Below are 65010 nucleotides of genomic sequence, written 5' to 3'. Positions count from 1 at the left end.
ACAGCACTTGTGGGGCGAAGGACTGCCAGCCTTTGCCTGGCCTATGCTGTACCCTACTGTCACGGGCTTTTGTTTGCCAGGGAGAAGAGTGCTGAACAGCCGGCTTTGAGCCAGCGTGAACTTGGACACCAGCCCTCTCTGAGCACGCTGGGCTGTGCGTGTCAGCGTACCACGGCCGGGGCTGCTCATCCTGCCTGCACACCTCCGTCTCCTCCGTGGCCAGCTGAGCCCCGTGCCTGCTTCCAAGGAATGGCCCCCCAGCCAAGCCTGACTTGGGGAGCCAAATGACCAGGGATAAAGCTGTGTCTTGGCTCTCACAGCAACAGAGTGCTTGCTCAGGGTGGGGAGCTGGGGCTGGGGGCTGGCAGGGGTGGTCTGCAGGGTCTGGTGAGGGAGGAATCCCAGAGATTGTGTCTTCTAGCACAAGCCATGACAATGAATAACTCCATAACTGGCTAAGCCTGTGCAGGGATCTGCTTGCTCAGCCTCTTTGTCCATGATCTTTTGCATACTCCTTTTCCTCCTTGACTGGGAAGAGTCCACGGTTGGCGCATGACAGAAATCCTAATGAGAGTGGCTCCCCTTCCAGAGCCGCAGGGCTGGCAGAGCCCCATGCTCCAGCCACAGCCACCACCCTTTGTCTTTAACCCCAGCGCTGCCTGCAGCGGAGCCCTTGGGCTCCCCTCTCCTGCCCCACTGTTTAATTCTGGAGCTCTTGGCAAGGGGCAGGGATGTCCCTGGGGTGTCCACAGCCCAGGGTGCTGGTGGTGAATGAAGGGTGAGACCCCCAAACCATTCCCAGCAAGCCAGGAGCTCTGTGGGGGCTGCACACCTGGCCCAAAGCATGCAAGGAGCCCCAGCACCTCCAGCTTTTGATCCTCCCCCAAATTCTAGAGTGCTTAATTACAAGTAGCAGCGATTTGGAGAGGAAGCGGAGGGGGCGAGCATAGGAGAGATTGGAGGGAGATTGTGCTGGGGGTGGCAGGGCTGTTAAGCCAGAAACACAGGAGCTGATTAGCATTTCTAATTATAACCGCTGCGCTCAGCCCCATCAGGGCCCGTCAGGCAGAGGCAGCTGACAGCGTTGTGTGGAGCCAGCTGTGGATGCCACGCAGGAAGCGCGGGCGATCAGCCTCAGATCCTTAAAGGATGCACAGAAAAGAGCATTAGAGCCTGGATCCATCATCTCCTGAGCTGCGGCAGTGCCTGGGAACGCTGGGTGCCATCACAGCGCCTGGGGCAGAAATCTCTCTGGTTTGGCCACGGGCTGATCTGGATGGCACCACTTGGAGAGGGGAGAGCATGGGCAGGGGGTGAGCATGTGCCCCTTCTTTCAGTTCTGGGTGCTGCACCCCACTGCCAAGCAGCACCTCTGGGCACTGTGGGCAATGGTATTGGGCTGCACTGTCCCTTGCTGTCACCCACTGCTGACATCCCACCCCGAGGAAGGCGGGTGGCAGAGGGTGCTGTGGAGTGGAGGGGACGACTGGGTGGAGGTCCTTGGCTCACAAGCCAGGGCTGCTCTGTACCTTGCTGTTAGCACTAGCTGGCAAGGTAGTTTATTCAGTATAGTATAAAATTATCATGTAATAAGGTAAATAATATGGGCCAGCGAATGACCGTTCCAGGCTGCGGGTGCCCTGAGAGCTCCGGTGTCCCGAGGGCACAGTGCTCTTGGGGACGTGCCCACAGAGGCACTGCATGGCTGGGAAGCGATCAGAGGCAAGCGTGCCGCACGCTGCGGGTTTAGCGGGGATTAGCCGGGCTTTCGTGGGCTGAGCGACCTGGGAGAAACTGAAGCGACTTAATCAAGGGAGTGAGTGAGAGATGCCCAGGGAGGAGATCAGTATCGACGGCTTTCAGCGTTTTCTGGATGCTGACAGCTCCTGAGGGACCACTTTCTCCTCCTCCATGCCACATGGAGCAGCTCCAGATGCCTGCCTGCTGCCAGGAGCCTGGCCTGGCAGTGCCCGGGGGATTTTTGGGGAAGGGAGAGACCCCTTGCACAGGGGCAGCCCAGGCTGTGGGAGCGGGGTGGCAAAATGGGCATCTCTGGTGCCAGATCCTCCACGTGCCTGGGATATAAACGGGAGACAGGCACCACGGGGAGAGATCCCGCTGCCCTTGCGCATTGAATATAAGATATAATCACACCTGCAGAATTTTTATTACTCTTTTGATTGGATTAATTAATCATTCAGTGATAACTGCTCATTAGGCATTCCAACGATCAATACTAATCACTTAATTACTTGGCATATTACAGCTCGTGAAGGTCTGCTTATTCCTAATTAGATTCTCTGGACAATCCACCCCTGAACATTGCAGAGCCCCGCAGCAGAGATCCGTGGCTTTTCAAGCCCCTCTCAGCTTTGGTCCAGACGTGTCATTTCTCATCTCCGACGAGGGTTTCACTCTGCCTGCGCTCACCATGCTCGGCCCCCGAAACCAGGGCTCAAGGCACAGGGAGCTGTGGCAGGAGGGTGAGCCCACAGGTGCCACTGTGTGGGCAGTGTGGGATGCTGCTGAATGCAGGCAGTGGGAGCAACATCGTGCCACGGGCACAGAGGGGACCTCACTGCAGGCAGCTGCCCTGGCAGGACAAATACCAAAAGGCATCTGGAGCACGTCTGCTACGGAGACAGGCTGAGAGAATTGGGGATGTTCAGTCTGGAGAAGACAAGGCTCCAGAGAGACCTTCTAGCAGCCTTCCAGTACCTAGAGGGGCTAAAAGAAAGCTGGAGAGGGACTTCTGACAAAGGCGTGTAGTGATAGGACAAGGGGCAATGGCTTTAAACTGAAAGTGGGGAGCTTTAGGTTAGATCTAAGGAAGAAATTTTTTACAATGAGTGTGGTGAGGCACTGGAACAGGTTGCCCAGAGAAGTCGTGGCTGCTCCATCCCTGGAAGTGTTCAAGGCCAGGGTGGATGAGGCTTTGAGCAACCTGGTCTGGTGGAAGGTGTCCCTGCCCATGGCAGGGGGGTTGGAACTAGATGATCTTTAAGGTCCCTTCCAACCCAAACCATTCTATGATTCTGTGATTCTATGATCTCTATGCTTAAGCCTGTTGAGTGTCAGCAGGCAGGAGTCGGGGTGGAGGTGAGGGGCCCGGGGTGGGCAGGGCAGGAAAGCTGCCTGCTGCTGCTGTCTCCGGAGATGGCACCGAGGGTGGTGGGAGACAAATCCTGCTAAGCAAGGCTCAGGCAAGTGTGAAAATAACCATCTTCAGGCCGGGAGGGAAATAAGGATTTTATTGGTGCTTGAGTAGAAGAGCTATTTCCTTGTAGCTGAGAAGGAAAGGAGCATGTCACAGCACCCACACCTTCCTCATCCTCACAGCTGGCTCAGCTATCAGGCACCCAGCAATGCATCTTCCTGTACCCACTCTTTTCCAAATTACCAACCGTAAAAAAAAAAAAAAAAAAATCACAAAGGCTCTCTCTTTTATTGAGCTAATTAAAACTAAAAATAAGCTGTGCAAGCTCCAGAGAACCATTCCAGCTTCAGCAGGATGTGAAAACCTGCCCAAAGGAGAGCTGCAGGCGGACGGGGTGATGTGAACTCGGCTCAATTACCGAAGCAACGCCACGGGCAACGTCTGCTCGTCCGGAGGTCGCGGCACCGCGCTGGCTTTGCACGGCGCGACAGCAGTGGGGGGTCTCCATGCTGTTAAAAGAAGGCAGCAAATGAGCCACAGGATTTGGGGTGTTCTGGTTCCGTTTTGTTACAATGCTCATTATTTATCACTGCTGACCAGATTAGGCCAGCACAGGCTTTTGCTAGTTAATCCTGGGGCACATATACGTTTAATATATATGTACATACCTATATATAGGGCAGCCCCCCTGGATGAGGGGCTGGCCCTGGCCTGTCTGCCCAGTGCCTGGCACAAAGCAGCCCCTGTCTTGCTTTGAGCTTTCCCTGCTCAGTCGCAATGCCAACAGGGAGAGAACCGCCGCTGCTGCTGCTCGGCTTTAAGATGGAGAAGGGAGACAGCGAGGAGGCGAACGAGCAGGGGCGGCTCTCGGCCCTGGGGGGGGATGCTCGCAGGTTACCCGCGGCAGTCCGGGAGGGCTCTTCCAGGCTGCCACCCGAAATAGCTTGAAATAAAACCCGAGCTGCTGCGCGTGCTGAGGGCCAGCGGCATCAGCATCTCCATGGACCCCCCTCTGCCAGGGTCACCGACCGGCCCCGGGGCGTGGGGGACCCTGCGTGGGACCCCCGGGCGGTGGGATGACCCGGCGTGGGTGAGACCCCATTGGGACCCCGGGGCCGGTGGGCTCCCAGCCGATGGCTCGGGGCTGAGCCGTGCCGTGCCGTGCCGAGCCCAGCCGTGCCGTGCCGGGCGGCAGCCCCCCGCCTCCCCGAGCTGCGGCGGAGCTGCGTGCGCCGCCCCGCGCCGAGCCGGGCGGAGCCGCGCCGGGCCGGGCCGGGCCGGGCGTGCTGCGGCGGTGCGAGCGGGCGGCTCGGCTCGGCCCCCCGCCCCTGTCACCCTCCGGCCCCTCTCCGCGCCCCCCCCCCCACCCCCCGGCCGCCGGCGGCGAGGCGGGGGCCGCGGCCGCCCCGACCATGCCCCCCGGAGCCTGAGGCCCGCGGCCGCGGGGCGCCCGCAGCATGCGGAGGATCCGGCGGCTGGTGCATCTGGTGCTGTTCTGCCCCCTCTCCAAGGGCCTGCAGGTACCGGGGGGACGGGGAGATGCCCCGGGCCGGGGGGGGATGGTCTGGGTCGGCAGGGGCTCGGTGATGCCCGTCTCCGCATCCCGGCACCGGCCGTGCACAAAGGGACGCGATGCCGCGATTTCCTCGCCGGCCGGTGCAAGGGGCTGAGGGGCCGGGGACCGGCACCGGGGGGACTTGGACCGGCACCGGGGGGACCTGGACCGGCACCGGGAGCCGCAGGCGTTGCATAAGCCGCGCCGCGCTCCGCGGTGCGGTGCTGGGAGAGCCGCACCGGCCGTGAAGCACCGGGACAGCCCATCCGTCAGCCCGCCCCGGTGGATGAAGCAGCCGATGCAGCAGTGCAGAGCAGGGATGGCTCCTTCCTTCTCTTTCTTTCTTTTCTTTTTTTTTTTTTTTTTTTGTCCCATCTTCCCATCCCTGAGGCTGCCGCGGGGGCTGGGAACCCATCTCGGTGCTCCGGGGACCCGGCGGTGATGGGGCTGGGGTTGGTGGCCCGGGGTGTTTTCTCTGCAGCCATGGGGGTGAGAAACCCTGACTCTGGCAAAAGTCTTGGACCACGGCAGTTATCCCTGCTGGAGGGGAGAAGGGGGGACATGGGAGGGGGTGTCTGGTGGGTAGAGGATGCTGGCAGGAGGTGAGTGTGGAGCTGGGCCCACCTGGTGCGGGAAGGGCTGCACAGCCAAGGGGGGACGTTTAAAGGGGTGGCTCTGTGGGTCCCCAGGACAGCCGAGAGCCAAACGGGTACTGCGGCTCTGCTTACAAGGGAGATGGGCCTTTGGCTGCTGAGCCACCCTCACAGGCTGTCTTCCTCCAAGACAAAAGGCCTGAGGAGTGGTTGTGTGGGGCCAGGTCAGTGGGCAGGGGCTGGGGACTGGGTCTGGCAGGGAGGAAGAAGCTGGGTGCAGAGTGAGGGTGGGTGGGAGCTGGGGGTAGCCCTTGCACCAGGGTCACCTGTGCAGATACCCCATGGGAGGAGGGGGGGGATGGCCACACCAAGACACCCCTGGGAGCACACCAGCATGGTCCCACTGCCGGGGGGCTGTGAAACAACCCCCGTGTAACCAAGACACTGCAGGGGAACCACAGGGATGAAGCAGGATTTTGTGATGCTGCATCCATTTTGCCTTTGGAGTCAGCTCTGGCTCAAAGTCACTTCCAGATTTGCCCTAAAACTAAACACAGCAACTCACACAAGCAAAGGGTAACACCTTTTTGGTGCAGGCTGCCAGCCGAGGCGGTGGGCAGGGAAAGCAGCGGGCAGGGAAGCCCCCGCGCCGTGAGACTGAGTCCTGGAGGAAACCTCACCACCAGCTATGAATCCAAAATACTACCAAAGCCCAGTGGAACCTCTCGTTGCAATGCATCCCCCACCTCCACGTTTCTTCCAACATTTAGGGGATGATGAAGCCCGTGCGCTCTGTGCCATGCTCAGGTCGGAGTCCTGACCCCCTTCCGCCCTGGGAACAGGATGGATTCTAGGTCTGAATAAGCAGAAAGGGACGTTTTGGCCATTCCAGGGCTTTGTCGCCCCAAGACGTGTCTCTAGTGGGAAGCCCGTGGAAGGGGCTCCTTGGCCCAGGGCAGGGGGCCTGATGGGTCATGGACCCACCACTGGGCAGTTTTCGGGGGGCTGCTGTGCTGGGGAGGATCTCATGGGTCACAGTGGTGTGCGTCTGGCTGCAGGGCCTTGAGCTGGTTTTCAGCTCGCAGGAGCAGCCCCCCGTCCTCTGTCTTTGCCAAGTCCTCGCCATGGTCGGGTTCTCTTTCACAGGCGTTAATTAGCGGTGCCATTGCTCGACAGGCAAACTGGGCATCGTGGCCCGCTTCACACTTCGGCATTTCCAATTAATATGCAAGATGTCGCGATCTCGAGGCAGACCTGCCTGCTTTCACCCTCGCCTGCCGCTTCCTGTGAAGCCTCTTCATCGGGGCTGGGGTGAGCCGAGCCGCTGGCTGCAGCCGCTGTGGCAGGAGGTTCCACCACCTCCAGTTACTGCCCCGGGGCACAGGGCAGAACCCTTACAGCGATCCAGGGAGGAGACATTTTGGAGGTGGGAGCAGTTTTGGGCTACAAGACCTAAAGGAGGATCCCTGGCAGGTGGTAATGGTGCCACATCCGCTCAGATCCAGCCCTATCCCAGCAGCAGGTCGTGTCTCACCAGCAGTGCAAGGAGAGAGGAGGGTTTGGAGGTGGCTACTGGCCAAGGGCTCTCTTGGTCTGGCGTGAAGCAGGAATTATCTACAGAAACCGGAGGGAATGGGGTGTTTGACGCAAGGATTAATTCCCTGCCCTTAGGAATCGCTGGGGATCTGCACCATGTTATACAGGTCAGGTAAACAACCTATATTGTGGAGAGGCCAGATGGCAGCAGTGCTGCTGTACAGGGGCAGAGGGGAAGAAATGAAGCCAGGGAAAGAAAATCACGCTGTGAGCCTCCGAGACGCTTGCATGGAGTATTATCCTTGTGTTTCCAGGTTCGTTACTCGCCCGCTCCCACGCAGGAGCTGGCGGCAGCAGCCTCCTGTGCCCGTGGGCTTTGCAAGGGGGGAACTGCTGAGAAGGGTCTCCCCAGGCAGGAGCAGAGCCTCTCACAGCCCCAGTGGTGAACCTTGGGGTTTGGAGGGCAGCGGGCTCTGCCCTGGCACTGGCAGGAGAGCTGGCATACATGGCCGCAGCTCCTGGGCACGAGGATGCCTGGCAGCCAGCTCCTCACAGCCCAGCGCTGTAATCTCCCTGCTTTTAGGGAATTTTAAGTGACCTACTTGCAGCAGGAGTTGCATAATAGACTGGTGAATATATATAAAATAGGCTGAAGGTTTCACCAATGCTCAGGTCAGTTTGTGTAGAAGTCGTCCTTGTCCAGAACCCCGACCTTCACCAGCGTTTTCTTTTCCTTCCAGAATCGCCTCCCTGGCATCAAGGTGAAGTACCTGCTGGTGGTGTGGCTGGGCATCTTCGTGGGCAGCTGGGTGGCATACATGCATTACTCGTCCTACTCCGAGCTCTGCCGTGGCCACGTCTGCCGGATGATAATTGTGAGTGGCGGCCAGCAGCCCCCGTGGCTGTGCTGGTCCCAGTTCGGGGCGCCGGGGTGAACGAGGCTGTGGGACCCCCATTTCCAGCCCCCCCAGCCCTGTGCAGTGCTTTGCAGCCAGGCAGGCAGCGCTGGGGCAGCATCCTGCACAAGAGCTGGGCCGAGGAGCCCTCCTGGCAGCTGCTTCCCTGGCACCATCCCCAGCATCACACGGCGCTCGGAGCGGGAGAGGTGACCTTATCCTGCCAGGGCGACGGCGGAACAATTTAATGAGAAGTCGGAGGGAATCAGGCCAGGGCAGACGTGGACAGGTTAATGTCTGCGGAGATGAAGTTGCAACGTCAGGGCAGTGAGCAAGGTCTGCGGGCAGGGAGAGCATCACGCCAGCCCTGCAGAGCTCCACAGAGGCAGAGGAAAAAGGGGAACAGCCAGTCCGTGGGGAGCTCTCTGTAACTGCTGGCATGCCCTAAAGAAAGCACCAGCCTGCACGAAAAGCAGACCCCTCACAGGAGCTCGGCTCAGTGTGTTTTACCCCTGCCTGGGGTTTGCAGTGGGGCTCAGCCTGGTCCCCACAGCATCCCCGGCACCAGCGGCCAAGTGGGGCCCCCCCGGGATGCTGTGTGTGCCCCATGGCAGGAGAGCAGGTCGCCCACCCAGCCTGGGTGAGGAGTGGGACACCAGGCTCTGTCTGAGAACGCCTCGTTCATCAGTCCTTCAGCAGAGAAGGGAGGCAGGAATTGCCATAACAACAGCAACAATCGTTTAATTTGATTTTCTGCATGAGTCTGACCATGGGGTCTCGGGCACTAATTCCTGCTCTGAGCTCGGGGTTTAGGATGATGTGTCTGGCCGTGTCCCCTGTCAGCAGGTCCAAGGGTTAATTCCCATCCACATCAAGGAAAAAAAACGAGGGAAAAGATGCAGTGAATTTCTGCAGCTCTCTTTTCCAGCCCTGAGGCTGTTGTGTCCTCACTGTGAAGCTGCAGAGCTGCAGCCTCTCCTGCCCAGGAGATGCCTCCAGCTCCTGACCCAGCCGCCTTGCTTGCGGATCAGAGCCACCGTCTGTCCCTGTCCCTGCCACCACCTGGACTGTAGCCAGTCCATTTCACAGCAGGGGCTGCTGCTCTGTGGAGCAGCCTGAGCCCATGCAGCCTCATCCTCACCATCCCCACACGGCCTCCTCCTCCAGCCTTGGAAGCTCGCCTAACCCCCTGGGATTGCAGCAGGAGCACCCAGGAGCAAATCACCTGCAGTCCCTCCAGCGGCACGGGGGTCCCTCCAGCGGTACGGGGGTCCCTGCTAGCCCAGCCCCACCTTGCCCAAGGCACCGAGCCATCCAAAGGGCCCAGCCTGCAGCTGGGAGCTCTGCTCACAGCTGCTGCCTGTTCGGCCAGGGCTCAGCCCCAGCTGTGCCTACGCCCCCCTCTCCCCATGTCTGCCCTGTTAAAGTCCTTGCTGTGGGGCCAGTTGAAATCTTTGAGTCTTAGAGCAGGCAAGGTTTTGGGCTGAGATTTCTTTGGAAGGCAGAGAGGGGGGAGTTTTGGGGGTGCTGGAAGGGGCTAGGCTCTGAGCAACCAGCACAACATCTCCCTGACGAAAGTCTGAGCAGAAGGTGCTCCCCTCCCTCCCAGAAACCCTAAACTGGCTGAAATGGCTGCCAAGATGCAGACATTGCCCAAAGCCACTTGCACACTGTGCCAGCACAGCCAGGGTCCCCTGTGGCAGGTGGCACATCGTGGGCTGCCAAACCCAAGGCCATAGTGATATCGGGGTGGTGACCCCGCACAGCCCCTCTGTGCTCGAGAACCTCAGGGTCTCAGGAAGGAAAGAAATTGTCAGCAATTGGAGATGCTGGTCTTAGCTCTGAGCAGCTGCGTGGCTTTGCAATCAGATGTGCCTCTTCGAGGGGGGTTCTTCTCTTGCGTAAGAGACTCACGTGAGCTCAGAGGCGGCGGGCTCACAGGGGACACGATGACATTGATGACGCTGTCGGTTACATACAGTAAATTGAAAAAACCAAACAGTTGGCCCCAGTGCTGCTGCAGGAATGGGGGGTGAGGAATTTGGGTGCAGCAGGTGATGGGCACAGGGCTGGCGGCAGCACTGGAGGGCAGGGGGGCTCGCACACCCCCAGCCCATGTGCTTGGAGTGACCCAGATCACAAGCTCTGGAACCGAGCCCGGATCTGTCGGACTTCTTCGGGCAAATGGGGACATGCCCCCACTGAGCTGCTGTCTCTGCCTTCCCCTCCCCAGTGCGACCAGTACAAGAAAGGAATCATTTCTGGCTCCACGTGCAAAGACCTGTGTGAGGAGCGCAGCCTCCTCTTCCAGCACTGCCTCTCCTCCTCTCCCACCCAGCAGGTAGGTCTCTCCCTCCGGGGAAACTGCTGCACGGGAGGGGATGGGTGCCAGGCATCAAACCGGGGAAACGTCCTCCTCCACCCACCGCATGGCTGCTCCTCACCCCATCCCTGGTACCCCCAACAGAACCAGAAACCAGTTCTCTGCACTTGCTATTGTTTTCCTCCTGTCTCCGCCGTGTCCCCTTCTCCTTCGCTGTAGGTTTACAGCGGGCTCTGGAGGGATACAGAGGTGATCATCAAATGCGGCATCGAAGAAGCCTTGAAGGCAGACAGCCACCCAGACTCCGTGCCCAGGAGGGACGTGGTCCTCTTTGACAAACCGACACGAGGGACATCGATGGATGAGTTCAAAGAAATGCTTCTGAACTTCCTAAAGGTCAGTACAGAGATCCCACCCGCAAGTGGGATCTTGCAGGTCTGGAATGCTGCTTGTGATTCAGAAAGACTGAATGCATCTTTCCTTCCCCTTAAATGTGAGCTTCTTTGGCCCACGCTCCCCCGTCAGCTGCTGGCTCCTTACCCTACACTGCAGAGCAAGTACTGGATTAGCCAAGGAAAAACTCCATCCTCACACAGGAATTCTTATTTGCAAGATTTTAATAGCAGCAACCCTGGAGGCTGCTGTACCGCGGCTGCGGGTGGCATCTGTGCTGGGCAGAGCTTATTCACAGACCTACGGGCAGCCCTGGCACCGCTGCAGCAGTTACCCCTGCACTGGGCTCCTGCCGCAGCAGTGGGACAGCAGCGCTGCCCAGCCCTTGCTCCCAAAACCTTGCTCCCACATGGGTCTCGAGCAGCCCTGAGGCTGGTAACATTCTGCTGGAGCTGAATCCGTCCAAGCGTTCGCTACGGCACCGAATTTGCTGGAGCACGGTGGCTGTTCCCTCCTCTCCCAAGCTCGGTTCTTTGCTTCCCCAGTTCAGATTTGTGATGTTAAGCCCGAACGCCGAGAGCTGCGAGGGTCTGAAGCTGCTTCTTGTTCTGTTCACAGTCCAACCTGGGAGATCAGCCTTCTCTTGCAGCCTTGGTGAGCCGGATCATCGCCATGGCAGATGTGAACCGGGATGGGAAAGTGTCTTTAGCAGAGGCCAAATCCATCTGGGCACTACTTCAGCTCAATGAGTTTCTTCTCATGCTCTCCTTGCACGAGAAAGAGCACACGTCCAAGCTGCTGGGGCACTGCGGGGACCTCTACGTCACTGAGAAGATCCCCCACACCTCCCTCTACGGAGTGGACGTCCCCCCCTTCCTCCAGTCGCTGCTGCCTTCAGTCGTCCACCAGTTTGTCCACCAGTGGTTTGCACCAGCGTGGCCTCGGCGGGCGAAGATCGCCATCGGCCTTCTGGAGTTCGTGGAGGAGATATTCCATGGGACCTACGGGAACTTCTACATCTGCGAGACTGGCTTTAGGAACGTGGGCTACAATGACAAATACGACTTCAAAATGGTCAACCTGAGGAAGGTGGCAACGGAGATGACAATCCGAGGTTTCCTCAAGGGCCGTCACTGTGAGCAGAACGTGGACTGCACCTACGGGAAGGACTGTACGGCGACGTGCGACAAACTCATGAAGCAGTGCAAAAGCGACGTGGTGCAGCCCAACCTGGCGAAGGTCTGCGGGCTGCTGCAGGACTACCTGCTGTACGGAGCACCACCGGAGCTGAAAGAAGAGCTGCAGAAACAGCTCCGAACTTGCATGACCCTCAGTGGCCTGGCCAGCCAGATGGAAGTGCACCACTCCCTCGTGCTGAACAACCTCAAGACCTTGCTCTGGAAGAAGATTTCAAACACCAAATATTCCTAACGGGGGAAGCACGGCCCTGGAGTTTAGAATCTGCAATCTTGGAGTAAAGTCCAAGGGTTGAAAGCCTGTTTCTCCATTCCTCTCCCCCACAGGAAAAATACACCCTGCCCAGGGAGTTCAGCATAGCTGCAGCCCCTTCTCCCTCATGGAAAACCAAGCATCATGACTTCCACTGCCCAGCAGGATCATCGATACGGCCGGCAAGAGCGTGCTGCGGAGCTGGGGCACCGGGAGCCGGGATACCAGGAGCTGGGCTGAACAGGCTCGGGGGAAGACGATGCCATGGAGAGAGATAAGGAAGTGGAGCCCAGCTGGACGCATCTAACTGTTTCTTGATTAACAGGAAAGCAGTGGAGAGAGATGAGAATGAATCATTCATGCTGTACTTGTCACATCTTCTTTTGATGACCGTCTCTGATGTAAATAAATAGCTTTTACGTGAATCACACCGGTACATCAATGGTGAAACGGCAGCCTTTTAAGTACCTGCTTGCTTGTGATCTAAAAGAGGAGAAAAAGGTAGATTTCCCCCCTCAAAAGTCTCTCCTTAAGTGTCTGAGTCATCTGCCGTCAGGCCCAGCTGTAACTTAGGAAGCAGATAAGCTGTCTTTTCCACAGCAGAGAATCCTGGCAATTCTTTCATTCCTTTTTTAAGTGCCTGACCCCAGACAATGATGTGATGGTTGCGTGAGGCTCCCACCCGGCTGCTCCTGCCCACAGTCTGAAATTGGCAGCACAGGCCATTCCCTCTCCTGCCGGCTTTGGGAGCATCCGAGGCCAAGAACAGCTTAAAGGAAAAGGGCTACAACATGAACAACCCTGACCAGTTACCATACACGCTCTGAGTCTTACTTCCCACAGCACTTGGAGCAGGGATAAGCCAACCTCTCAGTTTAATTCTCCTAAAACTAAGCTGGGCTTGTACTGCAGAGGTTAAAGATTAATACCAGAATAATCCAGTGCTTCTTCCATTACTAAAATTAATTTCCAGGCAAGCTTTCAGCAGGTTTCAAGAAATTTGTTTGGCTGCACAAATACTACCAGGTCTCCAGCTACAGCCTGTTTCCTTTAAACGCTCAATTATAGCAATCTTTTAAAACTACCGGTAGAGAGGAAGAGTTTATGTAAACTACTCCGAGCTTGCTCTGTTCCCAGCACAATCGTATTCCTGCTGATGGACCGTATGCTCCTGCTCTTGCCAACAATTGCTTAGTGAAGTGGAGCGTGTAGCTGAAGTACAATCACAGAGAAAAAAATACATGACAGTGTATACAATCTGTGAAGGCAATCGGTGGTGCCATGGCTGCAAATTTATGAGCCCTTTGGAGGAAAGATGTCAGTGTTTCCTTCTATTAGTTCTATAGGATCATCATTACCTCTCACTATTATTTATGGAGGAAATGTTTCAGAGTCAGCAGTGCTCTAAATCTAGCACAGAGCCAGCACAGCTCACTCCCGCAGAGGAGCTGGCTTCACAACACAATTAATCTCTGGTAAGGTTGAGCATTTGTAAGGTTTCTGTGTTTGAAGTGTGACAAGTTCCTCAGCCCCTCCGAGTCACCCTTAATCCTGTACCAACACTGCAAAGATGGTGAAGGCCCCACCTCCCAGCCTGGCACTGGTGTGGGCAGGTTCGCCTGCACCAGAGCATCAGGTGGAGGGTGAAGGTGAGGACTGGAATTGGGTAATGAGGCTCCATGCAGCCACCCCAGCTCTTGTCCTGCATTCCCATGGCAACCAGCTCCACTGAGAAATTAATTTTCCTCTATTAGTAAAAGGAACTCGACAACCCTGCTGAATCCCCTCCTCAGATTTTCAGGAAAGTCATTTTTCACTCTCCCCTCTGTGTTTAACATCTACTAGTAAATTTTGTCCAGAAAGCTTCATTCCTGCTGCACTTTATTCCCGCTGCTCCCTTCCCCAGAAGCAGTATTAGATAAAGCAGCAGGTGATCATCCAGAAAAGCGGAGGAAAACCACCACACTCCTTCCTTATCCACATCATCTTAAAATATTCAGCATCTCTTTAAGCATTTATGATGAAAGATGAAGTTCAAGGAGAAAGACAGCCCCAGCACTTTAAAGAACTGGCCAAGACAGCTTTGTTCAAATAAAGACATTCTGACAAGAACTGTCACATTCCATGTTATTATCTGCACGCCCAGCTGCAGCAGTGGGCACTCCCAGGAATCACTTATGACTCACCCACCCCAAGAGCACCGAGTTTTGTTCTCCACTAATAAAAAGCAGAAGTGTTTTCAGACACGTGCTTACAGTTTATGAGCTACACTACAACATGGGAGAGAAATGACTAAAGGCAAAGCTATTTTATGTTTGTAATGCCTTCTCCAGGCTTCCCACATTAGCTAGAAAACGAGGAAGAGCCAGAACACTGAAAGACTGACAATCTGATCTCACCAGATGCTGCTGCTTCAGCATCATTAGTAGATTTGTGCTACAAGGGGATGCAGCAAGACTTCTGCCTTTCATTGTTTAAAGTAAAAAAGCTATCCCAGTTCTCATAGCCACAAATAAAAGTCTTAAATCCTGGAATGGTTAAAAAATAATAATATTTGGGGTGCTACGTGTACACAAACATAATAATTTCAGACTTAGTGTAGGTCACATCTTTATTTTTTTTGTTTAAGTCCTTCTTAACCATGTAGAGAAAACAGATTGAAACAGTGCTTTAGAACACGGCTGTGGAAACAGCGCGTAAGCCGAGATGACGGGGAGAAGGGCACGAGTACAACTCTTGTGGCTGTCCATCAGGAAGTACAGCAAAAGCAGAAAGGACACTTGGAGCAGAACAACTGCAATTGTTTTTAAACTGACATTCGGTGCACAGGTTGCAGCAAACATCCAGAACCACCAGCAGCATCGCGTGCACTTCCACTGGCTGTAGCCTGCTTGAACCCACGTCTGAGAAAAGATGAACCTTCAGGAGTCTTCAAACACAGACACTGCCAACCTTTTCTTTGGCTGTAGCCAGGTTTGCTAGAAATTCTAAAGCTCAAGGCATGACCTGCAAATACAAAAAGGCTTGGGATGTCAGACAACTTCAAATACAGTCAGCACAGGTTAGCAATGAATGTCAACACTAAGCAGCTAATTAAGCCGTACCGGCCCGACTCCTGCTCTTACTGTGCTGCAGTATCCGAGCTACGGCACTGCAGCTAGTCAGGACACAGAATTGCTTTTTCATTTCAGAGGCAACATTGTCAGCTAACTGATGAATCGCATCAGGTTTGTCTTGGGACTGTCCAAAGATTTCTCACATCCCAGAGGAAATAAAAAAGCTTCATAAAATTAAATCAAATTTTAGGGGAGTCATTAGCTGGGCTTGGTTATCATGACTCGCAGGGAAACTTCAGAAAACAATTTATTTCAGTCCAGAACCACAGGAACACCTGAACTCACACTGGCTGTACTCAGTGGAAGCTGAGTGCCTGCAAACTTGTGTGGATCAGGACCTAAAGCAGCAACAGAAGGCAGATGGCACTCATAAATTAGACCAATTTAGGAGAGGTTCTTTGCCACTACATCAGAAAGGTTCTGAAAAAAGAAAATACCTTCTGGCTAGGCACAGTGCGCTCTGGCAAGTCTGGGAAAGGGATAATTTAACAGCACGATAGCTGGAGCCTGCTCTTGGTTACTCTTTCACTCTTGGACTCCCTAAAAATCAAAGGTGAGTTTGCCAGCCTCAATGCAGAGGCAAGCTAGTCATGGTGCAAAGAAAAGCTGGGCCTGTTCCAGCATTCAAAGCCATGACACAAACCAGTTCTAAATGGTGCCAGGCTAAGTTAACGCGCAGGAAGATTTTTAATTTCTCTCAAAACCAGTTTAATACAAAATATTCATCTTTTCCACAGCTGAAAGCCAGGCACTTCTTTCAGTAAAGCAATATTCATAGCCTGGGATTGCTGCTCAGTCTTGGGAAGATGGTTAGCAGCAAATACCATCAGGAGAATTTTAATAGCTATCCTATGCCTCACACAGTAAAGTTCTAAAGAGGGACCCATTAGGCACTCACTACTCCTACGGGACCCTTGATGTGAGCAAAGTGTGATGAAAAAACTCAAATATGTATTTCAGGGTTCAAAAGTCAGGAAATTTAAATGGAAGAGTCACATCTTAAGGCATGCCTCTTTGCATAACCGTACCCCCAACAACCTTATTAGCATTCTTTTCCAAAGCCACTGCTGGTCGGCAGTGCCTTTTCCCACTTAAATGGCTCATTTTGCAGCCAGCAGCCACCCGCTTGGTTAACAGCACCTTTGGCCCTCGTAATGCCCATTTAATGAGGAAATTTTCCACCATGTAGCACTGCCAGATTTTGTCAAGCTATTAGTCACTGCAAAGCCTCTCAGTTTCACAATACCATCTACGTGTAGCCAGAGCTTCTCTGTAGCCACTTGTTTTAGCAGCACTGGCACAGCAGAGGCTCATGTGCACCCCATGACCCAAGAAAGGACAGTGACACCCCAGCTATTGTCACCTGTGCTCCCTGGCAGCTCGCTGCTGTGGGGGTCAGGTTCCTTTGCCACCACGCTAGCAGACAAAAACAGCAGAAACCAACTAAAAAGTGCTCAGTTACAGCTTTACTCTGTCTGCTGTGTTACCAGCTAGAACACGATGCACAGGGAAGCCAGAACTTGGCTTGAGAAACAGGGCAAAAGCATTCCACTGCTGCACTTACTGAAAGTTAGTTTAGAAGGACTTTAAAAAGACTTCAGGGTTTAGCTTGGTTAAATTTTTGCTTGGATTACTGAAATCAATCTTTTTATTTCTTTTTTTGTTATGCCTAAGACACAATTTCATTATCTCACAAACAGTTTTTCAGTAGCGTTTTGTGTCCGGCTGCAGTAGTACCAGAGCCTGTTTTGACAATCTCAGGCACTCTTAATGTGTGAGCTCTCAACAGAAGTGTCTTGTTCTGACTGACAGTTGCCATTAAAAGGATACACTCTGGGAACTGAAAAAGGCAGTTGGAGGACGTGAAATAAAAAGATTGCTTACAAAGTTACTGCACCACCAGAACAAAGGAACCTGAAAGAGCTCCACCTGAAGCAGAGGTTTGTCAGCAAAAAGATGAAAAAATACCGAATTTTAATTTTTTTCTGCAAGCACGTGCTAGTAGCATTTTTAAAATTTTTTGTATTTGTCCATGTCCCACAAGAAGTCAGAAGGACAAGATGTACCAACCCAAGGACTTCTACCCAGACACTGTTTTGTTAACACAGAGGTTTAAGATGCTTCCAAGAAATGTCACATTACCTACCTCCAACATCTGAAGCAAGTTCCAGAACTCTGTCCTCTTCTGAAAAGTAACTGTAAGAAGGAAAACATCTTCAGTTTGGGTCTTTTTGGAGAAAGTGTTGGGTTTGTTTTGTTCCCCGCCTCCCAAAAGTTAAGTACAACTATAAAGCTGCATTTCAGAAGATTGCTGAGTGCATCTTCTGGTCCAACCTACTCAGCACCCTTGGAACTCAAGATGTTGTTAGCTAAGTGTTTTATTAACATTGGGAACAGGGTGCAATTTTCTCCATATGCTAAATTCACACCCAGCTGTTTCTAGATCATGCCAATACTTTGGAAACAACAAACTTAAGTGTCTGTTTCCCCCATCTCCTTCACTCCCACATATGAATGTCTACATAACGCTAAACCCTGTAAAACTCAAGAGGTGCCCTTTCACAGACAGAACAGGCAACAAACAAGAATGTCTTGCAGGCCATAAAGGATTGCTGAAGGCGAAAATAGAATTCAAGAATAGAACTGTCATTTCTATTTGTCCTTGGGGAAAACAAAAAGAAAAAGGAAAGACCTTCCTCTGATGCAGTTAAAATTGGCATCATTTTAACTGCCTTTCAAAGGAACTTTGCTCCATCTTCCGCTGATTCTCTGGAGAAAGAAGTACACACGGAAACAACATCAAGCTACTAATCTCTAAGCAGTTACAAGGTTCAGGCACAGGAAGCCCCTTCATCTCTGACACCTCATGATATTAACGTCTCAGGAGAGCAAATCTCCAAGGACTCAGGACTATTAGAATAAAGAATACTGGAGTCTGCCATTCCTCCATAACAATAAAAGACGTGATATGCAAGAAATTACCTTTTAACATAGTGTGTTGTTAAAACACTGAAGTTTCACTTCTAAAACGCAGAACATGACAGCAGAAAAATCAGTCACATCTCTTATCTATCATGCAAACAAGGTACTCGTTAAGTGAATGACTGTCACACTAAAGGACAAGGCTAGCTTCTGTACCCTGTCCCTCCACAGCGTCCATCTTTCACGATTTAAGATTAAAGAAAAAAAAAAACAAGAAAAGCAAGAAATAATTGTCAGGTTGCTCATCGTTGCTGAGTGCTCACAGGTTTCAGAGCACTAGCAACGACGTAGCCTCTTCCTCTCTGCCACCTAATGACACAAACATGGCACTACAGCCACATCTGCAACACGAGCTGGGGCATGGAGCTATTCACCCAGACAACTTGCATCCACTGCTGCTCACCTCAGGCTTTGAGAAGACATCCTGCACCTGCCACGTCACATGGCATTCTCTGAAAAGAAGTGGGAAATATACACAGCATTTATTTTACATATTCAGACTCGCTTCAAAGCCTGGTTACATGGTTACTGCATCACTGATGACAGGAATCTGAAAGGCCCAGTAAGAGGGAAGCTAAAAAAATACTGCAGGCGTATTTTTACTTTTGGATAGGAAAAGGGTTGGGGCTACCAGCATACAACTCCCAGGACGTGCTCCCAGTGATGTCACCAACTTGCCACGTGGCTTTAGCCAGATCACTTCAACTCATTCTTCTGTAATACAAGCCCACCTACCAGCAGGATCCTACTGTTTTCAAGGCTAAATAATCGGAAAGCCTCGCAGAGCCTCTCTGCTGCACATCCACTACTGGCCAAACAGAACACCTTTCTGTTCTACTACATACAGATCTCACATTTAAGGCAATTAAAAAAAAGAGGAAAGGCTTAGTTTCTCAAGAGTGTTCTACCAACAGCCTATTTCTAAATCATGTCAGGCCATCAATCACTCTGAGTGCTCACGGGTTTCAGAACACACGAGCGTAGAACACAGCCTGTCTCTCTCTGCCACCTAATGACACAAAGATGCCACAGCAGCCACCTTTGCAACGCCTGTGGCAGGTTGGAAAAAAACCCCACGAAGACCGAAAAAGGTGACATGGTATTTATGAAAACGAGATTATGTCACCTGCTCAGAATTTACGACTACAGAGGTATGTGGAGCACACGTAGATACTACACATAACACACCACTCAGTTAACGAGATGTTTGAAACGTGCTCGGACACCCTTTGTGTGAAGCACCGCTTACCCTTGGTTTTTCAAGTCGAGCCATCTTTTTCACTTCACCCTTTGCCTCCTGCCAGGCTGAAAAAAGGCAAATAAAAAGAAATGAAGCAGAATGCCGTTAATACCAAACGAGCGTTTAGCTGACTGCACAGCAACCTTCCTTGTGGCCTGCGCTTCACAGAACACCAGAAGATTAAAACATTAAAAAAAAATAGTTACTCCAGTTACTCAAATCTTTAAAACATTTCCCTCAAAACCTGAAAAGGTGGAGGGCGGGCAGGCAAGACCAAGAACTAAAGCCCGATTTTCCCGGGGGTCACCCAGACCAGTAAGCCCAGCAGCCCGCCCAGCCGGACACAGGAGCCACCCGTACCTCCGCTCTCGCCCTCCTCCTGCCCGCCCTGCACGGGGGGTCCGCCGCCATGTCCTCACGCCGCAGCACTCCCGTGTTCGGCGACGAGGAAGAGGACAAGGGGCTGCCGCCGCCCCACAGCCGCCATCAGAGCCCCTGAAGGAGCTCCACGGCCCCACAGCCGCCATCAGAGCCCCTGAGGAGCCCCGCCGCAACATGGCGCAGGAAGGGCCCCCGGGACAGCGGCCAGCGCAACACCGCCCGCTGCCCGCGCCGAGCGCCCGCCGAAAGGGCGGCCGCGCTCCCGCCTCCCGCTTATATAGCGCGGGCGGACGGAAGCGCCGCGGGGACAATCCGCGCAGCGCGCTCGCTCTCGCGGGCGCCCCCTGCCGGGCGGGAGGACGCAGAGCCGGGACTGGAGACACGGGGCCGGGACACAGGACCGGAACTCCCGGCCCAGACCCCTTCCCCGCGCAGGGTGTGACTGCCCTGAGCGCTCCCGGAGACACGAGGCACGTTCGGAGCCCATTTCCCTTTCCTCAGCGGCACCCGGCAGCCCCCCGCTCCCCGTGGCGGCGGCAGAAGTTGGACCCTGGGGCGAAGTGGGGACCCTCCAACCCTGCGCTGCTCCTACTTTGCAGTGTCCTGCGGGTCCCCGTTCTGGGAACACCCTTCAACCCCCAGTCCCATGACCACAAACATTTCCAGAGGCTCCCCACACCTTCCCAGTCCACAAGGGAAGAAAGAAAAACGATCACGGGGCCCTTTATTTCTCGTGCCAGAAAGAAGGGCGAGATACAAGTGGTTTCAGGGGAGCTCACAAGCTCAGGAACAGGGACGCCCCAGGATGGAGGCACATCCTTGCACCAGAGACAAACGCAGGGACAGGAGCTGGGTCTGCCCTGGCTCTGTCTTCCCTCACATCACTCTGGATGATTTTACTTTGAGCTAGAGACCCACGACCGCGGGATCTCTGCACAGCGGCAGAGCTGGGGGAGGTCCCTTCCACAACCAGCCCAGCTCTGCCCAAAACTGGTGTTCTGGATGGACGGTCAGTCCTGCAGCGCCCACGGGAGTGGAGCAGGACGCCCATCAGGAGCTGCTGGGCATGGCTGAGCCTGTCCCTAGGGCTCTAACTGCCTGTGCTTTGCTCCGCAGCTCGTCAAAGGCCTCGTTCTGCCTCCGCTTGTCCTTGGCACGGATGATGGTCATCCTGAAGAGCCTGCAGTAGAGCTCCATGGCGGTGGGGCTGTCGTCGTTCCCCGGGATGGGGTAGGTGATCAAGCAGGGGTTGCAGTTTGTGTCCACCACCCCCACCGTGGGGATGTTCATCTTGGCAGCATCACGGATCGCCACGTGGGGCTCAAAGATGTTGTTGAGGCTGCTGAGGAAGACGAGGAGGTCGGGCAGGCGGACGCCAGACCCGAACTGGATGTGGGCGTTGGTGAACAGGCCGCCCTGCCAGTAGCGGGTGTGGGCGTACTCCCCGCACTCCCGCGCTGTGGTCTCGACCAGGTGGCAGAACTGGCGTTTGCGGCTGACGAAGAGGATGATGCCCTTGCGGTAAGCGATGTGGGCAGTGAAATTGAGGGCCAGCTGGAGGTGCTGCATCGTCTGATCCAAGTCAATGATGTCCTGATCCAGGCGACAGCCAAAGATGTAGGGCTCCATAAACCTGCGGGGACAAAGAGAAGGCGACACAAAGGGACAAGGGGGCAGGGTGCTATGGGCATGGAGCAGCGATCCTGAATGGGAGCCTTCCCACACCCCAGCTCCCAGTGGATACCAGAGGTGCTCTCTGCAGGGAGCCCTTGCACGCAGTGTCTGTCCCAGCCGGACTCAGGGGGTGCAGGTGTGACACCCCGCCCAGTGCCCACCCGGAGTCGAGTCCCTGCACTTTGGCAGGGCAGCAGCAATGCCCAGGCAGAAACGTGGGGCTGTGAGGGTGGTCCCAGCCTGGGACCCATCTGTGCAGCCCCCAGAGGCTGAAGTGGACTGGGGAACCATTCCTGATACCAACAAGCGCCGGATCACAAACCGGAGTCACTCACCTATGCCGACACCCCTTTTTGTGACCCAGGTGCACGCGGGCATCAAACAGGTCTTTCAGGGAGAAGAGCTCCTTCACGTTGAAGTAGTCGGGGTGGCCGAGAGGCTCGGACAGCAGCTTGTCATCCTCGGCTGGGAGAGGGAAAACAGGAAAATCACTGTTCCCTCTTGCTGTGTTCGCAGGGGATGAGCCGGGACCGGAGCGAGGGTCCTGATGCGCCCAGGGCCACCGGACTGCGACCCGTCCGAGCGGCAGGGGCACCGCTCACCGCCCGGCCCCGGGCGCGGGCAGTGCCAGGGCTGCAGGGCCTCAGCTCGGGGGACCCCCCCTTTCCCGGGGGCCGGTGCGCGGCAGCACTCACCGCGGGGCCGGACCGGGGCCGGGGCCGGGGCCAGGGCCGGTACGCTGCTGTAGAGCCGCGGGACCGCTGCGGGGAGAGAAACACGGGGTCGCACGGGCGGCCGGGGCGGGGGGGGGCGAGCCGGGCACCACCCGCTCACCTGCCCGCAGGAGCCGCGGCACCGCCATGCTCCGTCCCGGCGGCCGCAGCGCGGAGGTGGAGAAGGAGGAGGAGGAGGAAGGTCAGGCGGCTCCTTCCGCTTCCGGCGCGGCGGGGCGGTGCCGGGCTCGGTGGGCGGGGCCGGGCTCGGTGGGCGGGGCGCTCGCGCTCGGTGGGCGGGGCGATCGCTGCCCCACCCGCAGCGTCCCGTCTCCAGGCAACGCGCGGCCCCTCCGCCCGGCGCCGTCCGCCATGTCCCGCCCGGCGGCCGCGGGCAGCCCCGGCCCCCGCACCAGCGACTGGTACCGCACCAGCCCCGGCCTGCCCGGCCGCTTCCAGCAGCCCGCCTGCTTCCGCGGCTACGGGTAAGCGCGGCCCCCGGCCCCGCGCTGCGGCCGAGCGCGGCCTCCGCCCCGCGGAGCCCCCCGGCACCCACCTGTGGTTTCCCCCCGCAGGAAGCCGGAGCCTCACCCCCGGTACCGGACCACCAACCAGGCCTACGGCAGCAAAGCCCCGACGGTGCACGAGGTGCCGGTAGGTAGGGGTGCGGGGTGATGGAGGCACCCCCGGGGCTTCAGATTCTGAGACGGTGTCCGGAAGTTTTGGCCTCTGCAGCATCTGGCAATGAAGTCGCCAAGGCAGATGGAGATAAAGTGCCCTTATCGCATCCAAGCTTCTGCGCATGGCAGGTGCTATTGATATCGGCATTTAAAACATGTCCCCCTCCTTTTCTCACTCTCGCAGACCTCCTTCCACGTCACCTCGCACGCGTTCTCGAATACTCTGGCACAGTGCGGCATGTACAGAGACAACGGGCTCAACACCTCCCTGGAGAAGAGCCACGTCACCGGCCCAGCCAACTTCATCACCGCCCATGACCACCTCAACTTCCACCCCAGCTTCAACCCCAGTGGCCCGTCGCACTGTTAGATCTGCAGCAGTAACCACGACAACACGAAGCCACTCCACCTTACTGCTGGCTGCCTAGATTAAAAAACAAGCAAAAAACCAAACAAAACCATGAGCAAGCAAACGACAGCACTGACCTTATCCTAAATCTGTTGCTAAGCCTCCTCAGAAAGCATGACAGGAGACACCACACGGTTGCAGTGTAGCTGCTAAACAAGGTTACGGGCCATTTCATCACGAATAAGGCAGGTTTTTATTACAGTCGCGCCACCAGGCTGGACGAGGAACTCTTATTAGAGCCCCTGGCTTCAGGTTACCTCTCCTGAACACAGACCTGGGATGCTACAGTTGTTACCACTGAGGAGAGGAAAACTGTATAGACTGTTGGGAAAATAATTCATATGGCACACCAAGCAGCAGCAGATTAACACGTGCTTCACACTTATTAACCACATAAGTCAGGATTTAATGAGAATTTTTTTGCTGAACGCAGGGAGAAAAAAACATCTTTCAGCTTGGTAATGTGAGACTTGCTATTACAATGTGATGAATAGCTGCAAAATTAGGTTAAACGTACCAGAACATTTCTAAAAATAACCTCCCCCAACCCGAAGTGGTGTGTGTATTAGTTTTTAACAGGACTCTTAGCTAGTTAAGGCCACAAATTTAGCTTTGGGGAAAAGCAGTTCTAATCTGCGTTATCAAAACTAAGTTCAGTAATTTGTTGGGAAAAACGCATAGAGCCGCTTTGGTACTAGATGAAAATCACTAATTTATAGAATAAGTGTTATTAGAAATAGGATCTTAATTTATAAAGAATGTGATTAAATGTCAGTTAAATAGCTCATATGAACCATTTCAGTTAATTCATTGGCAGCACATAGTTATAAATACCAGAACAACATACATTACATATATATACATTTCCTTAACGATTTCTCTGTCACTAATGATCCTTTAAACGCTTGGCTCATGTACCACATATCATTAAAAATTAAGATGTTAAACCTGTTTCTGTACTATTTAATGAATAACCAAATGGTGTGTTTTCCAGAGGTATTCATTAAGCCTTTGGATTTCTTGTAGAAAGCATGTTCATCTTTCTTACCTCTCAAAACTACAATGTTTTAAGAAATTACTCAAATAAAGACAACTAATCAAAACGAAAACGTTAAGTTTTATTTTAACAACTGTAGTTACACAGCCAGAGAAGACAATAACTGCAGTAAGGTGTTCCTTTTAGCACGTTTGGCTTAAAAAATAGTCTTGAAGAGAAACTAGTCTGCCTGTTTATGGATGAGAAACAGTCCCACCTTACAGGTAAAACATACTAGTAGTAAATATTAAAAATTAGCATACTACTATTCTAGCTGTTTGCTAAAAAAAAAATTTAAAAATGAGTGTAACAGTATGTCCAAGTACCCCTGCAAATTATAGACTTCATGTTAAAAGTACTTGCTATTTGTATCATTTTTATGTAGTCTTATAAACTGCACAGGATGGATGACGATGATGTATTTAAACATACTTGCAAGGCAGAGGTATTCTGTTTAGAAAATAATATCACTAAGCAAAAATCTGAAGTCCAAAAGTGAACAGCGTGTCAGGTCTGTACTTGTGCTTTTTTTCAACATCCAAACCCCAGCGTAGCTACATGCTCCTGGCCCCACCAGCAAGATTTCTACCACGCCTACCAAATAATTCCGGTTTTCACTGCAATGCATTTGGTTATCTCAAACAGAAGAACAGCCAGCTACATTCACCTTTGCTAAAAACACACCAATACACTGGAACAAGTAAATATACTAAGCAGAAATAGGCCTGAAAAGTTAACTTTTTAAATATTTAACATATGAAAATAAATAAGCAACCCTCTCTCATTCACTGCTCTTCTTCTATTAGACTCTAGACAATACCTTGAGCTTCTCGTAACTTCCCTTTCTCCTCCTGAAATGAAAAATAACATAAGGCGCTGAATTAATACAAACAGTTGTGACAATTTTACATGTATTTTTATCCACAGATTTTCCTGCAGGTGGAATAATTTAGGGATAAGACTGCCTCTTGAAAAAACAAATTTAGTGGTTTTTGTCACATATTTTGCACCTGTTTTCATACTTTGTCTAAAACCACCCACCTCTTTTCTTCCTTGCCTTAATTTCTTCCTTTTTTGTTTTGTTCTTGAACTGAAACCAGTTCCTTTGAACAGTTTTGCATGCAGCGTACCTTATGTCACCCTCATACAGGCTACAGCCTGAAACAGGTTAGAGTGAGGCTCTCCAGTTCCACTCAGGTCTGCCAAGAAGGGAGCAACACGTGTGCCTCTACACATCGATTTGCTCAAGACTGCACTTACCATCCTTAGGTCAAAGACACAATTTCCTTGTCTTTACTTTCCTACATTTCCCTATTTTAGTGGGCTGAAGAAAGAGTGACCTGTTTGTTCAGATGTTAGAGACCCAATACACTTTTTGTAAGAAACGTCCGTAAAAATTCAAAATATCCTCCTAAAGGTGACACGTTTTACAGCAAAGAATCTACCTGAAACAATGTCTTTCTACTTTGGATTTTGAAAGCAAGAGTTTTCTGTTTGCAGATAAAATTGTATGAGGCTGTACTATCAAACCAAGACAAACTGCGGTTCTTAAAGTTTTGAAAAATTAAAAGCCTATACACTAATAAAAGAAATGGCAGCAGAGATGGTGTGTTCCTTCCTTGTATAAAAAGCAGCTACATGTCAAAACACGTGTTCCTAAAATAGCAGCAAAGTACTGTTTATAAAAAATTAAGACAGTCCTTGTGGTCCCCTGAGGATCCTTGAAAATAGCCCTTCCTGAAGCACAGAAAAATAGTCACTGTGATAAAAATACAACAATATATCTATTTGCAAAGTCCTGAGTGAGCACAGATTTATCTGAAAACTCCAGTACTGCAGTCAGGATGCTGCAACTTATCAGTAGCCATAATAAAATACACCCAGTAGTTTAATAACTTAACATCCAAATTAAAACTAGCAAGTTTTGTACTCTGACTGAAAACATAAAAAATCACCGTGCATTTTTAAAAAATAGAAACCAGCACTCATTAAAAAAAAAAAAAAGTAGTAACTTCTTTAGATGTTTGAGTAGACCTGAGTTCATGGTTCCATGCATGCATCTACTGCAACAGATGTAGGATAAAATGAATACCTCAGGAGGGCTGAAATAATGGGAAAAGGAGCTTGTTCTGGGCACTCCCCAGAGCCATCACTGGAGCACTGAAGAGGGTCAGGAGGGGTGTATAGTCTGGGCCAACTCTACGGTTGGCTGCCTATAATGAGCAGTATCAACAGGAAGAAAAAAAAAATGCTTTTGGTACTGCATCTATCAAGATCCAACTCCAAGAGATTTGTACTGCAGTCTAGACTTGGTACCCACACCTGTGGGACTCTTGCTTATGAATTTATTCTCACTCAATATAATCTTTCTACTCCTCAACTTTTAATTGGTAATGTATGAGTGACTTCCTATCGATCCAGACTTCTCTTTTTGGAATCAGTGATGAGAACTGTACCCAGAAAGACAATACTGCCAGCGGAGCCACGGCACTCTTCGTACGGCTGTGGCACCAATTCCAGAGACATGGATTCCCCTTCTTCATTTTTTGCTACGGACATACCCTGAAACAGCCACATCTTTAATGATCTGGATTCTGTTTGGCAGTCACGAGGAAACCCACGCTGCCGTCACACAGGAGATTGTGGTCAGAGCCAGCGGGTGGCTGAAGACAACGGGAGGCAAGAAGCAAGAGCAGCAGGTGAATGGAGATCCTGTTCCCAGGCTCGGCTAATGCAAACGCTGTGACCACCTTCAAGGGAGACATCCTTCACTCACAAATGGTACTGGCACAAGCTAATTACATCTTCTGACTACAGCCAGGAGGGTAAAAATATAACACGAAAGTACTACTCGCTAAAGATAACGACACAAACCATAGGAGCACTCTGGTTTCACGGTCCATGGTCAGAACCCCATTTATTAAACATTATAAACTTATCAATGTACACCATTTCCTATATACAAATCAAGTTTATCAATTTAAAAAAGTGCTGTCTGAAATTGGGTTTTATTTAAAGCACAAGGTAATTGGAATTGCATCTTGACTGAAGTGAATCAGTTCACGAGTAGCATTGAGAACACAGACACACCGACGGGGGCACACGACACCTTTTAAGTCTTAACGTTGATTTACTGAAAACTTTTGAGGAGAAACATTCAGCTTATTTCATACAAATAGTACATAGTGCTTCCATCATCTCTACTAAAATTAAGTATACAGTTTAATCCTTTCAAAGCAAGGTACTCTGAAAACTTCTATTTTAAAATACCAGCCTATTTACCTATTCCAAACGAAAGGCTCAAATCCTGCAACCGAATCAAGGCAGATGAAAATATATGCCTGTGTAGACAGACTGCAGGCACATGAGCTAAGTAAAAAACACTTTTCCAAGGCATCCTACCACAAAAATGAGATGATCTAGCACACTGATCTTTGAAACAAACCAACCAACCAACCCAAAGACTATAAAAAGGTGGCTGGACAGTAAGAAATGTCAAGTGACCACTATAAACATGTTTAAAACGTAACTGCACAACAGCATAAACACACGGAGGATGTTGTTTATTTCTCTACATGCCACGGTTACTTGTTCTACTCTACGCTACGCCGTAGTGTGCCAATATTCTGCCAATGTGATCACACCAGGGACACCAGGACACCGTGCAATAGTGGATCCGTTCTTGCCTGCTTTTGCTCCATTTTGCACCATTAAGGCCAGCCTCCAGGAAGACTGCTGAAGTGACTGGGAAACAAAGCGATACTGAGTGGTAGTTTGGCTGAGAGAAGTTCTGCAGAAGACTAGAAAATGTCAGATCAATTCACAGGGACAAAACGGAAGAACAAACTACTCAAAGGACTTCACTACACACAAGTGAAAAGGAAAGAACCAGCCAACAGCTTAAGTTCACACTTTTTGGATTTTCCAGTGAAACCAGTGTGAGGGCACTTTTTTTTTGTGATACGAACGTGCTACTTCAATCCCATTTAAAGTTAGTACAAATAAAAAGATAGTAGTGAAAAATTGCTTTATTCTGGCTGCTGGAAACAAAGGCAGAGAAAGAACTACCAGTATGAAAGAACAGAGCTGAAAATATCCTTGGCGTTTACATGAGGGACTTCCTACAGCAAATCTAGCTTTGTTCTATTGCACAAAAATTGTAGATGAAAATAAAAGTTCACAGAAATGTAACATTTGAGAAACTGCTTTTGAAAAAGGAAAGTAAGGGCACTCAATTCAAGAAAGTTAATTCAGGAAACCAAAAGCCATCTCCAGGTAACTGCAGGGCATCAAAATCAGACTTGAGAACAACGAGGAATTGTTTCAGCCTTGCAGGTCCAACAGTACATAAATCTGGCAAAATCCATGGAAACCACGTGGTCTGAACAGACACACTCCTTCCCTTTCCTTGAACTGCAGTTGTGCTTGGAATCACCCACTAGCAGGAGGTTTGGTTTTCAGCAGCTGCCGAGATGGCTTTACACAGGACGTGCAGACAGACCGATCCACTTTATTTTACCCCAATTTGCATTTGTATCTTCAAGGATGGATCTCCACACCTACAGCTGCAGGGACTTCGCTGGAGTTCTGCTCGGTGAACCTGCCCCATAGTCCTCGGGGTGGGAGCACCGAGAGCCCACCGTAAAACCACGACCTCGGAGCGTCCTAAGGCAGCTCGAACGTGAACATGTGTCAGACAATCTGCTTCAAAGCAGCACTGCTCCCAAACGCTGTGTTTTTCCTAGGATGTCCTAACAAACTGCCAAACGTATTCTGTGCGCAAACAGGTTTTTTGATACGTGATTACAGGCCTCACAATTTAAAGCGTGATTAGCCAGTATCTACAGTAACTACAGCATCCTGTAGTAATGCGAGCCCTAAAAATCATTATAAAAAATATTTCCTTAGAGCACTTTAAATAATTTACAAAATTCTACAAAAACTATGTATGTTTATCCGTGATATCCCTGTTAAATAGAAGTATTTTTCACATTAGTGTGTATATGATATACAGACATCAGCATCTCCCACCGTCTCTCCTTTCATGTCCCAAGTTTTATCAAAGTAATTACAACGCTAGTTATTTTCTAAAAAGACTGTTACTGTAAAAAAAGTGTACTTACATATTTTAAACCTGTCTTTTCAAGAGGGAATCTGGGCAGTCCCCTGTAGGTAAGTCAGTAAATTTTGCAGAGGTTTTGTCTAAAACTTCCTGCCCTTGGTCCACTTCACAAGCAGTTTCCCTATCCTGCAGGACAGGTATTTTTCCTTCCAAATGTGAGCTGGATACCTGAATTTCTCCCTGCCTGTCACCATCCTGGCAGATAACTTTTTCTTTCTTAACGCACATCTGCATACTGTTATTTGGACACGCTCCTCCACTAGTTTTATCCACTGCTATTGCTGTCACATTGAGTTCCTGCTGTGGGTAACCTAAACTTGGATCTGGCCTCTCCTGCTGGTTATTCTCTCCCATACCACACGCGTGTCCGCTCTGCTGAGATGTCTCTCTACTAAATTTATCTGCCTTTACCACTGTCATACTGTGCTCAGGGCGTGGGGGAGCTAAATTTGAATCAGCCCAGCTGTCTTGGTGGCTCCCTCCTTTCTCGATCCACATCTGTGTGTTCTCAGCTTTGAATGCTTCCCTGCAACCCTGATCTACTTTCACTGCTGCCACGCTCCGCTCCTGCAAGGGGAGACCCAAGTGTGAATCCGACGGGTCTCCGGAAGCGTCAGCCCCTCTGCAGCCCTCTGCCTCCTCTTTGATACACGAAGGAGCAGCCTCCAGTCTTTCATGGGTTTCTGCTACGTGGGGACTTGACGCTTCCACAGCGAGCTTCTGAGAAGAACTGGGCTCTTTTATCGCTGTCATACACTCCCCACTAAATTCGCCTTTTGGCAAGGGGGCTCCTCCTCCCTGGTTAAGTACGTCCGTATCCTGGGAAGCCACCTCCGTTCCTAACGCAGTGCTCTGGGCGAGCAAACGCTCTGCTTTCTGCTTTTTGTTCAAAAGCATGGATTTCTTCCTGTCCCGAGCATATTTCAGACCTGCAATAAATTTACTCGAAATTTTTAGGTGGAAGGTATTTTTTCTTTTAGATCTAGACTTTGCATTAATTACTTTTCGTACTTTACAACCTTCGTTTTTGCTGGCTTTAGGTGGAAGTGTTTTCTGCACAGGCTCTGTACTAGGGACATCCTTTTTACCTGTTGTGTTTCCAGATAACTGACCACCAGCAACACCTTTAACCTCCACCACTCCTTGCTTAGCTTTCGACTGACCAGTAGCATGAAAATTAACATTCTCTGCAGAGGAAGCAGATTTCCCACTGCCATGTAACATTGCACTTTTCCCTTCTGTTCTCTGAGAGTTCTTCAACTCATTAGCTTGCTGAGATACCTCAGTCTTTTTACTCTGACCCAGCATGAGGTCAACCTCATTTTCACCTGGCTGCTGCTTTGCTTTTCCTCTATTAGCAGCTTGTTTGGTCACTCTCAATAGATCCAGAGTTGCATCATCTTTTTGTACCTCTGAATTACTTGCAGAGTCTTTAGCCTTTTCTGCCAAAAACTTCCTTATTTCTTGTTCGATGCTGTCATCGCTGTCCACTGAACTGCTGTCATCAGCGTCCGATGCAGCTGTGAAAGTACATTTTCTATTTTTAGCTACCCGCAGGTTATTCTGATTTGAAATTGGTTTAGGTTTATATCCTTTCTTAAGCTGTAAGTTAAAGTCTAAGTTCTTCATTGTTTCGGGTTTCTCATTGGTAAGTTTGACATTTATGTTGTCGGGAGGATTTTTGATTGCATTCTCCTTCACAGCTTTCCTAGGTTTTGAGAGGCAGCTTTTCAGCAGCACAGGATTTTTACATTTCCACTCATTTTGTTGGAGGCTACTAAATTCATCTAGCAGCTGAGTTTCTGTCTCGCTGAATCTGACTCTCTTCTTGCACTGAGATTTCTGGTCTTTGGATTTCTTCTTTAATTTTCTTTTAGACCGTAAAAGGTCCTTGATAGCACTATCGAGGTCCTCATCACTATCGAGAGAACTGCTCTCATCATCCGAACCATCCCTCTCTTGAGTCTGGATGGTATTTTTGATAAGTTTTCTTGTGCTACTCTGAACCTGCGTAAAAGGGTTTACAGAGTCCAAGGCCACACATCTGCCAGCAGATCCGGATAATTCGGAAGACATCAGCTGCTGCTGCCTAGTCTCTTTGCTACTGAGCCTTTGAGCATCACTGAGTTCTGCGGGGCTGCTCAGAGCACACTCCTCTTGGAGCACAGGAAATGTTGAATAGTTACCTGGCTGGAAAAGTCCTGTCTCCAGCTGTTCGGGCGTTTTAGATGCACCTTGTTTCACTATTCTGCCTTCCCTTTTAAGCCTCCTTTTACGATTCAGTGATAGCTTCAGTGTTTTGGGAAGAGAAGGCTCAAGAGTACCGGTGAGGCTGTTTTCATCAGAAGGCAAAGGCATCTGGACTGAGTGTGACAGGCTGGGTGTCTTTGTCCCAAGGCTTTCTGACTGTGCTTTCAGAGCCAAAAACGCCCTGATTTCCTGCTCTATACTATCATCGCTGTCCACAAGGCTGCTGTCGCTTTCACAACGGGAGGACGAAAGAAGCTGGGGAGAAAAGAAGGAGTCTGCAGCAAGTGATTTGTTGTCACTCCCCATTTGGGATGGCATGATTGTTTTGGAAATATCAAGGATAGCTTCCGCGCACATGAGTTCTGCAGATGTGTCTGCTCTGCAAGAGGCCTGCAATGTGAGCTCACAAGAAGCAATCTTGTTTTCCGGAGGTGCAAAATGCCTGGCTTTTTTCAGTGGCTTAAACAGCTTGCTAAATTCATTGCTGGTGCTTTCTAATTCTGTTGGCTTAGAATTAATCTCTTTTCTCTTGCTGCTTATAGGGTTTTTATGGATTTCTGGTGAGGCACTTCTTGTTGAGCTGATCGTCAGGCTTGCAGAAATGTCCGCCATACCCTTTGTATCAAATTGTTCCCTCTGCAAAGGGACGCAGTCTGTTGCGTGACCTGCCTCCTTCCTGATTTTCTCCAGCTGGTAAAGCTGAATGGCTTCTTCAATACCATCGTCGCTACTTGAGTCAGATGTGTGCACGCTCTCGTTCCTAAGAGCTCCCCTTGACTCCCAGTAATTAGCTCCACTTTCCTCGTTTTGTTCTGCTAACCAGGGCTGGCTGGCAGCAGCCATTTCTAGATACGCTTGGCTCACTCGGCGGAAATCACCAGGCTCTTCTTGGATTTTAGACTGCAAACACTTGGACTGCGTGCTGGTTTTCCGGAGCTTGGGATTGCGTCTCAAGAGCAGTGCATTACAACCTTGCTTTATGGCACCACAGTGAGTTTTGTTTGTTGTTTCTTTGTTGCATTTTAGGACAGATCTCACATGGGAATCTTTTTTATTTTCCCCGATTACACACTTACTAATTTCTTGCTGCTTCTTCTCATTCAAGAACTGCACTATTTCAGCTTGTATACTCTGTTCAAAAGAGTCATCGCTACTGATGCTCTGAGGGGAAGCCGGCTGTAGCCTTTTACCAATGCCCAGGTGGTCAGACAGGTACTCTTCGGAGAGCATCTCAGCTTTAAATTTCACAGGGAGGAGGTTACTGGCCATTTTGTCCTGCGAGAATTCTCTCTTAAACCTTTTGTCTCTGCTTATATTTTCAGAACACTCTGCATCCCTTTGCAATGACCGGTCACTTTTGCTTTTTGCTTTCAAGTACTCTTGAATGGCTTCCTCTATACCCCGGTCAACAGAATCATCGCTATCAGAGTCGAGCAAGAGAGGCCCAAACCCCACGTTCTCTTCCACTTCAGTGTCATCTGAATCAGCAGGGCATCCAAACTTGGTATACTGAGGATGCTTCCGCAGCAATGTGGTGCTGGATGCGACTCTGTTACTAGTGCCCTTTTCTCCCTTTTGTTTCTTCTGCATAATACAATCATACTCATTGTTCATACCCAGGGGAGACTCTTGACTTTGCAGGTTGTTTATGATCATCTGAACTTTCGCACTTACAGAGGTTCTAGTGACGTCCCCTTCAGATTCAGAGAAGCAAACGGGATATCTACAATTCCTTGCTGGTCCGAAGGACTCCCATTTTGTCTGAAGAGCTACCAAAGGAGAAGCATTCATAAGGAACATTCTAGCAGACAACAGCAAAGTCCACAATGGAACAGTTTTTCAGATTGGTGTCTCTTCCATCCTACAATAAAAAAAAAAGAAGAAAATAATTTTTATTATGCATCTTATCTTCTAAAAGTTCCATGTAACAACACTGGTAACATAAATTGTAAATTATTAACACTCAGACTTACAGTGCCAGATAATCACAAGAGTTACTCCTCAGCACCACTTTAACGGGTCAATCAGTCACTACTGCCACTAAGGCTAACAGCACTCATCATTTGTGGTTTTCAGTATTTTTCTGGCACAAACCATAACCCAATTCAGGTAATTACCTCCACTTCCGAAACTCTTCCTGCCCTTTTCATCGAAGGTCACATTCTCTTCTGCGCATGCTCCTAAATAACCACGCACAGTCAAGACCCACAAAGAATCCCCGACGATACTTTCGGTGCACAGGCATGCGCAGTCCCCTTCTGCACAAACGTCTCAATATTTTTGCAATGAACTTTGTGGCAAGAGAGAAAGAACAATTTTAAGGGAAACTTTCGTAATAAAGTGGCATCGGTGGGAGTGGAGAACCCTGCAAAATGTTGTGCTCCCTGTGTTTGCTTTGGCATAACTGCCCTTTTTAAAGAACTCCTGCCATGCATAGCTCAGCTTTTCAGTTTTACAAGGAAAACAACGTTGGCTATGTCCACGTGGTATATAATGGACGGATGTGAAGCAAGCTGGCCTGTGATCTGAGTTGGTGGAACACAAACCAACTCTGATTCAAAGAGCAAGCAACTGTGCTAGCACGATGCCTGAACTCACACACTAGCCTGAGACAGCTTTTACTCGTTCTGGCTTGGCATGAAGCACACACAACTGATAGACTTGGGGCAGCTCAAAGAGAAGGAAAGGGAGCTTATGTCTTCCCAAAACAGACTATACAGCAATAACCCTGAGACAGGAATTGTTCTGGCCTCACTGCAGGATACAAGCTCTTGGTAAACACAAATCTTTCGGAGTTTGCAAATGTACTACAAAGATTACAAACTATTCCTTATATTATAGTAGAAAACCCAAAAAGAATGAGGCTCTGTTTTGTGGAATAGTGAAAAAAGCCATCCAGAAAATGCCACATAACACCCCAAAGAGTTCACAACTTCCATGCAGACCCAAGAGGGCTGAAGGTTTCACCTGCAGCATCATTTGGTGGGATCAAAACAGCATCTGGCTGACACAAGGCATGCAGCAACCCCAACAAAAAACCTACAGCAGCTGGGCGACTCTTCAAGCCTAATTCACAGTCCCCCACGCAAACCTGTGAGCCCCGACTGCAGCACGGCCCTGGACTCCACCGACCTATAGAGACACGCTTCTGCCGCTGAATCCTCTCCGACCTTGCCCTTGTCAATTATTCCCTAGTTCTGGTTTCAAATTAATCAGTGGCAATAAATATTTTAAATAATTAATGATTCTAAATTCTTTCAAACTTCTGAATATACTTATTTAGAATAAGATAACAGACAACCAGGAAAGACAATTTTTTATCACTTTTTAAAAGAGCGCAGTGCTCCAACAAAGAATGTTATATTTAACATGACAAATGCTTTTGTCAGAATTATTCTGGGACCTGGGCTCAGGGAGCAGTTTTATTGCCATCTTGTTAGTAGACTTGAATATTCTTGAAATCTTATTGACCAAGGCAGGGTCAGCCTGAACAAGCCTTACGTGACGTCCGCAGAGCGGTCAGCTCTGAACACACCGCTAATAATGCTTTTTCCACTTCGTTCACTGGTTCTCTGCTGCAGAACATATTAGCAGAACACATACTCAAGCCCTGGACATCCATTTCTGATTTTCTTTTCCTCAGCGGTAATTACTTTCTAAACATCGTTCCTGCAGAACTAAAGTTTTAAGTGTAGTGATGAAGAACATCCTCTACTCTGCTCTCGTGAGACCCCACCTGGAATACTGCGTTCAGCTCTGGAGTCCCCAGCACAAGAAGGACATGGAGCTGCTGGAGCAAGTCCAGAGGAGGCCACGAAGATGATCTGAGGGCTGGAGCACCTCTCCTACAAAGGCAGGCTGAGAGAGTTGGGAGAAGAGAAGGCTCCGGGGTGATCTTATTGCAGCCTTCCAGTACTTAAAGGGGCTACAAGAAAGCTGGAGAGGGGATTTGGACAAGGGTGTGTAGAGACAGGAGAAGGGGCAATGGATTTAAACCGAAAGAGGGAGATTTCGATTGGATATAAGAAAGAAATTTTTGCCTCTGAGGGTGGTGAGGCACTGGAACAGGTTGCCCAGAGAAGTTGTGGATGCCCCATCCCTGGAAGTGTTCAAGGCCAGGTTGGATGAGGCTTTGGGCAACCTGGTGTAGTGGAGGGTGTCCCTGCCCATGGCAGGGGGGTTGGAACTAGATGATCTTTGAGGTCCCTTCCAACCCAAACCATTCTATGATTCTAATCCCTCCTGGGATGGAACCTGGAGAACACAACGCACAGTATTAACTTCTACCTTCTGGTCAACGTAAGATAGTTCAGACTGACTTCTGCTCCATGCACACCAAGGAACACAGTGCTCCCAGCCCATCCTGCGTTTGGCCAGGAACTGACCGTGGAAGCAGCTCTCCAGCAGCCCGACACGGCGCCGGTCAGAACCCCAACCTGCAGAAACACCTGGCGAACGTGCAATTTCTAAAGTCGCCTCCACCACACTCACTGGGGCAAACATAAATTAAAAAACATTTTTCCTTGTAACAAGCAGCTAAGGATCAAAAAGACAGAAATCAGAATACCTAATTATCTTGAAGAAATGCAATTAACACACTTAAGCGCCCAGCTTCGTTAAAAAATGAAAAAAAAACAAAAACAACTGATTTCCCATTAACCTATTTCCACAGTTTCCAGGAACGGGGCAGGTGCCTTCGTTATCCTATGCCGGGATTGCAGTTGCCGTGCCAGAATTACACGGGAATGGGATGCACCTTCCTGCCCCAGCACCGCTTCGGGCCGGGGCACCCCCGGGGGGTGCGGGCTCGGAGGGGGCACCCACCCGGGGGGCACCCACGGAGAGGGGCTGTGAGCGGGCACCCACCCGGGGGGCACCCACGGAGAGGGGCTGTGAGCGGGCACCCACCCGGGGGGCACCCACGGAGAGGGGCTGCGAGGGGGCACCCACCCGGGGGGACGCCTGGCAGCGGGGTACGCGGGGCGCCCCGCCCGCTGCCCGCGGCCGGCCGGGCCCTGCCCGCGCCGCCATGGCTGCCCCTTCCCGCCTTCCGCCGCCCTCGGCCGCGCCGCGTCGGGCCCGGACCTGGGCCTCGGCCTCAGCCCCGGTCTCGGCGGGGCCCCCCCGCACCTCCCCGCCCGCCCCCCGGCGCTCACCTGCCGCCGCCGCCGCGGGAGGAGGCCGAGAGGGGACGGCGGGGGTGGTGGCTGACGGCGCCCGGCCCGGGGCCCGCCGCTCCACCGGGCTCCGCTCCGCTCCGCCGCTGCCCGCCGCGCTGGTGCAGGGGCGGGCGGCGCTTTCTTCCCTGCCCCCGGGGAGCGGGAGGCATGCGCCGCAGGGCTCCGCCGGGGAGGCGGGGGCGGCCGCCCGGCCCTGCGCGGCCGCCGGCGCTGCCCGCTGGAGCGGCGGGGCGGGGAGGGGCCGGGCCGGGCCGGGCGGCCCCGCCGCCGGGGCACAAAGGCGGGCGCGGCCGCTCCGCCGGAGCCGCGGGGGGCTGGAGCCCGTCGGGCGGTGGATGGTGGAAGGGCTGCGGGGGAGGAACGGGGCACCGCGCCGGCCTCGAGCAGCGGGGACTTTCTGCAGAGCCAGGGCAAGATGTGGGCCCGGAACCCCGATCCTGCAAATGCTGAGCGGCTCCGTCCCGGCAGGGGCTTTGAAAACGCACGTCCCGGGTGTTTGTGCCGTTTACTTTTGAGACGAGAGTTGAGTACAACGCACGGGAGGAGAATAATTCGTCGCGCTCCCTTTGGGGTGCAATGGAGACTGCCAAAGTTAGGGAAAACTCAAAAACATCGGCAAAACACGCTGCTGACTGTCCCAAACCCATCCCCAAATCCATCTGGGGATGCAAAAGTAGAACTGGGGTTAAGAGAAGCGAGGGCTGTTTTTTTCAGAAGCCAAAGTGGTTGGTGCTTTGGCTCCTGGAGTTACCGGGAGATTTAATACAGAGAAACAGCAAAGTTTTAGAGCTCTGTTTCTTTCTGTTTGCGCTGGCGAGCAGGCTGCCAGCCATACCCTGTCGTCCCTGTGCATCCACAGCAGAGCCAAGCTGCAGAATCCTTCCTTTCGGGACACTCGTTTCAACCTGCTCATTCACTAAAAACCATGGAATGAGTCATAGCTCTCGGTTTGTAAATCTTCACAAGCATTTCCATTCCTAGTTTCTGGCAAACGAAAATCTGGTGCCTTAACCTAGAGTGCTGCCTGTTTTCACTTTGCCAGTGCATTTTTTTTTTTTTTCCCGTGGTGCTTGAACACCTGTGATGCTGCAAAGGAAACCAGCATCTTTTGGCTGGGTGTTGCCAAAATCACAGAGAAAATGCTCAGGCCAGGAAACATGAAGCAAACAGCAGTGGGGAACAGCAGATACAAAGAGTCCCAGGCTGAAAATGGAGTGACAGCTTGTGGCATTGCAGACCAAACACCATACTTGCACCCCACTGGGCTCCTATGCCATAAGGGGAATTTTTGCCAGTGCACGAGAACGTGGTGAATGTCAGAATCAGGCCCGTTATCCTTAGTAGGTGTATTGCATACAATTAATCATTTCCTGTTTCACTTTTCATTCAAAGCTCCAGACACTTTGTGTGACTGCTGTTGCTGTTTCTGCCGCAGCTTGGACAGCACCACAGCACAGCTCAGAAGAAATTTAACTCAAGAGTTAGAGGGCAGTTTCCTGATGCAGTGTTGAACACTGGTGAGAATTTAGCCGGATTCGAGGTGAATCCATTCTGTCCTTGCAGAAAAAGAAGATGCTGCTGGAGCTGGCAACACAGCTAGGCTGAACCTGCCCTGTCGCTGGTATCGGTGCAGGATGGGTGCCGGACACTGCAGCTCTGAGCTGCAAGGCTCTTCTGACGTTTTTGTGCTTGCTCTGCAGCAATGCATCGCAAGATGTAGGGCTGATGCATCCCAAGTGCTGTCAAACAGATTTCCACTCGCTTTCACCTCAGAGATGCTTGGTTTGGGGAGCACACGTGTTTTCATTCACTGAGGAATAATGCCTTCTCCTGGACTCCAGCCTCACGTTCTAATTTTTTTTTTTCCCCAGGAGTCCTCTGCCTACCAAACCAGGTCTGACTATGGGGATGTGGGACAGGATGATGTTTCAAACCATCAGACACAGTTATAGACTCCATTTATCTTCTGCTCTTACAATAGATAAAACAGAGCCGATAAGACATTTGCCTGTGTGTTCTTGTCCCTGGGATATGTAATACGCTTTTATATTCCAAAATGGCTCGCTTGAACAAGGCTGTTGAAAACAGCACAGCCAGCATCTGTGTGCAGAAGGAAACAATGAACTTGCTTTTCCTTAGCTGCAGAATTGCAGCCTGGAGGTGAGGAAACTTTGCTCCTTTCACCATTTTTCTCCTAATGCCACTCCAGAGGAAAGAAAGGGTTCTTGTACTCATGTATCCTCTCAGGCCAAGTCAATTTACATATGAATGCACTTTAAAAATAAAATTAAAGTCAAAGCTATGGCCAGAAGCCTGATAAATGTTCTTGTGCGCGTGCAGTTGCTTGGAAGGGGGGAGGCTGGCTCCTGCTGGAGAGCTCTGCTGTTACCAGCGGAGGTGGCATTTTATGGCTCTGCAGAGCAAGATGCCTCCACGTGCAGCCTTTGACTTGAAAGAAGAGCAGAGCCTCTCCCCGAGGTCCCATTAGGGATGATTTGTCTTCCTGATCCATGATCTTTGCGGAAATGAGAGCAGTAGTCCGCATCCCTGCGTCCCTGGTGGACAGATGACAAAGTCACGAGCACTAATTGGACCCCTTGTTAGGGTGGCCGGAATGGCATGGAAACATTCATGTTTCCAAATTGAAACATCTTCCCTAACCTCAGGATCTGCTCATCCCATTTGCCGTTTATTGCAGGGGGTAGGAACAGGCGCTCATTATAGGTGGCTCTGGATACATTAGAGGCAAAAGCTGCTGTGGGTTATCAGAGGCTGAAGCCGAAGGTCAGGTGATGGCTTTTTTTTTCTATAAAACAAAAAGGACAAGACTAAAAAAAAGAGTAAGAATAAAAGGACTCACCTCGTGGACCTTCCTGTTGTCAGGTAGCCTGTGGCTTCGTGGCCAATTACAGTTCTCACATGGAGCCGTGTTGAAACCCCAGGCATTTCTGCTGCGCTGCTGTTTCGTTGGGAACGTGAGCCACAGCCGATGCCGGCCAAGGGCACAGCTGTGTCTAGGACACCAGGGAAGCCGATAGCCTCAGGTTCTGCAAACTCTTTCCACTGCTGGTGACAGTTTTGCATTCCCTGAGCACGTGTGCTTTTTGGGGCAAAACCAATTCACAAAAGTGAAGTCCCGCAGTGACCTCTGAATTTTTGGTGCAAGCAGCAGTGGGGAAAGGAGGTGGATGGACACCAGTCTGAACTTTGAGCTCAGTCAGTATTTGGGGTCCATAGATCATGTGGCTCCACCAAGCTTCAGGGGGCTCAATACTTTCCTGGAAAAGGTAGTGCAAGCATTCGCTTTAAAATAAATCCAGTGGGCTGCTTGCCTCTGGTTCAAAACAGGGCACAGGTGTGGCTCGAGCACTTGCTTCCCTCTTGCACAAATTTGCTCGTGCTACGAGCTACAGTGAGCACAGGGCACATCCCAGGTGGCAGCAGGTCTCATGGAGCAGCAGGTCACGGTGGTGGCCCTGCTCCTACATCTCCCACCCTGTTCAGCTCCTTCAGCCTGATGGCAGGTGATGTATTAGATGGAGTACGACTGGATCATGTAGTAACATGGCAAATTGAACAGTTTAGTTGTTATTTAATAAATGCCAAGGAGACTCATGAGGCCTTGAAGTTATAATAGAAAGATCTGATTTAGAAAAAAAAAAAAGAAGAGACATGCCTGTGAAAGCTGCCAGCAAACAGCGGTGGATATTGAACATTTCTATTTACTCTCCGAATGGAGCAGACATGGTGTGAGCTTCCTTACAGCGGGGCTGGATGCTGCCCAGGGAAGCAGCCTCTGGGGCAGGAGGAGGTCTGAGGGCAGTTCTCGGTGGAGCTGGCTCCTGGGAAGCTCCACTGTGTTTTGCCTTAGAAAACATCATTGCCGTAAAGCATCTTTGGATGCCAGGTTTTTTTTAAGAGAAGAAGCCCACCGGTTCCATGAAACACATCCAGTGGAAAGTTACAGAGGCACAGCTACAGAATGCATTTAATGTTTTTGAGTCAAATCTCAGAACGGGTGAGCTTCTCGTTCCTTCCTGACCATTATACAAAATGTAGCTGAAGGTGTCAGTGGGGCACAAGTGGTTGTTTTTGAAGATGCCTCTTCTCAGCAGTAACTCCCAGTGTATCTGACATAAGAGCACGGCCTGAGAAATACAATTTGGTGCCAAGAGGTTTGACTGCAGCCCTGACCTTTCCTTGCTGTAGTATGGCACAGACCTGTAAAACGTCAAAGGAAACGACGGCACCTTTCTCACATTCCATACCTAAGACCTTTTAGTAGTTTTCATACTACTCATCCCTATCTAGGTTAAATTATAAATTTTTCATGTTTACAGTCATGGAGATGCGCTCTATGGGCTCTTAAGAGTTTTCTTTACACAACCCTTCCCTCCCTGCCCCGCTCCGTGGGCTTTGCTCGGAGGCAATGCTGTCTATATTCCCATGAGGACATTTCCAGCCGGATCCTGTTCTTGTCACAATTCTGCTTGTGCCCATTAGATGTCAGACTCTTATCGGCACAGACTGTTATCGGCACAGCCTCCTCCAGTTTCTGGGGCTTCGCAGAGAAGAGTATGAGAAGCCAGGAGCTGGTGCAGGTTGTCTGAGTGCTGGCTGCATGCTCACCTATGGGTTCTACCCAGAAAGGGCAGATTGGGTGGTCTGGTGCTCACTGGGCCACCAAACAGAGACTTTCTGCTGGCCTTGACCCAGGCTTTACCGGCTGAGGCTCCTCCAGAACCGCCGCTGGCGCATCCGGAGGTGGCAGGCTGTGATTCCTGCCCTGCTACTGCAGGGGTTTGCAGTGTGTTTACATTTTCCATCATGTGTAATTGCGTTCGTCAGGTCAGCTCCTCATATTGCAATAGCTCCTTCCTTCTGCTCTTGCTTTGCTCTAAGGGTCTCCGAGGTGGTGGCAGAGGGGGATGGGTCTCTTTCCACCTCGTCCATCATCCTCTTGGGGATGTGCAGTTGAAGTTGAGCCTTGGAGGTGGGTGCCAAGCCATGCCAGCAGCATGAGTGCGAGGTGCTGGGACAGCTCAGGTGTTTCCTGTATCTCAGGGCTTGGGAGCACCGACGAGCACATGGGGATTCATGCAGAGACAGAAAGTCAGTCTTTTTTTTTTTCCTTTTTAATGAACCATGTGCACAGTTTCCCACAGCAACGCTTTGATTTCAGCCACAAGCCGTGATATAAACACAGGCATTAGGTGCCATGGGCCAAGGTGGAAGGTGATGAAAAGGGGTCTGTGAGCTTCAAAATGGCCTATTTAAAGGGCAAGATCAAAGATGCACAGTGGAATAGATACCTTCCCCGCTACACGAAGAAAAGCCGTAATGAAACTGAGATGCTGCGCTCAGTATATATTTCAAAAGGAAACTGTTGTGCTTTGACTTTGCTCTGCAGTTGCTGAGAGCTTTAAGGGGGTTGGGAGAGGAAAAGAAAACACGTTGCGCTCCAGCTCCTCTCATTACTGCTCCGCTGACTCTTCTACTGAGAAGTCCCAGCACAGCCATGGACTTACCTGCCCGCAGTTGTCTTGTCTTGCATTTACAGAGCATCTTTCCTGGCTGGCTGCTTGCTCAGGAGCATCCCTGCAGCTGCCTGTGAGGCAGAAGACTATGGGATGATGTTTGTGGAGCAACTCCTGATTCCTGGCAGAGCTGTCCCAAGCAGCACCCCAGCACCCATTAGCTCGAAGCCAGTGTTTTTAAAAGGCATCTTCACATGCAGGAGAGCTTTTCGGATCACCTTCAAGGAGTTCTCTATTTTTAGCATCTGTGGACTCTCTTGGCTGCAAACAGGCGAAACCTCTTTGCGGTGAATTCACAACGGGGCAACTGGAGGTGTTCAACGTCTCCGAGTGAAGCGTGGCACAAAGGAAGCGGCTGTCCCCGAGGTCCCTGTGAGCGGGTTGTGTCCACGCTGCCATCACGGGACGCTGCCTCCCAGTCGCACTGGGGCGGGCAGCAGGGAAGGACGGGGCCAGGGCTGCGGTCCACAGCGTGTCTCATTCAGCGGCACCTTTGCAATTGCAAAATGCACTTTTTGTGAGCAGGATTTGATTTAAGGATTCGCAAACAACTGCTGTTTGCTTCAGCGGTCAAAACCCTTCCGTTAGCGAGTTCTGGATCAAACCAAAGATCGCTACTGTGTTGAATTTTGATCAGACTGAAAAAACATGCTGGGCCAGAGAGTCCATGTGATCCTTTGACTTGAGTTCTTCTCCAGCAAACCAGCACAGAGCAAATCACCCTCAGCAGAGCAGCTGGATGGGGCAAAAGCCTCCCTGCTCCTCTCTGGGATGAAGGGCCCTCCCAGGAGCAGTTTCAGGCTGGTTGGAGCAGCATTTGGCAAACACGCTAATAGTTATTTTAAGTATTCCTTTTTCCCCAGGCCTCATTCTGCTCTCCCAGTGGGCCAAAGTCACCTCCCAGCACTCCAGCCAAGAGAGGTGGAGGAGCAGGAGCCCTGAGCACCCTTGCTTTGTGCTGGCTGTGGCTGCACGCATGCCACGCTCACAGCCACGTGCTTTCCTCCTCTTTTACATGGGACTTTTAGGGCCATGGCATATGTCCAGTAAAGGTAATTTTGGGCTAAGTGCAGTGTCAGACTCTCCCTCCTGTTCTGCAAGAGCTGTCAGGGATGGAGAAATATCGACTGAGCACCACAAATACCTTCAGTGCAACAGATCTGTAACAGCTTTGGAAAGAGAGGAGGAGATCAAATCCTGTCCTTCTGGTAAGTGTTGAGAAAAACATGTTATTTAGGGAGGCCTCTCCTGGATGGGGCTTGTGCTGCTGGCATTAATGGACAGCCCTTCTGAAGTGTTTCCTCATCCTGGTGTTGAATCCTCTGATGCTGATGTGGGTCTCTTGGAAAACAACCCAAACCCTCTCTGACCTGTGCAGCACCCCTAAAGCAGATGGTTCCGTGGCACCAGGAGGCTGGGAGCTGCTGAGCTGAGATGATGGCGTGGGGCTACAAACCTTCACCCAAAACACGGTTCATGGAGCAAGTCCAACAATGCACCAACACCTGACGCTACCCCGACTGGCCTGGGAAAATCAGAGGGGAAAAAAATAGCCCATTCCCATTACCTGATGTGCTTTGCGTTTCGCTCGCTCCTCGCTGCACCCTGTGCTGTGCAGGGCGAGGGCTGGATTTGACCCTCAGCCAGGCTTCCCTGCCCGCCACCCAGCTTGGCCCAGGCTCAGAAAACCCACGAGCACGGACGGGAAGGAGCGGAGGCAGCACTCTGGGCTCCCGGCACCGCCTCGGGCGAGCTGTGCGCGCAGCCGCGCGTGGGACGGGAAAGCTGGAGCAGCTTGCAGACGTACGTGCCGCAGACCTGGAGGAAGGAACTGGCTGCGAGGAGCTCGTGGGAGGAGGAGGAGAAAACCAGGTGTCAGCAAACGAAGCAGATTGAGAGCTGAGATGTGTTAATGGTTGTATTTGGGATATGATCAACGTTTCCTTGTGACTTGCACAATCTGCAGGGGCCTGAGCAGTGGGGAACAAAAAAAAAAAGTCAAATTCAGTGGGACTAGGGCTCCTACATCCCCTTATGTTACAGGAGGCTGTAAAGGAGGGATAAGCCCTCTCACACTCTGCAAGAGCCCCGTGTTCGATGCAAGTCAGAGCATGGGCTCATGTGGCTGCCACAGGGCAGGAGAAGGACGAGCTGGTGGGTGGCGGAGGGCAGCCCGCAGTCCTGGGAGCTGCTGTGTGCACGGCTGGTGGGTGCTGCCGGCACAGCCAACCCCATGGTGTGCAGCCTTTTTTGCCTCTAGATACCTGTGGGTATGAGACTGATGATTTAGTCCCCAAATCTCTATCCGGGGACATGTCCAGCACGAGGGAAGAGCTGCTGTCAGCAGAAACCTGCTGCATGTTTGGAGCACTGGGCAGCGGCTTGGCCGCAGCACCCTGCGGAAAGGGGAGCCGGGGGCGCAGAGAGGAGCAGCGCTGCTGCCGGGGCGGGAGGATGGGTCTTATCATCACCTTCTCGCATCACCACCGTGGTAATTCATACGTGTGTCACTGGCACATCTGTTCAGAGAGAGAGAAGTAATACCGGTCCAGCTGAGCGACAAAATTGCTTTCAGGGCTGTTGATTCCCAGCTCGGGGGCGTGCGGTCAGCTTGACTGCAGGCTGAGGATTTTTAATCTCTTTTTTCCCCTTGCCCTTGCCCTATTCCTTGCAGCCAGCAGACATCAGTCACATGTAAAGCAGGCAGTGCCAGCAGCTTTCAATCCTATTCTGTCTGTTCCCATTCTCTGGGAAAGATGGATCATCTGGGCTTATGAATGAGACCCTGAAATCGGTCACAGGTGCCTCGCCGAAGGATTTGCATCTTGCTCATGACCAAACCGCTCTGCTTATCCTTTTCCTGTACCCCCGCTGCCTGCCTGGGTTTGGCCTCTGCTCAGGACCAGGACCCGTTTCTCCTCTAGATGGTGCAACTGCCATTGAACACCAAAAAACGCCCCGCGATGCAGCCGGACCCCAGCCCCTGCAGCGGGGCCTGGGGTGCAGCCAGCCCTGGGGGCTGCCCCCCGGTCTCCACGACCCCTTCCAGCTTTCTCTCGCTGGCAGGATGGGTGTTGGGGGGCACAGCCCTGCACGCGTCACCCACCTGAGGGTCTGTGCCAGATTCCTGCCGAGCATCATCACTCCACCAGCCATGGGCACCGGGCTGCGCGGAACCGAGGGAATGAGAAATCCATCCCCTGCTATTCCTGGCATCTCTGTCCTTGGCAGAGCCTGTCCCGGCAGTGCCCGGGGGATATGCTGGCAGAGCCCAGTGGAAGGTGGAGGAGAGAGGACAGGTCCTGGGGGTGACCCCATGCCTTGCAGCAGTTGGGCTGTTTCCATTCACGCCGGGTGCGGAGCAGGCTGGCTGGAGGAGCCGTGATGCCATCACAGTCCTTTGTTAGAAACCCCGCTCGCCTGCCATCCCCTGACTCATCTCCAAAACACCCTCTGCCAAACCCGCAGGGCTGAGCAGGAGAACGGCCCCTGTGACGGGCAGCTCGGGGCTGGTACACGCTGAACATCACCGTCCCATCCAGAGACTCAGCCTCTCCACCCATCTGATGGCAGCAAGAAGGACGCACACAGATGCTCTTCTCCCCCAAGGCCACCACCATAGCAGAGCCATCTCCTCGCAGCACCAGGGCATTTATGGCATAGGGGTTGTGTCTGGGCAGAGCGAGATCAGCTGGGTTTGCCAGGTGAGGCTGGCCATCGTCGAGCAGAGCAGATCGGATCTGGGACCCTGCAGACACAAGGGGAATCCTGGGCACGGTTCTCCCTGCAATACTCCCCATTTGTTTAGGCTAAATCCAAACAAATACAATGATTTGGGTGAAACAATAGGAGAGATTCCAGCATAAAGGAGGGTTTCCTCCTATTAAGCTGTGCTGGCAAGCTTTGGAGCCTATATTTTAAATAAATGTTATGGGTGCATTTAAAAACACACCATATGTTCTCCTGCGGATCTTTCTGGTGGCTGTTGTAGCACGGCTCTCGACTGGGTCTCCTCCTGCCCGCGCCGGCAGCTCGCCTGGGTGCGTTTTGCCGTGCTGCCCGCGGTGCCACAGCCGGAGCAGAGCCCCTCGCTCCGACTCCTTCTCGCACCAGTGAAGAAGCCGCGTGCGGGACTCCCCGTGCCCCGCGGCACGGACACCGATGTGTTTTTTGAAGTCTCTACTGTGGGCGTGGGCTGCAAAATAAACGCGGATGAAAGAGGTTGTCGTGGTTTTAGGCTGATCCAGCAACTAAAACTCACATAGTCTCTCCTTCTCCAGTAAAATAGAGAGGAGAGAAAAAAAAACCAAAGGGACTGAGGGTTGAGACAAGAACAGAGGGAGCACCCACCAACCATGGTCCTGGACAAAACAGACGGGGCTTTTCTCAAAGCAAAACAGTTTATTAATGATTACTTAGAAGGACAAAGGGAAACAAAAACCAATTACTCGAGAGGACAGAAAGAAACAAAACCAGATCTTAAAACCGACACCTTCCCCCCCCCCTTCCTTTTCCTCCCGGCTCTACCTCCTCCCCCCAGCAGCACAGGGGGCAGGGACTGGGGGAGTGCAGGTCAGCTCATTCCGTGCAGTTACTGCTGCTTCTTTCTTAAAGGAGAAGGAGTCCTTACACCCTTTTCCCCTGCTCCAATGGATCCCCCACCCACGAGGAAAAATCCACAAACTTCTCCAACATGAGTCCAGCCCACTGGAAACAATCCTTCCCCACAGATTGCTCCGGTGTGGGCTATACCACAGTCTCGGGTACTTAGGGAACTGTAGCCACTCGCTCCGGCGTGGGTCGTCACGCAGACTCCAGATGCCTCTCTGCCTTGTCGTGCACCCCAACACGACCATCCTCAGGCTCAAGCATCTTCTCCCCATGGGCTGCGAGTGGGTCTCTGCTCCACTGAGGCCGTCCTGGTTGCAGGGGGGCCGCCTGCCATCTCGCCATCAGCCGCAGGGGAAACTCGGCTCCGGCACACCTCCTCCCGCTCCATCCTCACTGACCTGCTGTCGATGCAGCTGTTTGTCTCAGATCTCAGTCCTCTCCAGGTGAACTCAGCCCAGTGGGCACCCCGGGAGTGGGGTGCCCCTGAGTTCCCCAGCTGGCTCCGCCGCCGCCATTCTCCGTGGGCGGCGCTGGCCCGACGCAGGCAGCTGCCCGGCCGGGAGCCAGGGAGCGGGGGCAGTGCCCTCCTCCCTTCTCTGCTCGATCCTGGGCAAAGCACCTTTTCCGGTCCCTTTGTCCTGACTTAAGTAGGGCAATTCGCAGAGGCACCCTATTGGCTCAATCCCGAGGGGGATGGCAGTCCGATCTGGTGGCCAGAACTAAACCTAACCCGGTTCCAAAACCGGGGAGGTCGCAGGGAGCAAAACCCCTCTCCTGCCACCAGAACCACCCCCCCTCCACATCAAACCATGACAGAGGTTAGGGTGGTTTTGCCAGAGAACTGGTTAACTTGCTGGGCACCTGCCCCGCATCCCTGGTACAATTCCTGTGGTTCTGCCAGCCGCCACCTCATCCTGTTTATTTTTTCCCAAAACCCATCCAGACCTTTTCTGTCTCCAGCGAGGACGGGGAGATTTTGGATCTTAGAGGATCTTAGAGGATTCTGGATTTCTTAGTTCCCCCCAACCGCTGTAGGTGGCACTCGGGCCCCGCCGCCTGCCCAGCTGCCGGCGAGCTGTAATGCATGCTGGCGAGGAGTCAAGGCATGAGCTCTGACTAAGTTTGCGGCAGATTTTCCCTTCTGACAGATTACTGCTTCATTTGTAAGAGGAGAACTTCTCATTAAGTACATTTTTGACATTTTGTTGGGGAAGGGTGGGGGGAAACAAATTCCTCGTGATGCCGAGTGCGCTGGAGCGCAAGTGCAGCTGAGTCTTCGCAGGTTTGGGGGTTGGGTTTTTTTTTGTTTTTTTTTTTTGCTTTGGCACTGAAGTCCCTTTTCATAATTATTCAGCTCCGAGCACAATTGCTGCGGGTGGGAGGCAGGTTTAAAGCAGAACCCAGCTGAAAAGCCAGGAGGACTTCATGGTGGAGAAGCGGCAGCTCTCCATTCCAGCAGTGCTTGGATTTCAATACTCATCCAATAAGGTTTGATTAAAGTGTATTTTCAAAGCAAAATCAGATCTAACTGCTATTATCATTGCTCTGGGTGCTGTGCGAGTGCCTAGGCATGCCAGGCTTGGGCTGCAGTCGGGGCTGGCAATCACAAGGCATGAAGGTGGTCCTCTTTATTCCAGGGACCCTCTGTGGTGGGGACCTGGGGACACCCCCCATGGGAACTCGGTTTGCCTTGAGTAAAGCTCTGCTCTCACCAGGCTCCCTTTGCAAGCTGTCCTAATTGTTACAACAGAACCGAGATTAATTTTAGTGTTAATTATGCAAATTGGCCTTGATGGAAAACTCCGGAGTGAGGTTATTATCACTCTTTTTTCCAGGGTGGAGAATAGCCCTTTTGGAAAATCCTTCGTCTTGCACAACCACGAACCTTTCTTCCCCTTGTTTTTTTTTCAAGTGAAAAAACTGCTGAGCAAGGTTGTTACCATAAGCTCTTAGGACATTTTCATTGATCCAAATCATACTTTTAGAGAGAGCAAGTATCTAAAAGCACTGGATAACATTATAGATGTATTTTAATTAGGGAAAATGTTGCAAGCAGCTTAAAGAAGGCGAGCGCTTCACGAGAAAAAAGCATTTCACTTCTTTTCCCTCAGAAAACACTTTTCCTCATTATCCAAGCTGCTGAAACCGTGCGCTCCTCAGGGGCAAGGCCGTGCTGGCCTTTCCCAGCTTGCGCTGAGCGCAACAACATCAGCAAGAAAACTGTATTAAAGTGCCCTGAGATTTTTCTCTCCTGCACTAATTGCCTTTCCAGCCTGGACTCTTCCCACCACCAGAGCAAACACAGGTATAAATCACCTCTTGTTGCTTTGTACAGCCCAAGCTCGACGGATGCCACCCCGGCGATGCCCAGTGCTCGTGCTAGGAGCTGGTCTCTGCTTTAGGTGCTTTCTTCAAGAAACACTTTTCAATCAGCTTTGAAAAGCATTTGGAAACTTGGTTTCCTTGTATGGAGAGCTGTGGCTGCAGCTGCCCTGGTCCTCTCGCTGCTCCCTGCCCTGTCTGCCTTTCAAAGCTGAGATAAACCTGTTTCAAACCCTTCCCCATCCCTGCACTGGTCCCCGGGGGATGTCAGCCCCGGAGGCGGCCGCAGCAGCGGCCCGAAGCAGCGATGGGCTCGGGGCTGAGCCCGGATCCAGGCGAGCCGCCTTCTCCCTGGTGCTGCCGCGTTTGTGGCTCCCCTTTGGCAGAGGTCGCTCGCTCCGTGCACAGCGCTCGTCTCGGCAAAGTTGGTCAAATCTGTCTCCCCTGGCGAATGACACGCTCTTGCTGGAGAAAATCAGATTACAGCGTCTTTTATCCGTGACGGCTTGAAGTGCTGCTGCTTTCTTGTTTTGGGGAAGGAAACTTGTAGACGGAGATGATCTTATTGATGTTTTACCCTGGAAGAAGATGTTAAGGCTGGGAGCTGAAGACACACGTGAGAAGGTGCTTTAAGCCACGGACCTGGTCACCTTCTCACCTGAGGGGCATCTGCAGGGAGGGACAAAAAGGAGCCACTTGTCCCCTCTGGGAGAACTGCAGGGATTGCTCAAGTGCGGATCCGTTACACCCCGGGATGGGCTGAGTGGGCCTGGGGAAGGGTTTCAGGGTTTCTCTAGCGAGGGAGCGATGCGGCTCCGCACCCGGCGGCGTGGCTCCCAGCAGATGGTACACCCGTCTCAACGCTCTTGATGGGATGGTGGGAGAAGTTATTATGAAAGACTGCTGTGACATTCACAGCACAGATCTGCCAACTGGTGTCTGGAGGAGATGGAGGGAGCACATTCCACTGCTGCGTAAATTGGTGCAGAGATGCTGTATTTCATAGCAGGGCGGAAAGAAGCCTTCGGCTAATGGTGGAGGTGGGGTGTCCAGCCAGCACCTGGCTGCATCCCAGCACTGAGCCCTCGGACGAGCAGAGCCCTCACGCTCCTGCTGATGCCTTTTGCCATCGGGATGTTCATAATTTCTAAAAACTGGTCCTTCCGTGGCAGTGCCCAGCCTCCTCAGACGAATGCAACTGAGGGGCCCTCCCAGTGTCCCCCTTGCTCTCAGCTGCACGGACCCTTGCAGATGCCCTGTCCCAGCTGCAGCTGAAGGTCCTGAAGAGCCACCTGCATCCTCCATCCTCTGGACCTGTCCAGGCCAGTGTCCCTCCCCACCTGCACTGCAAGCCCGAGTCAGAGGAGGGCCGTGCTTTTGCTTTCTCTGTTGTGTGGAGACAGTTTCTCTTGGAATTTTTGGACAGAAAGCAAACCAAAATTCAGAAAATCCTACCCCAGTGAGAAGATGGTCCAGGTGGGATTTATTTCCCTGCTTTTTCCATTGCTTTGCTTTCGGAGTCAATTCCCCCCCACATTTGCCCACTCCGGACAACGGAGCAGAAGCACTGCAACGATCCTCCTTTTTCATTTTTGCTACTTGTTAATTATCTCACTAGCTTCCACTGAATCTTGATGAGGGGTTTTATTTTTTCCATGGCAACTGCATCCGCAAGACCTCCCCACCCACGGACCCACACTGTGCAGGGGTGCCAGAGGGCCACGCTGCACCCAGCTCGGCTCCGAGCAGGACCCGCTCCCTGCCGAAGCACCTGCCCTACAAACGCAGGAGGTCGGGGCATCAGAAAGACCAGCCCTTGGGGAGACTTTTCCCACTGACAGCGCAGAAACAGGAGGATCCATCGCTGAGATGCCCCGTGCTGCTGCCTTGGTGGGCTCCGCGGTGCAGGGGCGGCTGGGAGGGTGTCCTCGTGGCGAAGGCGAGGAGTTCCCAGCTGGATGTGTGCCTTTGCCGCCGCGTCTCAGCAGCTGGGAAGTGTCAGCCTGGGAGCTGGAACTTGCCCCGTTCACATAAACAGCCAGTGAAAATTAACGCCCACGAGGACGACATCCATACCTACAAATTATCTCTGCCGCGGAGCTGCAATTAAACATCTCCGCACCGCAACGGCGGTGTGACGAGGAACCCACCCCGTGGTGCCTCCTGTCCCCATCCTTGTCCCCGTGCCAGCTCCCCCATGCCCTCTGCTCCCCGATCCTCCTCGCCTGGGGCAGGACAGGTGCTGCTGACCCCCCCCAGCCATTGCAGAGGAGGCTGTGCATGCTTCGGGCTGCTGCGTGGGGGTTTTTTAACTCCCCAAGGGTTTTCCCAGAGGGTGACTGAGAAATCTGTCCTGCAGATTGCAATTCCCCAAATCTCCAGCCAAAAGAGTAAGATGTACAAGGGCCTGATCCTGCCCTGACAGCCAGAGAGCCACCAGCTTGAGGAAGGAGGCAGAGGGAAAACCACTCTTCTTGTGGGATTGTGGCTGATCTCTATCCCATTTTGCCCATCCCAGCGGGTAAGCCCCCATTTCTGACTGTTTGCTGTCTCCCAGCAAACTCCTGCCGGCATCTCCTGAGCGGTGGCACCCTTTGTCCCCAGCCCAGAGCACCCAGAATGGCTCTCTGCCTCGAAACCACAAAGGAGGAGACAGGGATGGGGGGTGTTTGTGGAGCGTGTGGCAGTGAGGGGCTGCGGGAGCTCAGGGGACCCCGGGATGTTGTGGGAGCAGATGTGAACCCGACTCCCTTGGGCTGCCCGATGCTGGCAAGGCAGAGCCCCCCAGATTCCCCCTTGCCTTTCAAGGGATCCTTTTTTCTCCCTCCTCCTTGGGATGCTGAGGCAGAGGCGAGCGCTCCCCGGGGCGTTGCAGAGAAGGGGGATTTTGGTCCAAACTCTTCACATTTGCTCATTACAGACTTTTAGGAAGAAATAATTAGTGCTCTGTTTTTCACCGGGAGCTTCTCCCCCTCCATGCCCTCTTGTGCCAGGATGATGCGTCATCACGAGAAGCTGTGGGATCATTTCCATAAGATGAAAAATAAAATAGCTTCTATTCATCACTGGCCTTTGTGCTAATAGCCCGTGCTCTTTCAAGAGGGAGCGTGGCCAGGGCTGTTCCCACTTCCATCTTGTGGGATAAAGGATCTCTTTGCGCTCCTATAATAACCTCTTTCATCTGATGCCCTCAAAGTGCTTTTGGACATAAATTAATTAAGCCTCACAACACCCTGTTGAGTTCAAGCTCACTGAAGGGTTTTCATCGTGTGTTCGAACAATTCATCGCATCTTTGCGTCACTGGTTTTCGGCAGCCCAAGGGTCACGTCCAGCTGGGGTGTGAGCGGGGCCCGTTCAATTATGTCCATCATGTCGTGTCTCCTGCTCCCACCGGGGCTCGGGCTGCCCTCAGGGTTACTGCCTGTCCTTGGAGCCTCATCAAAAACCATTTCAAAGCTGCACTGGCTGAACCCAGGGCACAGCCGCTCCCTGAGGCCACCCAGCCTCATCCCAACCTCTTGGCAAGCGCCGAAATAGCCCCACATACATGACTTTTCCATATTTTGGCTTTTTGGGATTTATGACATCATCGGGGCTGGCTCCAGCAGACCCCTACCCCATGCAAGCTGGGGTTGCACCCTGCCCCAGGAGATGCGCTGGGCCCTGCTCTGCTGCAGCTGAGCACAGCTGGACAGCAAACACACCAAGGGATCACTCACAACCCCCTGATCCCGCTCGCCGTGCCTATCCCGGGCAAAAAACCCGTGGCATGGTGTTGGCATCTCATTGCAGAAAGCGAAATGCAGGCGGAGGCAGCGCCCTGTCGATGCTGGCTGCCCGCAGCTGTGCAGGGCAGAGCGGGCAGGGAGATGGGCTGCTGGGCCTGTGCTCCAGGTTGGCTCCTCGTTTCCTATGGCCGCTGGTGAGGCTCCTGCAGCATTTGGGATGCGGCAGGATTTGCTGTGTGCCCCGGCTCCGGGGAGTGAAGGGTCCTGTGGGAGCAGAGGGGGGAGCAGGAGCCGCTCGTGCAGAGGCTGTGGTGCTGGGACTGCGGAGTGGCTCATCAGTGGCTTCGGAGTCCTAATTATATCTCTTTAATGAGCACCCACACCGATATCAGGGGTTCCTCTGGGGCTAAGCAGCGATCCAGGCTCTTCTAATTACTTCTGACTCTTAATTTTCCTGTCTGTGCTGATCCTTCATAGTTCCCCTTCCTCACTGGATGCAAAGGACTCATTACCGGGAAACACATCCTCCTCCTCCTCTCTGCTCCTTGCTCAAGCTCTTTTTTCCTCCTTTTTACCCCCAGATCTCACAGAAAGAGATGGAGCAGGTAGAAGCTGCCTGCTCACAGGGCAGGGAGTTATGCTGAGGGGGTTTAGCTTTCCAGAGGAAGCACAGGAAGGCAGTTGGGATGGAGACCTCGTTTCCCACTGCCGCAGAAGCTGGAGCTGAGACGGAGCCGAGCCCGAGCCCCCGCTTGCCGCTGAGTGGGTGGGCTGTGCTCGCACCCCTGGGGCTCAGCACCCCAAGCACTTACACCAGGGGCATCAGGGGCAGCCGTTTCCCTGTGGGCACCGGCTTCTCCCTGGGCAAGAGCGCACCTCGCCTGGCACCTCCTTGCGCAGCTCTAAGCTGGGGAGGACCAGCACAAGCACCTGACCCTGGCTGGGGGGCACGCAGAGACCCCCAGCCCCTCCTGCCCTCCCAGCAGCACTGGAGACAGTGGCCACCCACTGCCCCTGCCCTCCCGCCCAGGTGCCCAGCGGTGCCCGAGCACCCGGGCACCCGCTGCTGGGGAGTGGCAGGGTCTGCCCCAAACCTGCCATCGTGCTGCTTTTCCCCATCCCTCGCTCTGCTGTGCAGGGGTGGGCAGCCTGGGGGCAGGTCTGGCAGCTGCCAGAGCTTGGCTCGAGAGCACACAAGGGTCTCAGACAGGTTTTATTTCCATGTGGGGATGTTTCTGGCCAGCCCCGCTGGTGCAGGGAGGAGGCACTGATGGATACATGAAAGCCCGGAGGCGTTTCAGAAGGATGGAGGGGAGGAGGACACTCGCTGGGAGAGAAAGCCCAGGCTCTTAGCGCTGCCCCAGCGCTCTTTGAAAGTGGGTTGAGGAGGTGTTTGATCTCCAACCAAGTCCTCGATGGTTTTGTGACCGTGGCGAGACCTCTCTTGCCTGGGGAGCGTGTGAAGCCGCCCGCTTGGGAAACCCTTCTCCAGGAGAAACCCTTCACTGCTGGCTTCGAACTCCCCTCTTGCAGGCTGACCTTCACACTGGGGTCCTGTGCAGTGCTTGGAGGGGGAAAAAGACTTTGGGGGCATTTCTACTGCTGGCACTGGGGTGGGAGGGCAGGGTTGGTGGGTGGCCACTGGCTCCAGTGCTGCTGGGAGGGCAGGAGGGGCTGGGGGTCTCTGCGTGTCCCCCAGCCAGCGTGCCAGGTGCTTGTGCTGGTCCCCGCAGGGCAGTGCAAGGGGGTGCCCGTGTCCTCGCAGGGTGGTGACAATGCCAGTGGCTCCAGGCCTAGAGAAAAGGACCATTCCAGCCCCAGGGACAGAGCCTTCTGTGGGTGGTTGGGGGAAATTGAGGCACGGAGATGCTCTGAGGTCCACACCCGAGCTGGCGTCCCTCTTGCCCTCTGAATCTTTCCGCAGATTTTCCCTTGACTGAAGCACAAGGGTTTTCAAAAGTGGGACTTGGGCCTTGAAGTGACAAATAATTGAAGGTGGTAATTAAAGGCACAGCTGAGTGCCGAGTGGAAAAAGGAAAAATAAAGGAAAAGCTCCAGTTGCAATTTTGCAATTTAATTAGATTCGCTTTCTCTCGTCGCGGGGAGCGTGGCAGGCGAACCCCGCGGGCACGGGGAGCGTGGCAGGCAAACCCCGCGGGCACGGGGAGCGTGGCAGGCAAACCCCGTGGGCACGGGAGTTTCTGCTGCTGCTGAAAACAGGGGGAGGTGGCGGAATGCTCTGCAGTCGGCTTCCCCAAGGAGAACCGCACCGCTCCGCCGCGCGTTAAAAGGCTGAGATTAGCGAAAGGCCCTTTTATTTTATTTTTTTTTTTCCCTGAGAATGGGAGAGCTTCTTGAAGCAGAAACTTTTGATAATTAAAGAAGGGAAAAGGAAAAATAATAACTGTTGGTATGGAAAGTATATGAAAATAGATCTGTGCTGACTTGCCCGCTCTGAGACATTGTCAGCTGGCAATATTTTAAGTTTCGCTGATAAGAGAGCTGCAGTTGGTGGCTTTGGCAGCGCTGGGAGGTAGAAATGCCAACTTGAGGGCAGGGCTCACAGGGACCTGTGCATCCCCAGAGCCGCCCGAGCAGCAGGTCGAAGCTGGGGGGTCGGTGCCAGCCTTGCAGCGGGACCCCAGGGTGGCAGCTTGGCTTTGGTGGGATGCAGCCCAGGCTGGGGGCGAGCGGGACCCTTGGCAGAGCGGCTCTGATGGCTGCGTTTGGCATCGGAGAATTCTCTCTTGTATAAATTATATAAATCATCCCCCCGGATGAGGGAGTGTGCACATAAATATGTAGATTCAGGCTCCAGCCCTCATGACTTATTCACCAGCAGCATCATATTGTTTCTAACTTCGGAGCAGTTCCTGGAAACTGTTCGTTCTTCAAATTAAAAAAAGATATATGGGCGCTGCTGGTGCAGCCTGCATCTTCTCCTGGAAGCGCTGGGTTTGCTGGGGAAGGGCTGAGAAGCAGCAGCTGCCTCCCAGGAGTTCGGGTTGGGCTGGGGGGCTGCACACCCTCCCAGGGAAGGCAAGGGGGGAATCGTCTGGCTGCAGAGTGGAGGTTTGCAGGATCCTGCCCTGGCCACGTTCCCCTCTTTCACAAGGCAGCGGCTCTCCTGCCATGCAATCTGTGCCGTCAACCCCTGCCCTAAACCTCCAGCTTGCAAATAAATGGGTGGAAATCTTCATTTTTGCAGCAGCTGCGGTTCTCCTCCACCTGAAGCACCCTTGGTGCTGGGGCCCAGGTGACCTAGGAGTTTTTTCCACATCCCCTTGCATGCCCAATGCTCGTGCTGCTGCGAGGTCCCAGTGACTCTCACTGCACCTCCTGCCTCACCGGAATCCACCCCGGCCGCTCGCCTCTAAACTCAGCTCCCATTTTACTACGTTTTCCTGAGATCAGGACACGAAGACGCGGTGGTAGCAGCGTCCAGCCTGTAAACCATGTGGTTTCACCCAAAATGGATGGATGAGCATCTTCTCCATCGTGCGGGGCCATTGCCCGGTAAATGAGCAGCCCTGAGAAGGCTTTAACGACAGCAATTGCTGCACATCCCAAAATATCCCTCCTAATAGACTCCATCAAGTAAGTATTGTCCTAAATGGTTCCGAGAGAGGAGCGGCAAAGGTAGTAACAATGCAGACGTGCCATTTGCAGAGAAATTATGCTTTGCCGAGATTTATCGGAGAGCTCAAATTGCTGTTAATAAAACCCACTTTTGCTGGTGCAAGGGAAATTGGTTTTCACAGAGGCTGGAGGGATCCAAGTAGAATATTCCGGGTATCATCTCCAACACAGCAGGAAAATGAGCTCTCCGCTTTCCTTGCTTAATGTAAGCAAGGCCAGCGAGACCAGATCCTTCACCCTGGGGTTAGGAGGAGACCAACTCAGCTGTGGTTAGGAGGAGACCCCAAATATAGGGGCTTCCCCTCCTGGGCTGCTGCTGACTCCCTGGCATCGCTTAACTCCTTCACACTCCAGTTTGCCAGTCTTAAAGCTTGTATGATGTGTTTTCAATGTATTTTAATTTTTTTTCCGTTCCTAAAAGCTCTCTGAAAAAATCTCCTTCCGCAGCCCTTTCCAAGCCTTCCTGGTTTCATCCCAAATTTCTTTCCCCATGGCTGACAGGGCTGATCCTCATAGTGCCGTGCTGCTTTCACGAGATGGGAGACACTGTCCTCTTATTTTAAAGCACAAATAAAGAAGCTATCCTGTAATTTCTCCGCTGCAATTGTTTTATTTTCCCTGCCTAACCCATGTGCCTTGTGTATTCAAGGGAGCGGGTGCTATAGAAAATGTGGCAATTTGATTTGGGAATCATTCTGCTCAGAGAAACTGCGGAGGAGGAGAGTGGAGATCCCTAGCATCAGTAAATCATGACAAGTTGGGAATTTCACAGCTCTGCATAGCACATTGTATGGCGTGGGGTGCATGTGGGCATCCCTCATCCCTGGCCCATCCGTGGCAGGACACTCTCACAAAGACACATGAAACAGGGGATTAATATTTATTTAGTTTGTTTGCTTAAGAGGCAAACATTTGCTGATGTATCCTTGGCAAATCTAAGACATTAATTACTGAGTACCAGAGCACTGGAGTGCCTGTAATCCACTCCACACCTCAGCGAGTCCCTGCTCTCATATCTGCTAATCCAATATTTGGAAGACTGCCCACATCGGGAGCGTCGCAGAGGAGGCTGAGATTGAGTTTTGGGACAACTCGTGTCCCAGGAGATGCTGGGCTCTGCTGCCAGCCCCAGCCCTTTGATGGGACCTCCTCTGCACTGGGTCTTCGTGGGCTTTTCTGCTCCTCTGCAAAGTGGGGGCTTTCCCTGGGGAGGGACAGGGGTGGGCTCAGTCCTGGGAACTGGGGGGCTGGGGACCCCCAGGACCTGCTGCCATCTCCCCTCCCAGGGGTGTCGGAGGAGCCTGTGCTGACAGCAGCGGCTGGGAGATTGCTGGAAAATTTGAAAGCAGAGGAAAAGTCACGTTTCCCTTCCCTTCCTTGCGGAGATTAAAACGGAGATTGAGCCGCTCCGGAGAGCTGAGCCGTCCTCACCGCCGCCGCCGGAATAGCAATGACTGTGAGAGATAATTAGTTGAGCTCCTCCAACCCTGATAACGAATTGAACCCCTCCAACCCCAATATTAACTGAAACCCTCCAACCTCAATAATCAATCAAGCCCCTCCAACCCCAATATTTAGCTGAGCTCCTCCATCCCCCCAGCAGCTCCTCATCTTGGGGGGATGCTGGGGGGCACAGAGTGGCCCTGGGAGCCACTGGCCAATTTCCCTGGATCTGCCCACCCCCCAGGGCTCCCCCTGCACCATCCGGGGCCGAGCTCCCTGCCGATGGCCCCTAAACCCATCACAGCCCAGGAGCAGCAGCCTTCTTCCCCACGCCGGCTCCTCTCGGCCAGAGGAGACTTAGCAGAGCGCTAAGAAGATCGCAGGGAATTTTTCTCCGTGATTATTCATGTCTAACAAGAACTGGCAGCTTTTTTATTGTCTGCTCTCCCAGGCTTTTCCAGAGGCTCCGTCCCCCCTTGCCCTGCAAGAGCTTTCAGCAAGTTTCTTAAGTTTTATTGCTTTGATCCCGTGATGTGCTGTTATGCAACGAGACAAGCTCTTTCCCGTCACTTTCCCGGCTTCAGCCAGGCCTTTTGCTGGAACAGGCACAGCACTGGCTTGAAATATTAATGAGTTTTACCTTAATTACCTTTCGGGCTTCTCAGGGCTCACTTCATTTCCCTTCTCACTCTCTTTTTAACACCACCACTGAGCAGAGCCAGCTGCTCGGCGGAGCTGGGAGTTATCCCCGTCCTCTCCACGCTCTCCGCATCACCCACTGCCGCGGCGAAGGATGGTCCTGGGAGGGGTGGGCAGCTCCCCAGGCACTGTGCTGGCAAGACCAGGCAGGCTATTATTTATTTTACGGTAAAACATTTCCTCTTTGAAATTCGGTTGCTAAAATGATGTTTTTCCTGTGTTTCAGGTAAATTAACCTCTTACGAAACATGGAGCTTGGGACACCCTGACCTGCTCTACCCAGAAACGGCCTCTCCATCCTCCCTGGTGCGGACCTTTCCCCTCTCCCCCCAGCCCTGTGCCTGGCACCGTGGCCTCTGTGGCCACCCCAGGCTGTGTGGCAGGAGGGCAGAGGCAGAACACTGTCCCCAGCAGGGTCAGGACTCCTCTCTTTGAGAAATTTGAATGAATCGGGTGATGAGCTTCCACGGTGTCTTGGATACACCATCGCTTTGCTGCCGCCCCAATGCACTTATCTAATAAACGGTGTGTTTGCAGGAATTGAAGCGTCTCCGGCAGCGGTGGCAGTGCGTGGCCGGGTGGGACGGCTGGGGAGGTGTCCCAGGACCCCCATCCTTGCTGCAGGGACCAGGGAGCTGCCATCTCTCCCCCTGAACCAGCCATCCGAGTCTGTTCCCTGCTCCTGGGTGAAGGACGTGGTGAAGTGATTTCTATCGCACACCCCAGTCCTGCAAACCCAACTCCTTTTTAAGACATAAACCAGATGGGGGGACCTGGTAGTTGCTTAATTAATGTGCTTTTTGGCCCCTTTGGTTTAGTAACACACACACAACATGGATGTGGGCTCGGTGCTGGGGACAGTGGGGTAAGAGGGCCTGGTGGGATGGGGGTACCTGGTGGGATGTGAGGGCCAGTGGGATGCTCTGGGGCCATGGTGCTGCGTCTCTCCTGGCTTCTCCCCACAGTTGATGTGTTTTATCAGATTTTTTCTACCCATGGGCTGGGAGCAGGTCTGGCAGGAGGGACAGGCTGGGAAAGGATGGCATTTCCAGGCGCCGGTGTGGGTGCGGTGCCAGGGAAGGCACCAGCTCACGAGTGTTGGTGTCTGTGGCACTGGGTGCCCGTGGCTGCGTGTCCCCTGGCTGGTGACTTCGGTGCCAACGACAGCGTGAGCCTTGGCTGAATGTCCCCAGGGCTTCAGTGGTGTCCAGGCGTTGAAGGAGCCAACAGTAGCTGTTTGATTTCCTCCCCCACATTTTAAAAATTCATCCAGGACATCCCAGCCTCTTGTGACAGCCAAGAGGTGTCACCAGCCCTGCTGCCCTGCGCTTCCCTGGCAGCCAGCCGAAAAACCTGCCACATCGCTGCCTGCCAAGGCAGAGCCGGCTCCGCACCGAGCCGTGCCCGACGGCAGCGGGGCCGGGGGCCGAGCGTGCCGGCTGATTCCCGCTGCCAGGAGCCTCGTCTGAGTTGTGCAGCTGAGGCTTTGGCTCCTGAGCTCCTCTGCAGCCTCAAAGGTGCTCTGAAGAGAAAGAAAGGGGTTTATATCCTCAGCCCTGGCCCAAATCTTCCTCTCCATCAGTCGAAACTCAGTGTTATTTCCCAAAGCTGCTCCTGCAGCTCCTGCTCCAGATGTGGCTGCACCACGTTGGGTAAAGCAAACTTTTCCTTCCCATCCACCCAGCGCCCCCGGGCAGCGGGGAGACGGGCTGCGATTATGTTATTAACGCCGCAGACAGCTGTGAACTGAAACCAGCCACTTTCAAAATGGTTTATTTTTTTTCCCATACAACTTGATCATCTCTTCTGCTCAAATCTGCGGCCGCTCTAATGAGCTGTCTCACACGGCTGAGCAGTCGGGAGAAAAATGAGGGAGGCAGAAAACCAACGTGTAATACTGCAGAGAGCACCGGGGCTGGCGGTCGGGGACGGGCAGCTGCCAGCCCCACAGCCCAAACCCCCTGCCCAGCACGGCGGGACCTCCTCCAAGCCCCCAGACTTTTCCCTTTTGGGCCTTTCATGCTTTCATTGATATTTTTCCAAGTAGCCAAGTGATAGGTGAAACTCCTTGTGTCCCATCAGCGCAACGGGCTGCCACATCAGTGCGAAATAAATGATAAATCCTGCTACGAGGGAGTCCATTTCTAATGAACTATCTGCTTTTTCTGCTGCCATGTTTTCTTGACCCTGAATTTTTGGAGTGGTGGGGGGGTTGTGAAGTTGGCCTCAGGTTCTCGTTGAAGCTTCTGGGCTTGCCCAGGGTGCAACGTGCCCATCAGATCCTCTGTGGTGCTTTGTACATAACAGATGGGGAAGGGGACAGGGATGGGGACAGGGACACAGAGACCCACCACTCCGGGGATCACTGCCCCTTGGTCCTGAGCAGAATTCTGGCAGATGGGGCTCCTGGCTCTGCATTACGGCATCCCCCCCCCCCCTCTTGCAGGCTGCTATTTCTGCCAAAACCTCTCTCCTTCCACCTCCTCCCCAGCAGCCCCTGGCACTGCAGACGTTGAGAGCAGCTGCCACCATCTCAGCCTGCTTCGACTCAAAAAAACATACAGATCAATACATTCAGCAATAGATTTTCCTTCGCTCTGTTCCTTACACAACTTCCTTGGTGAAAGCTTCTGTTGGGGCAATGTAAACCAGCTCCAAAACAAGCCACTTCAAGAGCGACAGAAGTGGTCGAAGGGACCCAGACTAGAGGAGGAGAGCACAGAACGAAAAAAAAATTCTTCCCCAAATCTCAGCATATATCACTGTCCGTGATGCAAAGTGATGCAATCAGACAACTGGGACATGGGTATGAATTAAACATTCCCCCGTAGGTCCTGGGGAATAATTCCCTGAAGCCTGGATCCATGGGTTTTAAAACCAAGAGGGACAGTTGTCATCATTTAATCCCGTCTCAGTCGCTCGTGTGGGACTGGTGACAGCCAGGGATGCCTCCAGCACAGGGCGAGGGGAGAGATGAGATGAGATGAGATGACCCTCATCAGCACCGTGCCACCCGCTGCCCAGCGCCCTTCCCTTCTCCTTGAGATGCTCCACGTTTAGCACAACCTGCTACCAACCCTTCGGGCAGCCCTGCCAGCGTGTCCCTCCAGCTGGTGCCCCCCACTGCTGTCTCCCATGGGGGCACAGTGCTGCTGCAATGGGGTGGAGGGGGGAGAGAGACTCCCCCCAGGCAAAACGGGGCCATCCCCTGGGGCAACAAGTGGTGAGGAGAGGAGTGAGAACCCCCTTTGCAGCTGGAGGCATCATCTGCGGGGATGCTGTAGTGGCACCAGGCTCTGCTCTTCCAGGGCTGGGGAAGGGGATGGCAACAGAGATCTTTCCTGGATCTCTCCTGCTTTGGAGCATTAAGGCCAGGTTGGATGAGGCTTTGAGCAACCTGGTGTAGTGGAAGGTGTCCCTGCCCATGGCAGGGGGTTGGAACTAGATGATCTTTAAGGTCCCTTCCAACCTAAACCATTCCATGATTCTATAATCTTTTCCACCAGCGAGTTTTGCTGCGAATGAACAGGCAGTGTCTGAGAGCACGCTGCCTGTGTGGTTCATTAATTACTCAAGTTATAGGGCTATTACAGCCAAGAAATTGCATTATTAAAAAGAAATCTCTGCAGACGCTTCAAATGCGTCAACCTATTCAATAGCTGACGCTGGGTCATAATTAAAAGTAAAAAGTACGGGCCAGAAGGGGACAAAAAACGGCAGATTTCCTGAATATGGCTAATGGAAACATTATTAACATTAGGAAATTGCATACGAGAAATCACTGGCTCCTGGCCCAGTTTAAATATGCATAAGGCTCCTGACGTGTGCCTATGGTGATTAATAGCGTTAATAAAAAAAAATAATTAAATTAAGCTCATCGAGTCGCCTTTAATGGCTGCGTCTGCGCGTGGCTCAGTGGTTTCCTTCGTTACAGCAGGCAGCGGGCACGCGGGCAGGGTCGCTCCCGTGCCCTGGGATGCTCGTGCATGGCACTGCAGGCACCCGGCACGTTTCTTGCTCCTTGGCAGCTTTTGCAGCCAAATCTTGATGAACCCGGAGCCCAGGGCTGGGCATGGCCACCTGTGGAGGGAAACTGGGGCTGCCCATGGTCGGGAGGATGAGGATGGGGGAAAATCCCTGATTTGGTCTCTGCTGAGTTGCTCCCAGGCAGGAGGTTTAAAGATCCTCCATGGGAACACAAGCCCCTGCCCCTTTCGTGCCCCAAACCAGCCTTTGGGTGAAGCTTTCGCTCCCTTTTTCTCAGCTCCAAGCTCATGGTCTTGTGGCCACTTTGCTTTTCTTTCCAGGTGTTTTTTTTTTTTCTTTTTTTTACATTTGTTCTTCGTGAACATCGCTGTGAATCAATCTGGCGTCAGGCCTATTCGCCGCCTAATATTTCTCAATAATTTATTATCAGCGGTTTAACCCTTGTGGGAGCTCCCTCCACGTTAAAGCCTGTTGTTCACTCAGGTTGCATCCTGGACTGGAAGTGCTTCCAGCCCTTTGATTTGTTTGTGGTTTATGTTTTTGTTGGGAGAGCAGTAAAAGATACAAATTTTCCCCCCTCTTGAAATTGATTTATCTCGGTTGTTTCCTTTATTCTCTCCAATTGAACTGGAACTTTCTGGTTGCTCTTGCCTCCCTTGGTAGCGGCCCTGGTCCATATGGATGCTGTGGGATGCAGTGGGATGTAAATACAGAACAGAAATCAACCACGTGCCCCCAGTGCCAGAGCCTCTTCCTCCCCCATGCACCCCTCTCCCCCTGTATTCCCTGCTCCTGTATTCCAGGGGAGAACAGGAATTTGTTGACCTTCCTGGTCTGGTTCGCTTACGTCGAGCTGGTCGACATCCCTCATTCCCTTCAACTGAATTTTGGGTTAAAAATGTTTTAAAAGTGCCACGGAGCTCAAAAGCTGGCCTGAGCAATGGAGGATTAGGGGTGGGCTTGTCATTGCTTTTGAAAAGCGACTTTTCTTTTTATTTTTGGAGTAATGCAGCCCTTTAAAAATAATTTAAAACTCCCCATCTGTCAGTGAGCCCTAAGGAGGATCTGCCCTGATGGAGACATTGTCTCAGCCCCTCTGCTCCGTCCCTGCTGCTCCCTCGGGACCACTGCTTCCCTTTGGGATGGGACTGTGCTGGGTTTGTTTTGGGAAAAGACCAGCTCATCCCACCAGACTTCCTCCTCCAGGGAAGGTTTCCATCCCGCTTCTCCTCCTGAAGTTCAAGTGGAGTGAGGGCAGCTCATCACTGCCAACAAGTTACGCGGAGCCTCTGCCAAGCGTTTCTGCGAGGCCTGATTAAAACCATTCACGGAAAACAATATTAATCACCACTGTTACCCTCTCCCTAGGAGAAATGAGGTTGGACATGCTTCTCTGTCTCGTCCCTCGCAACGGTTTGTAGTCCTACATGGGAATCAGCGTGCGGGCGCTGCCTGCGTCTGTGGGCAGGGACAGTGTCGGTGCCTGCGGTGCCGGAGCCCGGTGCGGTGCCCGAGGTGCCGGTCAGGCTGCGGGGAGCCCCAAAACCGCAGTGATTTTAGCACCCCCCAATACAGCACAAATCCCAGGTGCTGTTTTCCATGCACGGAGCAAATCCTTGCGGACGTTTCAGTGCAGAAAAAGACAAAACCTTCCCTCCATCCCTGCGCCCGCTCTGAAAAAAGGCCATTTCTTCCACTCCAGGAAAGAGCATTTCTTTACCCAAAAGAGAAGGGCTAAAGCAGAAGGTGGGTTGTTACCCGGTTCACTCCAGGCACAACCTCGGATGGCTGCAACCTGCTGCTGCGCTGTGGCTGTCACCCGGAGAAGTGGCTCGTGGATGAATTGCAGGCACGGAACGGGGATGGTGGCACTGGCAGGGGACCCGGTGCCATCCCGGGGTCCGTCACACGCTCCGTCACACCGCTGATGGGCTGGGCTGCTGGAGAGACCAAGGGGAGGGAGGGATTGAAAAGCATCCAGGAAACTTGGAAAAACTTCGGAGCAGCGCCTGTTACATCTGCACACTCTGGAGACGAGGGTACAAAACAAGCAGCTTTAAGTAGAAACAGGGGCAGGGAGCTGGAGATTCCGTATAAAATATTGAGATCCTGAGACCGTCAGAGTGGAAGGCAGAGCCGATGCGGCTTCTGAATAAATCATGGGAGCTAACACATGTGCTCGCTCGCAGTGACGTCTTTGAGGGAAGAGCATAGGACTAGAAAAAAGGAAAAATAAAAGGCAATAAAATGAAATATGGGGCACTTTTTGCCCCCTAAGAGCTTTTGTTAGGGAAATAATTAGCTCATCTCAACCTCCTATAACATGTCCGCCTAAACTTGTTCTCCCGTTTTTCTCCC

The 65010-nt window shown here is 52.4% G+C and overlaps 4 protein-coding genes, 1 long non-coding RNA gene and 2 other non-coding genes across 7 annotated transcripts; 2 read left to right on the top strand and 5 right to left on the bottom strand.

The window, feature by feature from the left end:
- Window positions 1-4614: 4614 nt before the first annotated feature.
- Window positions 4615-11884, top strand: DIPK1B (divergent protein kinase domain 1B). Its single transcript, XM_086625248.1, has 5 exons — window positions 4615-4677; window positions 7582-7716; window positions 9971-10078; window positions 10280-10456; window positions 11072-11884. Exons 1-5 carry the CDS (start codon window positions 4615-4617, stop codon window positions 11882-11884), a joined length of 1296 nt encoding a protein of 431 aa, XP_086481374.1.
- A 2615-nt stretch (window positions 11885-14499) lies between these two features.
- Window positions 14500-19733, bottom strand: LOC147527228 (uncharacterized). The gene is made up of 5 exons (XR_015222794.1): window positions 19601-19733; window positions 19250-19305; window positions 18404-18452; window positions 17165-17214; window positions 14500-14908 (listed from the first exon to the last, which is right to left on the bottom strand). It is a non-coding gene; the product is annotated as an uncharacterized LOC147527228 (long non-coding RNA).
- On the bottom strand, window positions 18230-18363 carry LOC147527230 (small nucleolar RNA SNORA17). The gene has a single exon (XR_015222807.1). It is a non-coding gene; the product is annotated as a small nucleolar RNA SNORA17 (small nucleolar RNA).
- Window positions 18928-19060, bottom strand: LOC147527229 (small nucleolar RNA SNORA17). Its single transcript, XR_015222806.1, has one exon. It is a non-coding gene; the product is annotated as a small nucleolar RNA SNORA17 (small nucleolar RNA).
- A 587-nt stretch (window positions 19734-20320) lies between the features above and the next one.
- Window positions 20321-22157, bottom strand: MRPS2 (mitochondrial ribosomal protein S2). Its single transcript, XM_086625210.1, has 4 exons — window positions 22130-22157; window positions 21991-22056; window positions 21631-21760; window positions 20321-21254 (listed from the first exon to the last, which is right to left on the bottom strand). Exons 1-4 carry the CDS (start codon window positions 22155-22157, stop codon window positions 20672-20674), a joined length of 807 nt encoding a protein of 268 aa, XP_086481336.1. The 3' UTR covers window positions 20321-20671.
- Window positions 22158-22380: 223 nt separating this feature from the next.
- On the top strand, window positions 22381-23332 carry PIERCE1 (piercer of microtubule wall 1). Its single transcript, XM_086625260.1, has 3 exons — window positions 22381-22493; window positions 22584-22662; window positions 22873-23332. Exons 1-3 carry the CDS (start codon window positions 22381-22383, stop codon window positions 23056-23058), a joined length of 378 nt encoding a protein of 125 aa, XP_086481386.1. The 3' UTR covers window positions 23059-23332.
- Window positions 23333-27052: 3720 nt separating this feature from the next.
- On the bottom strand, window positions 27053-36693 carry PPP1R26 (protein phosphatase 1 regulatory subunit 26). Its single transcript, XM_086625289.1, has 2 exons — window positions 36662-36693; window positions 27053-33366 (listed from the first exon to the last, which is right to left on the bottom strand). Exon 2 carries the CDS (start codon window positions 33303-33305, stop codon window positions 29262-29264), a length of 4044 nt encoding a protein of 1347 aa, XP_086481415.1. The 5' UTR covers window positions 33306-33366; window positions 36662-36693; the 3' UTR covers window positions 27053-29261.
- Between the last annotated feature and the right edge of the window lie 28317 nt (window positions 36694-65010).

Source organism: Tauraco erythrolophus, chromosome 22 (genome assembly GCF_009769465.1).
Source record: "Tauraco erythrolophus isolate bTauEry1 chromosome 22, bTauEry1.pri, whole genome shotgun sequence".
Lineage (NCBI taxonomy): Eukaryota > Metazoa > Chordata > Aves > Musophagiformes > Musophagidae > Tauraco > Tauraco erythrolophus.
Note: the sequence above shows the minus strand (reverse complement) of the source record. Positions and strands in the feature narration are given on the sequence as shown.

What these genes read in the sequence shown, in the direction of transcription:
- DIPK1B (XM_086625248.1), top strand. Translation starts at nt 4,615, where the DNA reads ATGCGGAGGATCCGGCGGCTGGTGCATCTGGTGCTGTTCTGCCCCCTC. An exon ending in CCTCCTCTCCCACCCAGCAG is followed by an intron (nt 10,079 to 10,279) that starts GTAGGTCTCTCC and finishes CCTTCGCTGTAG; the next exon opens with GTTTACAGCGGGCTCTGGAG. An exon ending in TGCTTCTGAACTTCCTAAAG is followed by an intron (nt 10,457 to 11,071) that starts GTCAGTACAGAG and finishes TTCTGTTCACAG; the next exon opens with TCCAACCTGGGAGATCAGCC.
- MRPS2 (XM_086625210.1), bottom strand. Translation starts at nt 22,157, where the DNA reads ATGGCGGTGCCGCGGCTCCTGCGGGCAG. An exon ending in GCCGCGGCTCCTGCGGGCAG is followed by an intron (nt 22,057 to 22,129) that starts GTGAGCGGGTGG and finishes CTCTCCCCGCAG; the next exon opens with CGGTCCCGCGGCTCTACAGC. An exon ending in AAAAAGGGGTGTCGGCATAG is followed by an intron (nt 21,255 to 21,630) that starts GTGAGTGACTCC and finishes TTGTCCCCGCAG; the next exon opens with GTTTATGGAGCCCTACATCT.
- PIERCE1 (XM_086625260.1), top strand. Translation starts at nt 22,381, where the DNA reads ATGTCCCGCCCGGCGGCCGCGGGCAGCCCCGGCCCCCGCACCAGCGAC. An exon ending in GCCTGCTTCCGCGGCTACGG is followed by an intron (nt 22,494 to 22,583) that starts GTAAGCGCGGCC and finishes TTCCCCCCGCAG; the next exon opens with GAAGCCGGAGCCTCACCCCC. An exon ending in CGACGGTGCACGAGGTGCCG is followed by an intron (nt 22,663 to 22,872) that starts GTAGGTAGGGGT and finishes TCACTCTCGCAG; the next exon opens with ACCTCCTTCCACGTCACCTC.
- PPP1R26 (XM_086625289.1), bottom strand. Translation starts at nt 33,305, where the DNA reads ATGTTCCTTATGAATGCTTCTCCTTTGGTAGCTCTTCAGACAAAATGG.